The sequence below is a fragment of the Pecten maximus genome, chromosome 12, assembly GCF_902652985.1.
Source record: "Pecten maximus chromosome 12, xPecMax1.1, whole genome shotgun sequence".
Taxonomy (NCBI): Eukaryota; Metazoa; Mollusca; class Bivalvia; order Pectinida; family Pectinidae; genus Pecten; species Pecten maximus.
The window spans coordinates 4,978,611-5,050,699 of NC_047026.1; the positions used below are offsets into that span (position 1 = coordinate 4,978,611).

At 36.1% G+C, this 72,089-nt stretch overlaps 1 protein-coding gene across 2 annotated transcripts; it reads right to left on the bottom strand.

Moving 5' to 3' along the window:
- Positions 1–12,405: 12,405 nt before the first annotated feature.
- LOC117339477 (lysosome membrane protein 2-like) lies at positions 12,406–43,361 on the bottom strand. 2 transcript variants are annotated; one of them, XM_033901086.1, is made up of 14 exons: positions 42,840–43,361; positions 41,507–41,639; positions 24,709–24,869; positions 23,173–23,314; positions 22,284–22,493; positions 21,755–21,846; positions 19,926–19,975; positions 19,029–19,098; positions 18,150–18,328; positions 17,400–17,518; positions 16,011–16,084; positions 15,065–15,116; positions 13,849–14,013; positions 12,406–13,005 (listed from the first exon to the last, which is right to left on the bottom strand). In XM_033901086.1, exons 1-14 carry the CDS (start codon positions 42,845–42,847, stop codon positions 12,946–12,948), a joined length of 1,515 nt encoding a protein of 504 aa, XP_033756977.1. In that variant the 5' UTR covers positions 42,848–43,361; the 3' UTR covers positions 12,406–12,945. The 2 variants fall into 2 exon arrangements, with proteins under 2 accessions (XP_033756977.1, XP_033756978.1); XM_033901087.1 differs by lacking the exons at positions 24,709–24,869; positions 41,507–41,639; positions 42,840–43,361 and adding an exon at positions 24,623–24,630.
- Between the last annotated feature and the right edge of the window lie 28,728 nt (positions 43,362–72,089).

Here is a 72,089-nt window from a genome sequence, read left to right on the forward strand (position 1 = left end):
TTATACAATAAGAGCTTTTTAGTAAAACAGCTGAGCTATATCTTTATCTGAACTGTATCTATTTCATTTGTATATATTTGTATAACATTTAAGATTGACCAGTTGTTTTAATGACTATAGGACATTAATATAACATGTATTATCTATGTAAAGCATGATTATACTGTATTGCTTATTTTAGTTGATTAATAGAGACAGTTTTTTAATTACATACATGTAGGTGATGATTAATATTTTTGTTGTCACATTCCATGTGTGGAAGGCTTTGGGTTCTGTTCCCTGGTCGAGTCATACCAGTGTCTAATTGAAATGGCAGCTCCTACCCCTGCTAAGCACTTAGCCTTACTGCCTCGCCCGTTGTCAGTATAATGTGACCGGGTGGGGTAACCTGCTGGATGTCTTCGGCAGTATGCTTCAGTGAGGTAGCACTATAATGTCAGCATCAGTTCCACAATATGACAAGGAGACAAACACAAACATAACGCAGCCTCCAAAATAATCACACGTACATCTCGGACACATGGAAGGCGAACCTTAATGTCTTTCGCTGTTGATACGATTTTAAATGAATTTCATTTCGTTATATTTTAATCGAGCGGGAAGGTTATGTATTTGTATATGTGTTCTGCACGTGCTATTCGCGTTTTTTTTAGGTCTTAACTGTAGCGTTTTTTACCAGTGTTCAGCATCGACGAGATTGTTACCGATCTATTCGGACGTACTTTATTGTTTTGTTTTAGCTTCCTAAGTATGTCAGACAATAGTATATATACATTTTTCTCCTTGCTCTATAGTAATGCCCTGTACATGAAGTTAATTCTTTTATTTCTATTGTAGAATTGGATTATTATTGTGAACCTCCGTTTTTCAACGTCCCTGGATTTACTCGGAAATGCACCAAAGGACTTCCCAGATTCAGGACATTAAAAAAAGGCGCATTCTGGATAAGGGCATGGCTACGTGATTGTTTTATACTTGTTATGGGTTTCTGTTCTCTGGACTTTTTCAGAGTTAGGATGTGCCGTGTTATCTTATACATATAATTCTACGTCCGATACTACATATATATTTATTGCATTTTTGCCAGTGAAATATAAAAAAAATATGAAACTAATAAAACTTATATTTTCCTTGCAGCGATGGGCAGTGAAACTATCAGATTTTGCAGTGAAAATATAAGTTTTTCGTTTTTTAACCAATCGGAGCGAACCTTTGTATTCACCTCATCGAAACTTTTCGATTTTTCCAACCGAAGCGATGATATATACATGTAGATAGATATATTAGTTAGTTTGCTATATTTCTGAAATATTCAGACTAGTTTTTGACAAAATGCACAGATTCTCCGATAACAGCAGAAAACGCTTAAATTGCGTTCATCAGTCCTTTCAAAGTGGCGCCGTCAAGTTGACGTGGAGTAACGTCACAAAGCGATGACGTCATGAATTATGTTACTGATTCCCGCACTTATTGACACTATCAATTTTGCGATGTTTCAATTTTGTTTTTAAGTATATAAAATGCAATAAAAAGAAAATTGAATGGTTTTCCGTTTAATATAACGTATATTTCACGAGTGTGACAGAATATAGATATTTTCACGATATCCTCAATTAGGGGATAGTAAGTTGTTTTGAGTGGCTATACTGGCGATTAGAACATGAAATTTGGTTTGAACTCGAGACCGATTTCATGTTCTAATCGCCAGTATAGCCACGAAAAACAACGTACTATCCCCATTCTAACACGTTTACTATCGCATATATTTAGAAACATTGTTTTACAGTGCTACAAGTACGCTGTTAAGTACTCTGTGACCTCCGTTAGTGACGTGTCATACTGTGGCGGATTGACCAATCAGAGAGAAGCTATCAAAGTCGGTCAATTGGCCACGCCCATACTGGCGAGAGCTCGGTCTGTATGTTAACGAAGCGGGGTATTTGGATTGTTGTGAAAGTCCTGTTTCCGAAGATTTAACGACATATTTGGATTTACGCAGTATGCTTAACGACATGTGCATTTTAACAAAGTCAGGGTTGATGTGCTTCTACAGGCTCAACCGTTATGTGAAGTTGTGTGCAGTTGTTCCATTTCATTTCGGATTTTACTTGACCTTAGATGCTTACACACGGACGAAATGAACGTTTCAATCAATAAATGACGGTAAGAATGATGTTAACGATTTTTGTTAAATTTATTAAGTTAATTCATTCTATTCGATTTCTTCACTTTCGATTCCAATATCACGGGTCATCAATCATAAATGGTGCAGAGTGTTGAATTTCGCTACGAATCGAACTTGACGCCATATTGTTTTGATTAGAAACGGGGCGTGGCTTAACACGATATGTCATGGTTCTATCGCAGATTAGAAGTCGGTCCGCAACCAATCAAAACACGCGTTGCAAACGAATCGTGTTAGAATATACAATGTAAAATCCCGTAATGCTGATAATAGCTGCTAACAGAATTTTATCTTATGTTCTTATTTCTATTAAAATATTTAGAAATGAGATAATTGATATGCGTATGAGGTACGAAGTAGAACATGAATAATCCTAAAGCGGTTTCCTTCAATAATACGACCTCACGTGCTTCTATCCCTGCCAACAAGTGTGATTAATATCAGTTGTTATGAATTGTTTCATAATTGTTATGACATAAATATAGTTTAGCTATTTCATAATAGGATAATGCGTCCTTTGTTGCATGGTATGATCTTCAGCTCGTTGTATGTAATCATTTCATCATTGACTTCTAACATGCATTCATTTGTTGTATATCATCTATGCTACGTACCGTACTACCAAGTAGTGTTGTATAAATAAGTTCCTGAAGATGCTACCAGACTTTGGTTGGAATTGGAAACCCCATAATGGCCTTAAAACTTCGCCTACTCACGCAATATTGTTATATGGTGAGGGCATATGTTTCCGTAATTGGGAGTTTCAAGTGATGTTCGAGTCTAGCTGAACGTAGATAAAAAGGGCAGAGCACGATTCTCAATGGCTCTCCGCAACGGACAAGAGTTTGGAAATGTAGAATTATGATTATGACGCGGTTGGTGAGCCGTCTGAACTTGTTATGATCCGCTAAGAGACAAGAAATGACTGACGTATTTATATAAATATACCAGCAGTATACTGCTCTTGCTTAAAATGACAGTCATGATTGTGAAGAGCTTATAGTGTATAAAGGGGAGATGGTTATCAGGATAAAGTGGAAGGTAACCGTTATTTTTTTCAATGAAAAAAAGCTTCCTGTTTAAAGGCTTCAGTTTAAAAAACAATACATGTATTAATTAATGATAAGTATTTAAGTCTCTATGGTCAAATCATGACAACAAAAGCTATTAGAAAAAATCAAGAATGACATATCACATCTGACCTCAAACACCGACTCCGACCTTGACCTGTATAGTCCAATAAAGCGAACTCTTATTAAGTCTGTCCGAAGGTCAACACAACATGTAGTGCGGCGTCAGTATTCAAGGCTAAGTTCACAGGGGTCAAGTTGTAACATTCAAATCTAATCTTACACTTAGCCAAGAGCTATACACAATGCATCGCTGGTACATAAAGTATTCCTGAATGAAATCAATATAAAATAGCGCACAGCATATTTATTCTCATTATCAAAAGGTCCTGAGTCTGGACTTTCGGATTCAAGGTTCCCTAGACGACATGAAAAAATATTTTGAAAAGAAATGACATAAACTGGAAGGCACTGAAATCAAAAGAGTGAACACCTAGTGCGCGAAGCATGCCTTTGTAGCATTTAGTTAATGACCTTGAGTTGCCTGAAACTAGACCTCGGTTTCATATGTCTACCATGTTATTATTTGTATATATGTAGGCCATTCTTATCGACCCAGTCCAGTCGTCTCGTATTTTGCAAATATATCGTTTGTTTTATGTATATCCCCAAGCACATGCTTCACTTGTCTAATTGGCAAATAACTGCAAGGACATGCTTTTCGCTTGCTTCCCTACACATTTACTGACATACATTTTACGTATAAATCGCTATAGATAAAACTTTAACTTTAATACCACGTGTTTGCTGCATAATCCCGAAGATTTGGAATTCCCGATGGATGGCATGATTTGTGGCGTGTTGGCGCTTTTGTAATGAATAATAAACTTATATTTGATCCATACTTTCCACTGGTCTTTCTCTTTAAGTCCCGCACCTAAAAACGCATTTTGGATTCACCTTCAGCGAGTTTTATTTTTCTCCTACGCTGGACCGGAATATCTACAAATTTAACTGTGTGAGATTTTCTAATCTAACCAGAGGGTTGAGACAGACTTCACGTCTTCTTTGCACTTTTTCGGTAATAATATGACGTCACGGCAACAATACAATAACGTCATGGCGAAAATACAAGACGGGAAATCTCAAGCAAGTTTCGTGTTGGCAAATAAAGAACTCCTCTCCGGTTTGGATCACCCTGTCTCACCCCTAAACGGGGTAAAAAATACTATAAGTATCAACTTTAGGTTGATAAAAGCTACGTGTTCCTTAGAATTTCTCAAAAATTGTATGAAAGCAAAGAATATTACATACTACAGAAATATATAGCTAATAGTAAAGGTTTGGTTTGGTTTATTTAGTTTAACGTCCTATTAACATCTAAGGTCATTTAAGGACGGCCTCCCGTGCGTGCGACATGCATGTGTGTGGCGAGTGCGTATATGTGTTTTGGGAGGCTGCGGTATGTTCGTGTAAAGTCTCCTTGTGATAGGCCGGAACTTTTGCCGATTTAAAGTGCTACCTCACTACAGCATACTGCCGAAGACACCAATAGTAAAGGAGATCAGACAAAAGCAATATTGAAAAATGAATGGAGAAAATGGAAACCACTTTTAGACGTTGCAGCCAGTTCATTATTTCATATACACTATATCTAATTATTCCATTTAATTACTGCTATAATAGTTTCTGCTCACTCCATTCCTAACATTGTATTGACTTACACAGCTCTCTCTCTCTCTCTCTCTCTCTCTCTCTCTCTCTCTCTCTCTCTCTCTTATATGTGTACGTGAATGAGATTGTTTTGAATGTGATGTATGTTTTTTTTTAATGTTTTTTTGTGAGAGGATATGATAGATGTAATTAGCTAAATCAGTGTGGAGCGTGGTTAATCATGCCAATGACTGTTAATGTGGAAATAGTTGATATGACCAACACAGACACTTAGCCCTTGACATGATTGATCAGGCTACCAGGAAACTGAATATGTATGTGTGTGTTTGTATATTCTGTGTATGAGGATGTGTGTATGTTTTGTATGTCTGTCAATATATTCACGATTATGTGTATGTATGATTATGCAGGATGAAGATGATGATTGTTGAGGGATGATGATGATGATGATGATGATGATGATGATGAAAATGTTTGTTGAAAACGGTTATGATGATATGATTGTTATTGCTGCTGCTGCTGCTGATGATGATGATGATGATGATGACCTAGTTTGTGATGATGGTGGAGATGATAGTATGAAAAACATACCTACGTACCGCTGGATTAGCTTCTATTCTCAATATGTTTTGTCAGTACTGTTAAACAAATCAAGTACATGGGTTAAACCATTTATTAACCCATTAATTTAAATGGGAATGGTGTGCTCGAGTCCAACCCTTATGTAACTGATCATTAGTTTACTGACATAAAATCTGTAATGCGCTTATTAGGAGCCGCTGCCGGGGGAAATGCGAGGTTTTATTCAGGTAGAGTTTGAAAATATCACTTAGAAAAATAATTTGTCAAAAAACATTGCATTCGTTCGCGTAATCAGTAGTTACAGCCAATCGATATTTTTCCTCGAGAGAGCAAAATCCCTGATGCTGGGGAAGTGTAAACGGATACCGAAAGATTGGATCTTGAGTGCAAGATGGATTCCTCGGTTTCTACTTTTTTGCGCTCAAGTTTTGTTCCGTATAAAAATAAATGTATATACATTTGTATTTTCGTAGATTGTTTAAGTTATGAGCGTTGCCTTAATGTTTTATCTGTGAAGTAATTCGATGTAATATCAGTAATGAAATTAAAAGATTTATGTCCAGCATTAAAACGCCATCTTGGCATTTCAAGTCTGAAAAGCAATATAGTTGGAAGTTAACAGACAATCATGTGACAAATATACCCAAACGCACAATGCTTGGTTTGGTTTGGTTTGGTTTGGTTTATTTTGTTTAACGTCCTATTAACAGCTAAGGTCATTTAAGGACGGCCTCTCGTGAGTGCGACATGCATGCGTGTGGTGAGTGTGTATGTGTGATTTGGGAGGTATATGTTCGTGTTATCGTGTTAAGTCTCCTTGTGATAGGCCGGAACTTTTGCCGATTTATAGTGCTACCTCACTGAAGCATACTGCCGAAGACACCCAGCAACACATCCCACCCAGTCACATTATACTGACAACGGGCGAACCATTCGTTCCACTCCAAATATGCTGAGCGCTAAGCAGGCGTAGCAACTACCATTTTTAAAGACTCCAGTATATGTCTCGGCCAGGGAACAGAACCCAAAGCCTTCCTCACAGGGGCGAACGCTCAACCAAAGGCCAAAAGTGAGGCATTGTCAAGGGAGACATTAGGAAGAAGAAAGTTGTTAAGAAAGAAGAGAAAAGATATGATCCCAAGTTTAGTCGCCTCTTACGATCATGCAATTATAATTATAACGCCTTACCTGCAGGGCAGCGCAATGCATTTCAAATGAGAGATCGGTCATCATATTGATATTCGTTTATCATAGGTAAATCTGTGTACTGTAATCTCCTTCGTATTTAACTTGTAACATTAGAAGATGCCTAGTGCGGGCTATCTATGGATGTTTTTTTCCAAATTAAAAAAAATGCGGGTTATACGTTATTAAATTTTTCCATTTGTATTTAAACAACAGATGAAGTCATTGATGCGTTGATATTCATGCATATGTAGGCTAGATTTACGCTATTTAACACAATAAATCGTTGATAAGATTAAATATAGATCTATTCAAAAAATAAACATGATATTTCCATCATATTATTATGTCTATTTTCCATCATTCAAAATATCATCGGTAAATCGCGAAGTCGCCATCCGTCACAGTCCGATGGCTCAGAATCACTTTTAAATAAAATCCAGATTCCCTGGTTTAGTCCAGCAATCTGAGCAATTGGTAGGTCATCGTCGCTGTCGATGTATCACCCGCGGGCAATCAGCCAGTGCCGGTTATCTGGAATTTATTCTTAATTTACTTCTCGTTTGAGGAAAGTACAGAACAAAGTTTTTACCGTCACCATAAAAACTCCGGTAACAATTTACATCAATATCCAAGTGTCGTTTAAATCAAAATGTACGAGATTTGTATTTCTCGTCTTCCACATTGCTGAACCCAGGGGTATAACAGCATATCGAAAAATGGTGGAAATTAAAAGTTCGCGAACCCATACGCATGCTTGCACGAGCCCAATGTTACAAACCTACATAGTACAAAAGAAAACATAATTTTAAATCGTATTATTATAGTTCCAAATATTTTGGACCATTCATTAGATTTGGTTTGGTTTTATTCGTTTAGCGTCCTATTAACAGTTAAGGTCATTTAAAGACGGCCTCCCGTGCGTGCGATATGCGTGCGTGCGATATGCATGCGTGTGGTGAGTGAAAGTCTCATAAAGAAGTGCTATTCTACAAGATTTTGTCATGTGTATGATGCCATTTGGAGGAAGATTAATAAAAAATCTGTGTTAGTAGAAAACATCGTGAATTAATCCACAATTATGTGGTTACGTTGCACGTGTCAATGATTTATTTATTCAATACGGTGGATCGGGAAACTACTTTATTAGGAATCAGTTTGACACATAATTGCCTGTTAACTTCCAAATATGTATAGTGTTTCTCGACCGTAAAAAGTTGAGTAACGTATGCAAGGTGTGTACCTTTTAAATCATCGATGACGTTTTTTTTTTCATTTTTATTTTACTTATTCTACGAGTTACTTTACAAAAGACCTGTTGCAGGATGGCCCACGAAGGAATTCTTTGTAAAACATTTCATTTTGATAAAAGATGTCAAAATACACATGGAATGGCCTATTATTTTTTATTTTTATTTCTGGTGCGGTTACAGCGCCACCTTTTACTGATTTCGATTGAAAATTTTACCAAGAGATTTCAAATGCCGCTAGTATCTTAATGAAAAAATTATTAAAGCAAAGCTCGTAACTAACGCAGACAAGGAAACCCATCTTTAATAAAAACCGAGTTCATTCGCAGAAGCTCTTGCTTCCAGCTAATTAAACAAAGATATAAAAAAAAAAAAAAATCAATTTAAAGAAAACAAAAACAATGTTAATCGACTTGCTTGTTGGACGTTCGAAGCTTTTCATATCTTTATATAATTGTATTTGTTTTCTAACTACATGTACATAAAATGTATAATAAATTATCACTACGGTTTGCATGCTTAGAACTAAATGCCTGAAATATATATGTCAAAGTATTTGTGTTCGTGTTGTTTAACGTTATTAAAATCAAATTGAATGTAAATTGCAATTGTTTAAATTCTCTGCTTACATTTTTCACAGAAATTAAACAGTATATATTAGTGCAATCATATTGATCTGTCATGTTATCGTCACCGATTGTAATTGGTATTCATAAACGTATAAGCAAATTTGGTGTACAAATGGTGACAAAGGGGAGGTAAGTGTTGTTTTAAACATTCACTCACAGCTCAAGTACGACCACAGATACTTAAACCTGTTCAGAGAAGAAGGGATCTCTCTAATAAAACACCAAAATGGGTCAATACGACTGACATTTTATATACTCGTAATTCTGTGACGTAATATATCTTGTATGATTTTCAAAGGGATCTCTCTAATAAAACACCAAAATGGGTCAATACGACTGACATTTTATATACTCGTAATTCTGTGACGTAAAATATCTTGTATGGTTTTCAAACATCTTAACATTTCTTGGTAAATGTGTTTATATAATCATTTTAGGTCCTCTGTAAGGCGAAATTACTCCTGAAAGTGTTCATATGTCCATATTCCAATTGATCATGTAGAAAACAATATCGGATAAGTCACATAAAAATACAAAACAAATTGTTGATTAAAGAAACACATATTCGAGTAAATAATGATTAATATTGGTAAGTCTATGATATACTTCTTAATTACGGGTATGGCGGGGTTAAAGTAGTTTAAATTTGACTGAAATCAATTTAGAGTCCGATCACAAAGTGTAGGATATCTTCAGAGGATGCCTGTAAGATCATTTTGATAAGGTGAGCGATGCGGGCACTTTAGGACTCTTGTTTTGGAATGAGTCTGGATAGTGTTATGTAAAGATTCACTTGCAATCTTTAAAGGGTTATCAGGTATATGTTTGCACATGTTCTTGCTGATATATGGCTTCAGACTGCCCCGTGATTTTATTAGCTCGTGTAATAATCTTGTCCGCGTATGTAAAGTTGTAGTTTTTGTTCGTTCGTTCGTTCGTTCGTTCTGTCTTGTAATTTTGGCGCGTTTTTATGTGTTCTTGGTCGTTGTTTAACTAGTAACCTTTGTTGACCCGTAGAGGACGAACTTTTCATGACAGAAATTGTTCTCTCTTGATTTCATGTGTGGTATTTGCGATGCCTCAAACTCTTATTGATATGTCTAATTTAGTTTATATGATTAACCTTGTTTAATAATTAATAATGTATGCATTTTAATTTATCAGTATTTAAAAAGAGTGACACTGAAACTGAATATTTTTAACCTAATGTAATTTGATCAATATAACTATCTTCATATTGTAAGCTTAAATTGTTCTCATTTAAGCAATGGAATTTCGATATATTGCAGAAAACAGATTAATTTCTGTTAAAATACAGAATTTGCAGTTTGTCAGGAATGGTATATCTGATAATGATGTGAAATATAACGTTTCTGTGCCATACACAGGTATGTCATAATTATATTTTGTTAAATTATATTTTAATATTTGGCAACGGAAGTATTTCTTGACATGATAGAGTTATGAAGTTTTATACAATACAACGAAAAGTAAAATAGTTGTAAGAGTTACCTACCTTATCTCATGTTTGATAATCATGAGTATGTTCATATTTGTTTGTAATATCACAGGGTTATGATCAATAATCAAATCATAGGAAATAAATGACAGATTTTTCATCTTGGAAATTAAGCTCAAATGCCGGTCGTGTGTTTGCTGGAAATGTGAATTCTATTCTCTGCAGACAGGAGAGTTACAAACTTTGTCGAAACTACTTGAGGTGTCGGACCACAATGAAAATCCAGAATCACATTTTATAGTAAAAACATAACAAAAATGTCTGAATTTCTTTGCATTACCCGAACTATATTGCGAGATTATTTCATGAAGGGTTTAAAAGGCTCCTTCTATTAAATGCAATATGCATTTTAAGATACTCATGGGTAGAATGACAAAAAATTACATTAGCTTATAAGTGGATTAATGTCATACATGTGCATTTCTTGATACTAATATCAAATCCACATTTAATTATCTACAGGACAGGTTTGTGGTTGTGCCTGCTTTAAGGCGACTTATTACTTAATCTGTTACCACTCAATCATTTCCTGTTTTTAAAGAAGATGGAACCGTGTCATAAACAGGGAAACTTCTTCCTACAAATGTTTCCAGTTGTTTAAGAAGAACACCGATTTAATTATTCAGTATTGCAACATTTCAAACTACCGGGTGATGTGAAAGAATCTATTTATATTGATTCCTAGAACGCCATAAGAATCCTTATCAACAATGATTTATTGCAAACTCTAAAAGTTGCTCAACTGAGCCTTTATTCAATCTCCTTTCCACCAGTCCTAGTACTATAAAGTAATGTTGGATTTTGTTAACACTAGAAATTAAATTAATAGAAAAGGGATTCCAAAAATTTCAAATAGCTCTTGATCTATGTTAAATACTTCGCCCCTAAAAATGTATCGTCTATCAAAATATTAAATTCCCTACTCATTACACTATCATTTCCTATTCCAAGCTAAAAGACAGCATTCATTCTCTTTGGTTGAAATCATTCCTTTCCAAGAAATGTGAACGGAGTTATCAACACATTGTTTTGAGTTATACTTGAGCGCATGTAAACATGGTGATCATATCCTCCAAAAGACTACTGGTATACCCATGGACAAAATGTGTCCCTCTCTTGGCCCATTTCTTTCTTTTCCAAGAAATGCGAACGGTGTTACCAACATAAATTGGTGAGCTATAGTGCATGTAAAAATGATGACCATATCTTTCAAAATATTTTTGGTATACCCATGGGGAAACTTTTCACCTAGAGATGTGTTACATTTTAATATAAAAATCTTGACTTTTTCGGATATTCCCTTCAGAGCTTGAAAATCAAGGACATAAGTCTATTCAACATCAGCAGCTAAACTCGATCTTTACATACAATTTAAAGTGTACCCCAAAAGATGTTTGCAATGATTGTTTATTACCTTATATGGTTGTATCTTAGTAAGTATGTGAATAAATTATGCGAACATATCGTGTCGTTTTCGTGATTTAGCGATATCAGGTAATTCATTTTAATGTTCGGGGCTGTAATCTAAGTCAATGTCCCTATAAGTCTACGTCGGCCAACATATGAGTGTCGTGCTGTCAAAATACATGTATATAAATGATATGTATACAACTGGTGAAAATATTCACCGCACGTCTGATTAAATACAAAACATCTTCAGTCATTGTCAACAGCTAGTATCAATATTAATTTCGCACTTGTGACACTACAGCTAGGAATCTGTCTATAGCATCGAAGAGCCCACGTGCTAATTCACTATAGGCAGGAAGGTACATGTAGAAATTACCACTTTTGATACATACGTATCTTGAGACAGCGAAGGCGGTCAAAGGCTTCCCGATAACTTCTGGTGTTAAAACGAACAAGTTTATAGTTAAAATATAATTATACACTTGTATATTAGGTCACCTGATCAAGAGACGAAGTCTTTAGGTGCTTTACCAAAATTGTGAATTTCATGACCCTGGGGTTTCAGGTTTCCCCTTGGGGAGGGGGTAAAGTTTACTTTAGTTTATATAGGGAAATCACAATTTTGACTATTATTTGTTTGATTTCTATCGGAATACATTCTTAATTTGTAAACATTATCAGCATGGGATGACAGCTGGATGGTATGCACATGTTGGCCCTGACTGACCCCCTTGGCTAATGGGCGGGGCCAAAAGGTTCAATTCAATTAACTTAAATATTTCAAAAATGTAGGTGACCGTTAAGGCCGATGGTCTCTTTTAAGATAACGCCCTCGTTTTAATGTGTGTATTTTTGTAGTCTTGCTATGTCTACACTTTAAATGAAAGAAGCAAGAAACGCGTCATAATTAAAAAGCAATTTGTATTTTTTAATAATAAATACAATATAACTGCTATAAATGATTAACGAATAAAAGTCATTGATAACAATACTGTACGACTTTGTCGGATCACATGAAATAATACGATAGCAATACGTCACTGTCAGACCACACAATTGTGATGGTGATATTTCATTATGGCAAAACTAACGAAATAAGGCTTTAATGATGCGTCACTGTGGTTGAGTACTTGCAGTTAGGCTATGTTGATAGTCAATTTAGCGGGGCACACAGAATAAGGCTACGTTAATATGGCACTTTTTCAGAACACATCGAGTAATGCGATGTTGATACTGCAAAAACACATTAAGTAAAGCAATGTCAATACTGTCCGAACACATAACGTAACGCGTCACTACGGTTGAACATACGAAATCAATGACGATGCGTCACAATGGTTGAACACGCGAATTAAGTCAAGGATGATGCGTCACAGTGGCATACACACTGGCGATTGTGAGGAAAATTCAATGCGTCTTATATCCTTCACGTAGCATAAAGTCACTCATTTACTAATAGCGATGTGTTTTCAGACGGGTCAACTGTTTGGTCCTCGTGAATCTATAACGAAAAAAAAAACAGGATTTGTTAAATACTAAAAAAAAAGGTATTGGATGCATTCAGTAAATTTTGAAAAGCTAAATACAAAACTCATAACGTTTATTTGATAACAATGTTATGCTGAAGGTGTGTAGTCGCCTTATTTAACACGGAATTATTTCAATTATACTCGATGCTTAATACTGCCTAATATACCAATAATTAGGATGATGGAGGTTAGCACTGATGGATCTCCATAACGCTAGCATATACAATGCAAAAACCCTTTTTGAATAATGGCAAACAATTGCCTTATTTCAGTCTTAATTAAACCATATATCTCCTTTCGCTGCTGAACGGGAAATGTGATTGATTCTGTTCTTGTTGATCTATCATAACAAAGACGTTCTTATTTTAATTTGAACCAGGAAAGTTAACGATGACGATCCTGTTCACAAAACCCGACAAAATTTCAATGTATTTGCACATCAACTCATGTCTTCAAGCAATATCGTCCTTTCAAAACTGATTTATTTACAATAAGTCTTCAATTATACATACTTTACTGAATGCAGATTTAACAGCCAGCCCTAAGGAAGTAAATCGCTATCAGTATTTGTGATATTTCTCGATAACAATACCGCAATGTGTTTATATAATCATAAACCCCACAATTTACTGATAAAATTCATTATTGTATAAAATGCTTCCTTAACTTTACACATTTTACTAATTTTCGCTCAATTATATTTCGATAACTTTTTTCGTATTTTTAACAACGACAATAACCTTGGGGTGCCGATTCATTACTTTGTTTAAAATCATTATTTGCGCCAGAATACTATGTTTACAGTATATCATTACCTTGACCGTTGACTTCCGTCGTTGTCTATGAATGGCGACAGAGCTGATAAAAGTGACTAGTGTCCCGACTCCTATAGATATGTATGGTATGTCGGAGGCGATGCCAACAGGTAGAAGATATGACGATTTGATGAATTTCGCCCAGTCGTCCGTTACAACAGTACTCTGTAAGCAAATGTCAATAAAAACACTGAAATGACCAATACGATATCTGGACACAAAAATTTAGCCTGTTGCTAACTAGATGTTCACCTATATGTTGAAATAAAATACCTTAATAAAATACGGAACTAATTTGTCACTTCTAAAATTACAAAAAAAGTATTCTTCGTTTCGCTTTGTCAGTTGACAAACAATGTATTTTACAGAAATACATCAGGCCTTATTTAATTTTTGAAAGCAATATACATGTATCATAATGAAAACCTTACACGACATCGTGCGTATTAACAGATCGCAATGCTTTTTAAAGGGACTTCAAAAACTTAAGTTAAATTAAGTGTTAATGAAGCAAACCTGTTCTTACATAAGTTGAACAGATTAATTGTTTTCTAATTGATTACATATCAATTTGTTGGGAAACACGGGTCCGGAAATATGTTTCAAAGAATACATCGTAACATGACCCGTGCAGGATCGGGGAAAGAATACGCCTACTGTACTATGTAACTACAATTTACTGTGTTCCCTACCCATGAAGGTGTGGGTTCTCTGTTGTTCTCTGGCCAAGGGACATATGGGAATGCAAGAATAATGCCCGCTTTGTAATCATAGATTTCCTATTTTGTCTTCTATTTAGGGGACATTGAAGAGAGCAAGATAGATCTACTGTCCCCGTTATAACACTAAGGATCTGAAATTTTCTATTCTTTCCTCCTCACTGCTCTTTATTACTTATCATTGATAGGCTCTTTGACACCCGTCCTCATATGACCCTGGCAGTTGCGATGATGTTAAACCCCGCAAAAGCAAAAACAAGCAATAATTCTCAAATTTTATAAACTGATAATTTGCATTGCCTTCATTCAATACGGCACCATTCCGTAAGTATTTTACTAATAAAACACAATAATGACAATGACCGTAAGTCTATAGAAGAAATATGTGCATTTGCATCGGCTCGTTAGCCTTTTCACGAATCATTTCATTAATGTTCCCTATGTAATGTAAATATCTGTTAGTCATTAGCAACGTTATTGCGGTTTTAATACATTACCTCATTAAACCAAAATATCGGAAAGTAAACGTCCTTTATATCCTTGACAATTCTGTAATGAAAGTTATAGCATATGATTAAAATTTGATGAATTTTCAAATAGGTCAACTATCATTTATTATCAAACAGAATACCAGTTCCTTATCGTAAATAAAAATGAACTATTTGTCAAATATATTTACGTAGATAAAATATCATATACACATTAAACTAGTTTGTTATCTGCAAAAATGATAAAAAAAATAAACAGGCAACGATGATGGACATGGATGTGTAAACATTTCCCCGTCAACCATGTAAAATTACCAGTACAAAATTTTAATAAAGTTTCAAGCTCACAGAATTTGTATATATGATCATAGTCGCGGAAAGGGCGGAAAATGGCCCTTCGTTTGTTTTGAAATTTCTTTTGATGGTGTGTTTTAGTAATAAATGATCAGACATGCTATTTCTGAATTATAATAGGAAAGAAAATATAATCAATTATTAAATAACGGAAAATATGTAAACCAAAATTTAAAAATTTAAATATGTGAATAGTGTATGAAAAATGATAGAGCAACAATGATATAGTAATAGAGCCCATACAGAAATTGGAAGAAGGTAGGATATGACAGATCGTTACATTAAACTGAAACATAAATATCCATCCCCATCACAGCTCTAAAATTTGACGGAACAAATATCGTAATATAAATTGTATTTAAATATTCCTTCAAAGTCTTGCCTCTATGGGATAAATATCAACTTAATAAAAATCATATGAACTAACTGAAGAATGCCCCTAATGATATAAGTTTGATTTAATTGAATGAATATCTTAATTTAAGAAAACAATATTACATTGTATACCCAAGATAGATGCAGTGTATAGTCTTGATATATTTACAACAGGTGTGATATATTACTTGTATAGAAATAAAATGATCAATATACATGTACTTACGTAAAATCTGGATTGTTTCTGACCAGCATATTTATTTGATATTTTCTCTCTGTTTTCAACACGCATCCAATATCCTGCAAGTAAAACAGTCATGTAGATATATTTTGTATTTTACTTATTGAAAAATATCATTAACAAAGAGTGTTGTGATGGTATCGCTACGGAGACAAGTCTGCGTCGTATATCTGTCTTGCCCTTTGTATTCTAACTACTACCAAATATACTACTTTTACTGTATCTTATTGTATTTCCAAGTACTGTTTATATATCATGTGATTGTATTTGTATTCTGTGTGTCTTGATAAAGGGGCGGGTTGCCTCGAAAATGTGACATTTTCTTCATTTTTCACACAGTTAGAATTACTTTTTTGCCCATATTAACATTTCAAGAAATTCGTATCCTGCAGATAAACCTTTGCAAGGATCTAGTGTTATCCGGATTATTACCGTTAATATTATTTGGCTATCCCTCTGTTGATCACCATTCTTCAAGTATTTTACTAACAAAATAACTGAATAATGACAATGATTGTTATAAGTATAAATAAGAAATTCGTGCATTTGCATTGACTCGTTAGCCTCTTCATGAATCATTAACTTTCCCTAGGTTATGTATATAGCATTATTCAAAAACGTTAATAATTAATTTTTCTTTGTTTTCATGGTAAATACTCAAATGTGATTGGTCGAAAATTCTTTTCATTCTTCTATAATTATTATTTTTTGTTTTTATGGTAAATACTCAAATGTGATTGGTCGAAAAATTCTTTTCATTCTTCTATGAACGAAATTCTGAGAATGGCGCGAAAAATGTGACGTCACAATACGACAATTGACGTTGCGTATTTATTTGAGAAAAAGAATCCGATATAAAACCAGTAAAATTGTACATAAAACATGTTTTAAAATTAGAAAACTATTTTCAAAAATTAATTATAAGCGTTGATGTCAATTAGTTTTTAGTTTCATAGGGTTATCAACAAAATTTTGTTTGTAAACTTCTGTAAGAATCCGCTACGTATGTTATATTGGTCACCCTAGTAATGGACATTTTCCCTCTATTTTAAAATATCTACACTTACTGAAACAAACCACTGTATGTTTATGGAAATGTGTAGGCATTTATGAAATGGAACCTGTGGAAGGCTCATGATGGATCCTTTTTAATGAATCTGCTAATGTGTATGATGTTTATTATAAGGTTAATTTTCGTTTCAGAATTACACGTTTTTTCTTCCGATTAGCTCACTTTTACAATCTCTAATGATTAGATTAGATTAGAAGTATATCTGGACTCTTTTAAAGACGAGTATTGATACAAATTATTGGTCAACCATACATTTCTTTCGTATTTGACATATGCTAGAACAATAGGCAGGTCATACATACGTGCATTACATCTATGTATGATTCATGGAGGGCTGCATCAGGTCTGATTCCTTGCACGCCGTTTATCACACTTTCATCTGCATACAGGAAATGTGGCATGGAAACAGAGAATGGCGACCCTGAAAGTCAACAACACGCTTTAATGAGATTTAACAACATGTTATTCATGTATATTACACGCATATCCTTCGTCGTCAACTATGAACCACGTAGTAATTAAGAAATTCAACCATTAAAAGTTCACGAGAAGAATAAAACAAAACAATGGATACTAAGTAAACGTTATTTGCGTTATTGATGGTTTCCTGCCATTTAAATTACACTAACTCATGGAAGTTACTTTCCCTAAATTACAGCTAAAGCGGTATCACCAGAACTCAAAAATAAAACCATAAAATGGTAATTTAAAGAATAAACCAATGTTCCAGATTCAGCTGTATCATGTGGTAAAAAATAATAGTTTATGTCAATATCCCACTCTAATATAAATGGTGTAGTAATCACTGAATTTCAGAAGTAATGTACTTTTTGTTATCTCACAATCGTTACTGTTACATATTCCTTGTGGTATGACTACAACAAAGAATACCCAACAAGGGCAAAATATAAACAAAATATATAGATATGCATGGAAGTCATGAAAGAGTACAAAAGACCAGGCGCTTCGGAGGAGACTCAGATGATAATTTGCTAACACATTATCAAATGGCAGAGTTAAATGATAAGTAAGATATTGCGCTGACGTTTAACCTTTCCTACAGACGCTGATATTGTACAGCCCACTGGGTGGGCAGTTGTTCATTGGAGTACAGAATCCTTCATTGGCAGGGTTCTGATCAGGGTTGTCGAATATATCACGAGGGTGTGTGAATCGGTATGTATCTATCCCATGCACCATTGTGTCTCTCTCGTAATCCATCGTCATTGACCTGAAATATCAGAATAATTTTTTTTATAAAGGACATTGTAAATTTAAATTCAAAATCTGCACGCTTTATTCATCTTTACCCCCGAGCTTTAATCGTACCGAATAATCGCTGAATATGGATTTTTGCGTGATGTTTCTTCGTGTACTGCTATGATTATATAGGAAGTGGTATTTGGTTTTGTTTTGTTTATTTTGTTTAACGTCCTATTAACAGCTAAGTTCATTTAAGGACGGCCTCCCGTGCTTGCGACATGCATGCGTGTGGCGAGTGCGTATGTGTGTTTTGGGAGGCTACGGTATGTTCGTGTTAAGTCTCCTTGTGATAGGCCGGAACTTTTACCTCACTGAAGCATACTGCCGAAGACACCCAGCAGCACACCCCACCAGGGATGAATACCTTTCACAATATAACTTTAGTTTATGTATCAAAAGTTACAACACAGGTAATACTATGTATTAGGCTTGTTGACCCGGATATTATTTTGTCCTCGTTTTCGTGATTTTAAGCTAAAAATATTTTTGTATCATCATGGTAGATTCTTGGTTTTTTCTGAACTAATGACGCCATTTACACAATTACATATGTGGCATGCAAGGGAGCGGTATTAAAGTATACTATTAATCTTACGATACACGACATTATTTACCTGGTTGACGAACAGATTTCGCTTTGCACAATATGCCTCATAATTTTTTCTTACCTGCAAAGCTGCGAAAAAAAGAATGGTGGATGATCTGTTTTTTTAACGAACGGATGGAAAAGGTTACCGTCTGAAATGAAATGAAAAAACATAGTGGAGAGGGAACGTCTTCTTAAGGTTTATTCTGATATAATTAAAATGGTAATTGAGTTCATACCTACAACTTTCACGGCAAAATGCAAAGACAAACGAATTAGACAGTAAAACAAGCATGCAACTACATATACGGCCAATTTCCCTTTACCATAAAACATTATTGCTGATCAACCATTTCTTTACAAGAAATTCTTGATAAGATTTTTATTTGATTGAGCTTTTGGTCAAGTTTGGTGTACCTTCATCTGAGCGTCTTTCCTAGTGATGATTCTTCAACTATCGATTGGCCATAAACAATACAAAAATAAATGACATCTTCTTACCAACAATTAATTGTATGGGATCAGTACTTTAAAAACGTTACCTTATTATGAATCAAATAAGTACGGTACCTGATGGTGACCTAAAGACAACGTATTGCTTTTCATTGTTTTAATACGTTTCAGTCTTAATGTCATGATAACAACCATTGCTTTGTTGTTAATCCTGAGAATATTTTCAATCAAGACACCATCAATTTACGATTTTTATCACATGCCATATCACTTGTGAAACAAGCGCAGTTATGGGATAAAATATATGCTACATAATCTGGAGTTCACGTTTTGTATACCGGGGCAACTCCCCAGGAAATTTGTAATAAATAACCATTCTGGATTTTGTAATAAGCCAAACAGTTATCAATTTTGTGAACTGATTTACAACAATGTATACAACATCATCATCTACTTCTTCGTCACGACCTTCATCCTCATCTTGGTTATCTAATATAAACATCTAGACGCCCTGTGTGATACGTACCAGTTCCGTTGATCATGTTACTCTCCTCTGTACTCCAGTAGTCTAACATACTGAAACACAGAGAACTACATATAACTCCTGGCTGACAATAGAATGGGTATGGGCAGTTTTTAGTATTTGTATTACTTTTTTTCAGAATTCCTCGTTCCTCAGAGTAAACTGAGATTTTATGTAACCGGTGACATTTTTTCATTGCAATATGCTAAAATTTCAAACATAAGCTCCGTCAAGAACCCATGCTTATCTTCGAAGCAGGCCTATTTTCAAATTAGTCTTATTTTTGAAGTATTTTCTAGGCGAGGTCTGAAGACTCTTTTCGTGTCTGTTAGTACATATATATACAAAACGAACTATCTATAAGTTAATGGTTTTTATCACAAGATTTGAATAACCATAGCCACTTTTTTTATTATAAACTTATCGTGAGTCTACCGATATATATCTACATTTTTACATGTTTCGTTGTTTTGTGTCATTTTGGCCCTTATGACTTTTCTCGTGTTGATGGGCCATTAAGCATTTTAACTAACTAACTAGGCGAGGGAGGCTAATTCATACTTTGGAAACCTTAAAAAATAACTGTAAATTAAATCATCAGCTCTCTTCTTCTTACTAACTAAAACTCGTTAATGACATTTACCCCGTTCGTCATCCAGAATTGGACTTGATCTTTAAGTCGAACAACAATTCCATTTATTTTGCTTATTGACAAATAAACAAGACCTACATCTTGTGTAATATTCGATATTTAAAACGCACAACCAATCCTGAACAAAACACATCACGTGATCACCATGATCATGATTTTCATAATTTATTCATAGACACAGTCGTGCATGTCGAAATATTAGTGTAATTATACGAAAAAAGACCTGACATCGTGACCTCTAATTACCATATCAATCATATCAGGTGATGTAGGGTGGCGGGTTTTTATGCATAACGTAGAGAAAACAGGTAAATATATCATAGAGTAAGCAAGAAAATGGAATATCACCGGCAGTTGTTACGTCACATCTGAATAATTATCAGATAAGCATATCTGGAGGGAAATGGGGATTAATATCCAATGTTGACAATTACCGAAATTTTATGAATAGTCTATGATGTATATCAAAGCAAATTGTCATAATTTATTTTTATAATTTTCCTGTCGGTAGCTGCACATGTATACATGTAATGTAAACAGTTACCAGATATATACCTGCAGATAAAACACCTACACAATGATGCTAGGGAGACTACCAAGTCGGCAACAAAGCCCCACATTGGTTAAACATTTAAAAGCTCGGGGTATTTCCGTCATGCCTGAAGGGTAAGTTATTAGCGTATACCTGGATGATATAAATGACATACATACATTGTTCCCAGATTACATGGAGTGAAGGAAAGGGGAGGGGGATATTCATGAGCTTTCGTCAGGTGAATAGAGAAGGCGGAGGGGGTATCTATGTGATACGGACACTGATCTACGATCAAACAGACTTACAAAATTGATATCAACATTTCTTATGGCTAGTTACCTATCAGGCTACATATCTATTTTGTAACTTCATAACATACTGGCCAATCAGTGGCTACCAGACATTTTTTCTCTGGCTCAACTAAACAGGGGATGTTCAAAAGTTTATTTTTTCAATTAATTGATTGTTCCCACACATTCGTTCGTGTATTGTTAATAATTAAGTCGGCTTATTTTCTTAATATATATCACTGCAAGGAACCCAAGGCTTACTTTCGAGTACGGCCTATTTTCGATGAAGGCTTATTATCGAGTTTTAAGGATATGTTCCATTAATTTAACACAGTTCTTGAAAAAACAAACTTACTCTTTGCCGTTCCAAAAACGAATGTCAAAATTATTTGCTACATTTCTTTTCCCGGATTCTATGGTCCAAATGCCATCGTCCGAGTTATTTAACTGCAGTAAAAAAAAACAAAATGAAAGTTAACTACAAAAACTGAAATCGTGTTGACATGTAAGTGTAGTAGTAATATAATTGTGAACCTGGATCACATTGAGAAAAAATAGATATAAAACAATTTCTGTGCTTTGCGAAAATCTCTTTTAACATTCATCGAATAAATTATATTCAGAACAGTCTCTTCGTGTAATTTATAATTTCTGTAGCAATGCATATATTTAAAAAAGAGTTTCTATGTTTTTTTATTCAAAACTATCTAGACATTTCACACACGTATAAATAGGCAAGCTCTCGACAATATCATGGGATTTATATATACTGTGGTCAGAAACATTTCTTTTTTCAGTAATGACAGAAATGTGTTAAAGTCATCTCATCAAACATACTATTTGGCAATAACACTTAACACTTATCCTTTCAACTTACAATATACCTTGTAAAAAAATCCGAAGTGGTCATCAAACGGAATGTCTAGCACTTGTAACTCTTCCTTGACTTTATGGAGGATAGTGTCTTGGTAACCCCAAAGGATATCATGGACAGAAAGACGAATGAAAAGTTGGTTGTCATCTACGGAGTCCGCCAACAACTCCGTCATGAGTTTGACGAATTCATACTCATATCGGAGTGTATTGAACATTGTCTGTAACAGATGTTTTACTCAAAATAGACAATATTTTGGCGTATATATCTCTTACTAATTTAGTAATTTAAATGTAACACAATAAAAACTAAGCGATCCACTGTATCGCTGTCTTACCCGACCTTTTGAGCCCCCCTCCCCCTTCCCGGGCGATTGCCACTTGTAGAATGTTTTTTTTTTTTCAATTAACAAACAGCAACCTTATCAAACACTAACAACTTTCCATCCTACAGTATTTCAGTTATCTACTACGATGGAATGAATCTGAACAAATTTTGGAGGTTTCAAAAAAAAGTTATTTTGTACAATTATAATATTTTACATAAAAAATGGTTACATAGGATTATTGGAGCAGCATATTAATGTATAACAAATATTTGCCGTCTGTAAAGTAATACTTTTGTTAATCCTTTTCTCATTTTTTTAGGTTGTTGTAGTATTGACGATTAAAGTTTAGAGAAAAACAGGCTACTAAGGTAAAGTAGTTAACGTTTTTGTCCAATATTTCAATCTAAGTCAATACTTTTCAAAAATCAGATATCCAAATCGGCCTCCATGAAACCGTTGAACGATAAATTTTACCCTCAAGGTTACAGGTCTTCATACATACCTTGTTTTCACTAAAATTAAGAACAATTACAGTTAAATAATAATTATCAACGACAAGGTTTATACTGACCAGTAAAATTACGTTGAGCGTTAAAAATGTGTCTGACTCTGGTCCCACTGACCTCGATCTGTCAAACACGTATGTATCAGGCTCACGATAGGACACTGTACCATTTGCGTTGAATGTGACATTAGTTTTTGTTGATATCAGTCTAAAAGAAAAAGAAAAATATAACATTAAATCAGCTATTATTTTCGAACGGAATGCTTTGCGGGTTATTGAATAATGAGATTTGAGATAATCTATAACTAGGGTCATTTGACCGTAAACACAAGATATATATATATTTATTTATTTATTAGTATTGTTTCAAACTTATAAGTAATTTTAGCAATTAAAAGACATTAAGCATATATTACTAGGTAACTATACATCAATAAATAAGTATAAGGTGATTCATGTTCCAAGCTAAAAATAGTAACAGTGACCTTGACCTGTAACTCCCAATTGTCCCGAGATGTTATGGTCCTAATCATTGTGTGAAGTTGATCAAAATCCCTAAAGGAATGAAGCTTTGGTGTTACGGACGTACGTACATACGTACAAGACAAACGGAGAGGAAACTAAAAGCCACCCGGTTTCACCGGAAGGGGACTAATAATCTCGTTTAGACCTTTTTAATTTCACTACATTGAATCTCCAATAGTATAAGAACAATACCCTTGAAAACAATCTGCGTTGTCAAGGTAAATTTATTTTATTGACGATTCTAACTAATTAGGCAGACGCTATGGTTAAATTGACGACGCAGTTCAAGTAAGATAGGTCTTTATGAGGTCAATCAGTCTACATTATAATCAGACAAGCGATAGGATGTTGATGAAAACTTTATTGGATCAATTGATATAAGTACTTACAACGTGCATGTATCTTGAATAGGTTGTACATCTTCGCATTGTGCCAAATACATTATAACCTATGCGCAAAAAATCGGCCTTATCCTTAGAAGATGCCATTATTCTTAACACGGACTATTTTTCTGATTATTTCTTCTGACACTCAAACTTTATTTACAGACAGTTTGACTAAAAGTAAACAATTCCTTCAGGAGATGAAAACTCAAGATCAAAACCGATATCGAGTATTTTTGTATGGTAGATATTTACGTATGTGTATAGCCATTTTCCTACGATTGCTATCTCCACACCTGTACAATGTTTTTGTATGGTCATTGGTGTACGATTGCTATTTCATCACCTGTATGTGTAAGGTCATTGGTGTACGATTGCTATTTCATCACCTGTATGTGTATGGTCATTGGTGTACGATTGCTATTTCATCACCTGTATGTGTATGGTCATTGGTGTACGATTGCTATTTCATCACCTGTATGTGTAAGGTCATTGGTGTACGATTGCTATTTCATTACCTGTATGTGTAAGGTCATTGATTGGTGTACGATTGCTATTTCATCACCTGTATGTGTATGGTCATTGGTGTACGATTCCTATTTCATCACCTGTATGTGTATGGTCATTGGTGTACGATTGCTATTTCATCACCTGTATGTGTAAGGTCATTGTTGTACGATTACTATTTTCTCACCTGTATGTATATGGACCCCGTTGTCTGACTGCCATTTTCTTGTTCATTTTAGTTACTTCCTCCGGATTAAGTACGTCGAAGAAAAAAAATTCGAAATATATCGGAAAAGGCGGTTCCGTCCATGCTTTGTAGACAAAGGTTCCATCCTCCAATGTAACTTCCTGTTTCAAACGAGAAGGAAAGTTTGCTTTAGTACTTTTATTGATCTGATCTGTTCTTGGTGATATGTGTATTGTTATATGGCTCTTTTTGTCGCTTTGTGATTTGTCGAGACGTACCCTAAAACAGAAACAATGGAAAACCACCTGTTTTTTGACAATTCGTTTATCACAAAGTAAAGAAATCGAACTTAAATACATATTACATACTGAAATTTACATGTATTTCTTAATTAAACATACAATAAATCCATCGCGACTTTTGATATGGTTCACACCAGGGTTTATCAGCCATAGAATCTTATAATCTCCTTGGCTGCCAGCCTCGATGATAATCAAATTCAATGTTAGATAAACCCTGGTGTTGACCTCACCTAAAGTAAAAAAAAACTTGTAAGGTAAAGTGGGATAGCAATTACAAACACATCAACCGTAAATGTTTTAAACACAGATTAAGGTTTTTTTCGCATACAACTTAAAATGCATCATTACTATTGACAGTATACTGTAAACAACTGTGCTGTATTTTATAACAGTGTTCATGATGTTTATAAGGAATAATACCGTAATATAAAAAAAACTTTATTTTCCTCAACCTAAAATAACAAAATTAATAAACACACTGAAAATGGTGATTGATGGTGACGTTGAACGGTAATAATTAAAAATTCAAGTTATTGGATGGGATGGCAATGCCTTGTAAAGCCCATATATTAAAATTTGTTACTGGCAGGTTCAACCTTTTTATTTTCAAAGGAAATAGTTAATATATACCTGAACAGGAGGATCTTAAGAAGATACATTTTAAGTATTACTTATTAATGGTTGCGTTATTAAGAAAAAAAAAGGAAATAAATTAATAAAAGTAAATGGACCTCTTCTTGTTGTTATACATGTCATTCTTTAGACATAATATGTCGATTTGAAAATAACTAACCAAATTATTACATTTAAATGTAGTCATGTTAACACTGGTTTTGTTTTGTTTAGCATCACAGCCAAGGTCATTTAAGGTCAGTATCCAAAGTATGCGAGATGCATGTGTGTGATTATGTGTGCATGTTTTGAGATGTTGTGGTATTTGTCTCCTACTGCCAAATTTCTGCTTCCTAATGTCTCCCTTGATAATGCCTCACTTTTGGCCTTTATTTGAGCGTTCACCCCTGTGAGGAAGGTTTTAGGTTCTGTCCCCTGGCATATCAGGGCCTTTAAAATGGTAGTTAATATGGTTGGGCGTTGTCCGTCCATCCGGCGTAAACTTTCATTTGTCCGGCAATCTCCTACATTTTTCGACTGATTTCTTTGACATATGGTATACACTATAATCTTCATATGAAGTTGTAAACAGAAATTGATTTGTTTGGTTGGATTTAGTATGTTTAACGTCCTATCGACAGCTAAGGTCATTAGTAGCTATTTTTTTGCAAAATGTATTGCCTTTCGTTTATTTAAGTGTTTTTACCGGAGATCTTCACTTTGATGGAAATCTTTAAAATGTTGTAGGCCTTATAATCATAATATGAAGTTGTATTCAATGCGTTGTAAACATTTGATGACTTGCCTCCCGTAGTGTTAAAAATTGAATATTGAATTTGTAGTGAAAGGTGAGATTTATAGCACGCCAGCTAGCCGGGGGGTATTGAACACTATACATCTTTCGACTTTAAACAAACAATTCAACGCTTAATCTTTCGCTCTCGTTTGAACGAGAAGTTTTAGCAAACGCCGTGGCTTTACTTATTCCCGTTAAATTACCATAGTTTGTCGTTTGTATTTATCTTATTATATATATTTATCTCTTAATTACTCACTTCTGATTGTCGGAATGTGCAGTATATTATCAGTCAGCCTATCGTCTGAAAACATGTCGGAATTGTCATCAAGCTGACACGACATAAATGTATCTGGATAAAGATTAACCATACCCATATTAGTGCAGTCCATCAACAATATCATGCAAGCATTCGGGTTCCGTGTAGGAGACGCATCTCCAACAACAACAAAAACAGGACGCTGACATATCTGTCTATACGACCCGATTACTCTGTTTTCAAATTCAGCGGGCATGGTCCATAACCATAATCGCAATTGTTATAAAATAAAACATCTTACTTTCTTTTCTAAAAAGTTATATAACAAGTTACATTAAAACAGTTCACACAATTTGACCTTCTAATTATTTTTTTTTTAGTTAACGTCCTATTAACAGCTTAGGTCATTTAAGGACGTTTGGTTTGGGTTTATTTTGTTTAACGTTCTATTAACAGCTAAGGTCACTTAAGGACGGCCTCCCGTGTTTGCAATATGAATATGTGTAGTGAGTGCGATTGTGTGTTTTGGGAGGCTGCGGTATGTTCGTGTTAAAGTCTCCTTGTAATAGGCCGGAACTTTTACCGATTATAGTGCTACCTCACTGAAGCATACTGCCGAAGACACCCAGCAACGTTTGGTGCCGCCAGCTGTAACGGTGTCCAAAGGGTATGTCGTATGAACTGACAGGGCGTTAAGTGTACTACTGTATTTAAATCGAAAAAGTTCCATTTATATCATTAAGTAAACGCAACAATGAAATAAATACTGTAAATACAGGCGAGGAGAATTAAACTCAAATATGAACCTAAGGGTTTCATTATCATCCTTTGTAAATTGTCTATATCTAATTTATCGGGAGATAAGCTAAATCAATTATATACTCTGGAGTTTCAATATTGTGAAAATATACAGCCTTGTGCATCAAAACAGTAAACAGAACACATCGGTTTGTAGACTAAAACGTGCACATTTTATTCTTAGTTATGTATACCTGAACGTTTTACTTCACCTGAGCAGAGACATATATACAGAGAGATTGGCAGCTCTCTATTTGCCCTTGTCTTTACATAGTGGCCCCTGACCTTCCCACAATCCTTTGCGGTCGCTCGGTTCAGTCTTCACTAGACGCCATATCGGAGAAAACTTGAAAACCAGACACATAATTATCGATAATTTCTATTTGAAATCATCAGCAAGATCCAATTATGTGCTTTATTTTTATTAATATCAAAGTGCAGAAGTGTCATCAATATGAAATATATCACAATTTGCTGTCCAAGTGTTTGAATTTTGAGTATGAAAGTCAAGCACAACGCAGGAAAGATCGGCGGGAATCTCCAATTTTCGAAAAGTCCCTATGGGGTTTTCGAGAATACGGATAAATGACAACAATGTGCATGATAATCAAGACCACATTCCATAAGTATGATAGTTTTTGGTTAATGTGGTAACTTTTGTAGTGGCCTAGATAAAACAATGTGCTTTTTGTGTGCGTTTAAAATTGACGATGTTTTGGTCGGACGTAATGGCGGCTTAATTACAAAACTTGGACATGTCGAATAGGACCCAATGGATTTTAGAAAATACGGATAAATGGCAACAATGTGCATGATCAATAAGACTATATCCCATAAGTATGATAGTTTTTGGTTAATGTGGTAACTTTTGTAGTGGCCTAAATAAAACGATGTGCTTTTTGTGTGCGTTTAAAATTGACGATGTTTTGGTCTGACGTAATAGCGGCTTAATTACAAACTTGGACATGTCGAATAGGACCCAATGGATTTTCGAAAATACGGATAAATGACAACAATATGCATGATCAATAAGACTATATCCCATAAGTTTGATAGTTTTTGGTTAATGTGGTAACTTTTGTAGTGTCCAAAATAAAACGATGTGCTTTCTGTGTGTATTTAAAATGACGATGTTTTGGTCTGACGTAATGGCGGATTAACCAGAACATGTCGAATAAGTTCCAATACTACGATACACAACATGCGCATAGCCCGATTTACCTGCGCTCGCGTGTGTTTGATAGGAGACAGGACTCTCGATAAGGGATATGCTTGAGTGGTCACGAATAAAGGGAGCCACTATGTGTACGGGGAAATAGCGATGTTATTAATCTCTCTGTATATATGTCTCTGACCTGAGCACCTGTATAAACAATTGGATGATGCGTAACCGACAGCCGGAAACTAATAATAGGCTCTGTTTACACCGTTACGGGTGATCGGTCACACTCGGTCAATCAGACAAGGCCAGCAAATTTTACCTGAGACAGCATGACGCCTCGATGTTCGACACAAAAAATGGAAATTTTGGTATAGTTTAGAAGGGAGGGACCACAAAATATATTCGACACAACCGCAGTATTCGATTCAACAGTGTTCGAGTCATCCGTGCTTAATTTACTATGCGGTAGGGAGATGCGTGTTTGGTCAACACATGAGTAGAAGACTACTGGTATTTACCAGATGGACATTATAGTCAGAAACTCTGTTGTTGATCAGGCACTTGTCTCTCTCCTGCATAGTAAACGAGTTCTCATAAATATTTAACAATAATTTCAAAATTATTATTATAAGAAAATACATAAGATTATCGTAATATATTATTCACAAATACTCTTTCTATATATATATACTGTAATTTCCATTCTTGACTAACAACCAAATACTAATGATTTGAAATAAATGTAATAATTTATGGAGAGAACTTTAATATAGGCTTAGCCTGATGTTCAATCCATTTGATTATCAATAAAATATGTTGAAATTTACTAAGATAAAGAAGGGAAAAAATCGGGACCGAACGAAACGTTCGACTCATCCGATGTATTCGATTCAACCGTGTTCGACACAAGTGAGTTTTACTGTATATACCGAAATGAAAATGTTTTTCTGCTCAACTGTGCATAAGAATATTTCACTATTTTGTTTTAAATTATATTAACGTTCACGTTGAATTTAATCTGAATGACATTTAACTTGTGAATATTGATAGTTAGTGTATATGTTGATAATAAATGTAAATATTGACAAGAAATTCACCAACTTCTATTTCGTCCGTACTGAGAAGCCTTGTGTTACACTGTTCTTTATCTATTTATTGAAACCATCATAGCCTAACTTATCCATGGTTATAGATAAATACACTTTGATTATTGTCGGAACTAAAATAGGGAATAACAGTAGGAATTTCCTTATCGGCCAAACGCTACGTCCAACTGATCGTCATCCACCGATTGTGAACAAAAGAAAAAAAAAATATATGAATAAAAATGGCAAAACAAAACAAGAGGCCAAATAGACCTGTATCCCTCACCAAGCGTTAATCCGAAAAGTGAGTTTAAGATGAAGCATTTTATCAGGTAGACGTTATTGATAGTTGATAATTTTATTTCCAGATATACAGTATACCGTGTATTGTGTATGTATGAGATAATATACATTGATGACATACCTGGTCAAGACTAATACCGAACATGACAGTGGACAGAGTATGCACCCTACAATACCGGTGCACTTTCCATCGTCCGTCTGCAGCACTGTTAACAATAGGTCTAGAGTAAAAGACCTGGCGGACAAGTTTGTAGGGTATAGAACCCATACTAAAAGGAGGATAAGCCGTTTTTATGTGTACGACATAAACAGTCGAGTAGCATCCGAATCGTCTATGCGGAGCTACTTAGAGCGATGCAATGTTCGCGTGACGCATTTACGGTACTTTCAAAAACGATGGAAAAGCACTGCATCCGCTCAAATGAACATTCTATCTGATGACGAGCACATAGTGATGGGGGAACATTTCTGGCCTGATAGTATACAGATGAGGCCGTGGATGCCCCGTGAAGTGTTTCTAGACGAACACAGGCGCGGTTAGCAACATGAACTTTATGTGCTGGAACATTGGGGGTATGAAGTCAGGAACTCCGTATTTTTTACAATGTTTAAAAGAGTATAATATACATGTATGTGGTCTATCTGAGCATTGGTTAAGGGAGCATGAAATGTCACATTTTGACAGCCTAGAGGCTATAGGGTATCAGGTAGTAGCTAAGTCTGTAGTAGAAGTTGATCCTTTTAGACGAAAATGTAATATTAGAGGTGGGGTAGCTCTACTTTATAAAACTTCAGAGTTTAAAGTCCACGAGATTGAAATCGAAAATCCAAGGGTAGTTGGTGCAGAAATATGCATATCACCGAGTCATACCATTTATTGTTTTGCTGTGTATATGCCGGCAGCTTCCAGATCAAATGATGTTTTTTATGAATATGTTGAAGTTTTGGAAAGCTTGTATTTTACGTACTCGGACAAAGGTAGAGTATTTTTTCTTGGTGACATGAATGTAAAAGTGAGAGGTCCGAAATATAATTTCAAGGAAGACGAGCGTACAATGTATTTTCAAAACTTTTTGGAGAGAGCGCGCTTGTTATCGATTAATGTACAAAACATATGTAATGGTCCGACGTGTACGTTTTGGCCACAAACTGGCTTCAGTACTGTGATTGATCACATATTGGTAGAGTCACGTGACTACGACCTCGTTGATAAATGTGAAGTTCTAGACGATAGTGAATTAAATGTTTCGGAACATCTACCTATTATTTGTACGGTTGGTATCCCTGCCATTGACTCCGTGTATGCAGAAGGCGGTAAACCTATGAAATTTAACTGGAAGAAATCGGTATCAAATGGGAATGTTGAAAATTATAAAATGACTTTAAAAGATCTGTTAACACAATTGATTCTGCCTGAAATTATAAATAATGCTCAAATTGATACTTTTCAGGAGAACATTACAATGTGTATATTTAAAGCCTCCGAGCTCACACTTCCAAAAGTTAAGTATAAAAAGTATCTCAAACCCTATTGGAGTAATGAGTTAAGAGACGTTCATGCAAATATGCTCGTAAAGAGAAAGCAGTGGTTGAAAGAAAATAAACCTAGAGAACCTACTGTATTAAGTTACAAGGAGTATAAAGATGCTAAAGCTGATTTTAGAAGGCGGTTGCGGAAGGCATTTAACCAGTATATGTCTGAACAATTTGAGGAAATAGATAGATCAGGAGAAATAGATAATAGGCTTTTATGGCAATTATTTAAAAGCAAAAAATCCAGATCACGATACACACAAACAGAAATAAAACATCATGGTAAAACTTTTCGTGAGCCAAGCGATATATTGGAAGTATGGGCTTCTCATTTTGAAAATCTTTTTAAAGATAGTCGATGCGGTAAATTTAATGAATATTTCTACAATCACATTAAGGATAGTATCAAAGATATTGAGACTAATATACATGAGGAGCGCGATGTTCTCTTACATAATCCAATAACAAAAGACGAGGTGAAAAAAGTATGTAAATCTCTAAAGACTGGGAAAGCAGGTGGTTGTGACGGCATTGTATACGAACATCTCTTAAACGGTAGTGAAACGCTTTTCAGATACCTAGCAAAGTTATACAATCTAGTTATAGAGTATGAATATATACCGACGGACTGGAAACGGGGGACCATTATAACGTTATACAAAGGAAATAATAAACCAAAGGACGATCCCAACAGTTACAGAGGGATAACATTGTTACCGGTTATTTTTAAAGTATTTGAGATGTTGTTATCAGAACGAATAAGTTCAGTTCTAGATTCCGATTCCCTTATTAGTAAACATCAATCGGCCTACCAGAAAGGCTTATGTAGTCTGTGTACATCTTTTAACTTGCAAGAATGTGTGAGGTACAACACGGAGAACGGTGAAAATGTATATGTTATTTTTTTAGATAGCAATAAGGCTTTCGACACAGTATGGCATGCTGGCCTGCTTTTTAAGTTACATGAAGTTGGTTTAAAATCCAAAGTATGGAAAATATTGAAAGGTATATATACCGGTGTCAGAAGTAGAATTTTGTTTAATGGTTTACAGTCCAGATATGTACCGATGGAAAGAGGTATCTTACAAGGTAGTGCGTTATCAACGAAAATGTATCTAGTATTTATCAATCAATTGTTGAAAGATATTGAGCAGAGCGGTAAAGGGTCAATGGTAATTGATATAAGAGTAAACGTCCCTACTCAAGCGGATGATATATGTCTTATTAGTAATAAACGTAATAATTTGAAATGTATGCTTAAGATGTGTGAAGATTATAATAAGAAATGGAGATTTTTGTTTTCCTCAGTCAAAAGTAAAATTATGTGTTTTAGTAAACACAAGAATATCAAGTCAAATTTTTATCTATACGATGAAAGTATACAAGAAGTTGAAAATATTGTCCATGTAGGTATAATGTTAAATTGTACATTACATTCATACGAACGCACCAAACGCGCATGTAATGAATTAAAAAGTGGTACAATGTGTCTAATTAGGAGTGGTGCACACCCTAGTGCACTGAACCCCGTGACTGCTGGTAAATTAATCAAACAAACTGTGTATACGTCAGCACTATATGGTTGCGAACTATGGATTTTATCTAGGAATGAAGTTTTGATGTTAGAGAGGGCACATAGGTTTATTCTCAAAGCAATTCAGGGATTTAATAACAGGACCCGTACCGATATGTGTTTGGGGTTGATTGGATGGACAACCATAGAAGGTTATATAGACATTAAAAAACTATTGTTTTTTGGAAGATTATGCCATTTAGAGAAGAGTACTTTGACACATTGTATATTTTTAAGAAGGCTTTACAAATCTATGTTAAGTGGAAACGAAAACAAAGGTGGAATTGTGGATGATATTATGAGAGTAATTAATAAATATAAATTGAATGATGTAATCAAATTATTTATTCAAACAAGTACATTTCCCTCAAAACCGCAATGGAAGAAACTCGTGAAAGCGTCAGTGTTGTCAAAAGAAGAAAAAGAGTGGAAAGAGAGAATGATGAGCGATAATGAATTCAGTAGATTTAGGCTTATTCATAATAAATTAGAACCGCATGTGTTATGGAAACTTGCAATGAAATATCCTTGCTGCAGAAACTCCATACATTATGTTATGAAAATTGTTGTTTCCAATTTTACAAATGAATTGACAGAGCTATGTCACAAATGCGGCAATATGTATAGAGATGTTTTAACCCATATCATATTAGACTGTAGTTACATCGATAATCTGAGAGATCAATTATGGTGTTCCATCGCATGTATTAGTGACACGGGTTTATTGTTGAGTGTCTATCTACATTCCCTCTCGGATAAAGAACTTGTACATATCCTAATTGGTGGACCAATTAATTTCGAATTGAGTAAAGTAGATATTGATGAATTCAGAAGAATAACAGTAGTTGCTGTGGAAAAAATGTCAAAAACCTATTACCGGTAGTGTGACTGACGTCACTACATTTAAAGTAATTTTTTTTTTTTTTTTTTTTTTAAATGAATATACATCATTAATTACGGTTTGCACGTATGATTTAAAGTGTAATCTATTAATCATAGTAATTTAATATATGAGTATGTGAAATATATATGTCTAGAAAGTGATATTCGAATGCACCTTAAATGTAATGTCTGTTTATAGAGACATATTATCGTAGACTATGTACATAGTACCACTAATCGACTATAATGCACAAGTCTATTGTTAATTCCACTTGTAAAAAATTATGCACATTTAATTATTCCTACATGCATGTCATTCAAATGTATTTGTATATACACTTATGTATGTATTCTGTTTATAAAATCTTCATTTTGGAGGAAATAAAGAGAATAATAATATCCGGTATTACAAACATACCGCATGGATACAATTGGTAGCAAACATTCTAATGAGCACACCTACCAAGGAGCGCATGCGCTGAAATTAACTTCATAGACCTTCAACAGGAGGCCAAGAAGCGAATATACGCTTATAAAAGGCAGTTAACTGCTATTGCTAGGTCTTTTGATTATTAGAGGAAATTGGGTTTTACCACCTTTGACATTATTTCCCACGGTATTGAGAACCGCGGAATAGGGAGTTCATCGTTTATTATCATATATTGTATCATTTTGTCGTGTGTTATTGCGTAAATTATGTAAGCACTGGTCAGTATGACTTAAGTTCTATGTGACAGCCGACTCGTCACGCCTCGATTGCGAGTGATAATAAAGAAAGTCACGGACCGCTAGTTAATCACAAGCCGCTGCTATCTAGTTGTCAAAATGACATTTATTTTAATTTTCTAAAATACTAAAATAGACTCTAAGATGGATAAGCTGACATATACAGTATAAGTCAATGAAAGATATTACATAAACTACATATATATATAATTTTTAGATCAAAACCGCTCCGAACGTTAAAACATTAATTATAATTAATTCAAAGGTAATTGATATCAACAACGATGCTATTGCAGACACTTCATTTCGATCGCCAATCGTGTACACATTTATTCTATGGGGTGTTGTTAGATGTTCATTTAATGTAGTGAGAATGACCATCTAGATTTTAATTAGATTGACTTCGTGCAGATATCGTGCGCACATCGTGTTAAGTTTTGTGATCCACAACTGTATATCACATTCAACCCCTTTTAACGAAGTGAGAATGGTAATCTAGATTTTAATTAGATTGTAAACAGCTTGACCAATTTTAACATAAATATGTCAATAAATACTAAATTTATAGCCATGATTTCAATTTGTTGATCAAAATTTCAATTTTTTAAAATTTATTTTAGCTATTATTCCCGTTAAATACTGAACCACAGGTTAAAAGAAAATTACTTTAAAAATTCGTCTCCTATAGGCAACAAAGAAAAGTTGCAATGAATATGTTAATACACCCTACAGCTACCTTTGAGGGAGTTCTGACAGAGAGACGGATGGACGGGCAGAGTGTTTACTATAGGATACCCGTATCGGGGTTTCCGATTACCTCGGTAGGTACACATATCCAGAAAATGTGTGTGGTCGTCGATATAAGTACATATGCCTTATTATTCAAGGATAAGTGCTTATGTACCTGTATTTACATTGTAGTTCGACCCACCTTTAGACCGAGTTATAGGTATAGTTGACAGAGTTATAGATAGTGTTGACCTACGCTTTCACTCCGATCGACTGACCAATGACGTGCAAGTGTCTCGGGGCCATGATCATGGCTCGGTTAGTTATCACCACTCACCGCCTTCGGAAGTAAACTTCAACACAACTGAGCAGTTTGTATAGGGTAATACTATCCACATATTCAACACTGTGATAATGGCATTTAATTCACAGCCGTCTTGGGGTCGACAACTGGATTTTAAATTAGCCTGTCTCTGGAGCGATAAACGTGGTGACGTGGAATGCATACATGTAAGATGTGGATTCAACAAAAGCGATTTATTGAGAAAATGTATTCCACATACGATAATAGCTGTTAGTTTTTTTTTCATTTAAGCATTTTCATGATTGTACTATATCATAGATATACAACGAGGATCGGTTATAAGTTTTCTTAGAGAGAGAGAGAGAATTTGTACGATTTATTATAAAAGAAATGTTTTTAGACTGAGTGAGTGATCTTTCTGACTCAGCTGTTAAAAAGTTATAATATTCTCCTGCTCTGTTTTCACCGGAAGTCATTGGTTCAATAAATATGTTTTATTGGACAGCACCGATTTAAAACTAATTAGAGAGAGTTTTTACAACAGCATAGCAAGTCTAAAGAATCTTTTCGGGTCTGTTAGCATACATTAAAGTTAGAACTACCTTAAAGCTGTTTTGGTTTATATCACAATATTTAAGAAGCCATCGCCACTTTTTTATTTCAAACTTATCGATGAATGTTCCAATATATATATATATTTTTAAAATCATGTTTCGTTTGACGTCGTTTCATTTTTGCCCATTTTATTATATTTTATTTTTTGACCTTATGACCTTTATAGTGATGTTGGGCCGTTTAGAACTAATAACTAATTACCTTTGTATACATACATATAGTATACATTTCATTGTGATCGACTACTTTAAACCTCTATTGTTAAAAATGAAATAAATTTGGTTTTATCATGTTTCGTCCGAAAACGGTTTCGTTCACACATGCACCACGATGTTTTAATCAGTTGTTCGATTAAGTTAATATACAAATCTATCCATAGTGCAAATACACTCGAATATCATAATCTGGACAAGGCAGGGTAATATCCCACCCGGGCACATTCTATATTTAATATGATACGATATTTTGACAGAGCTTTGTGGGACGAAATGAACTCATTCAAGTGCGGAGATCAACAAAAATTGTTGCTACATAGCGCGCGCTGTCATCACATCGCTTCAACGTGCGCTGTTACTTTTCAAACATTTTATTAGTCAGTTTAGTTATGCAATCTATGCATAACCTGAAATATTTTCTGATTACTTACAATAGGCCTTCGGTAAATGAATTATTAACTGAAGGGATCATCGAAAAAAAAAACCATAACGCCGTTGTTTCTTGTTTATCAACAAAACCTTTCTATTTCATGTCTGTGTATGGTTGTTTGTGTGTCTGTGTGTGGTTGTTTGTGTGTCTGTATGTGGTTGTTTGTGTGTCTGTATGTGGTTGTTTGTGTGTCTGTATGTGGTTGTGTGTGTGTGTGTGTGTGGTTGTTTGTGTGTCTGTGTGCGGTTGTTTGTGTGTCTGTATGTGGTTGTTTGTGTGTCTGTACGTGGTTGTTTGTGTGTCTGTGTGTGGTTGTTTGTGTGTCTGTGTGTGGTTGTTTGTGTGTCTGTGTGTGGTTGTTTGTGTGTCTGTACGTGGTTGTTTGTGTGTCTGTGTGTGGTTGTTTGTGTGTCTGTATGTGGTTGTTTGTGTGTCTGTATGTGGTTGTTTGTGTGTCTGTGTGTGGTTGTTTGTGTGTCTATATGTGGTTGTTTGTGTGTCTGTGTGTGGTTGTTTGTGTGTCTGTATGTGGTTGTTTGTGTGTCTGTATGTGGTTGTTTGTGTGTCTGTAAGTGGTTGTTTGTGTGTCTATATGTGGTTGTTTGTGTCTGTAAGTGGTTACTTGTGTGTCTGTACGTGGTTGTTTGTGTGTCTGTAAGTGGTTGTTTGTGTGTCTGTATGTGGGTGTTTTTGTGTCTGTATGTGGTTGTTTGTGTGTCTGTGTGTGGTTGTTTGTGTGTCTGTATGTGGTTGTTTGTGTGTCTGTAAGTGGTTGTTTGTGTGTCTGTATGTGGTTGTTTGTGTGTCTGTAAGTGGTTGTTTGTGTGTCTGTAAGTGGTTGTTTGTGTGTCTATATGTGGTTGTTTGTGTGTCTGTAAGTGGTTACTTGTGTGTCTGTACGTCGTTGTTTGTGTGTCTAAGTGGTTGTTTGTGTGTCTGTGTGGGTGTTATTGTTTGTGTGACTGTATATGTTGTTTGTGTGACTGTATATGTTGTTTGTGTGTCTTTGGGTTGTTGTGTGTCTGGTGTGGTTGTGTTGTGTTGGTTGTTTGTGGTGTGTGTGGTTGTTTGTGTGTCTGGTGTGTGTGTTTGTGTGCTGTTGTGGTTTTGTGTGTCTGTAGTGGTTGTTTGTGGTATGTATGTGGGTAGGATGTGTGTGTGTGTGTTTTGTGTGTGTTTGTTGTGGGTTGTGTGTGTGTTTTGGTATGGGTGTGGTTGTGTGTCTGTATGGTTGTTGTGTTGTGTTGTGTGTTTGTGTTGTTTGTTTGTTGTTTTGTGGTTGTTTGTGTGTTGGTGTGTTGTTTGTTGTCTTATGGTTGTGTTGTTGTGTTGTTTGTGTGTGTGGTTGTGTGTGTGTCCGTGTGTGGTTGTTTGTGTGTGTGTGTGGTGTTTGTGTGGTAGTGGTTGTTTGTGTGTGTATGTGTTTTGTGTGTTGTGTGTGTTGTGTGTGTGTTGTTTGTGTTGGTGTGGTTGTGTGTGATGTGTGTGTGTTGTGTTGGTGTCTGTGTGGTGTTTGTGTGTTGCTGGTGTTGGCTGTGTGTGGGGTTGTTTGTGTGTCTGTGTGGTTGTTGTGTGTGTGTGTGGTTGTTGTTGGGTTGTATGTGTGGTGTTTGTGTGTTGGTGTGCTGTGTGGTTGTTGTTGTCTGGTTGGTTTGTTTGTGTGTGTTGTGTGTGGTTGTTTGTGTGTTTGGTGTGGTGGTGTGTATGTGTGTGTGGTGGTGTTTTGTTCTGTGTGGGTTTGTGTTTGGTGTTGTGTGTTGGTTGTACGGTGTTTGTGTGGTAGTGTTGTTGTGGTGTGTGTTGTGTGGGTTGTTTGTGTGTTAGTGGGTTTTGTGTGTGTGTGGGTTTGGTGTGTATGGGTATGTGTGTGTCGTGTGTTGTTGGGTGTGTGTTGGGTGTTGTGTGTGTTTGTGTTGTGTGATGTTGTTGTGTGTCTGTGTGTTGGTTGTTGTGTGTGTGTGTGTGGTTGTTTGTGTGTCTGTATGTGGTTGTTTGTGTGTCTGTATGTGGTTGTTTGTGTGTCTGTATGTGGTTGTTTGTGTGTCTGTGTGTGATTGTTTGTGTGTCTTTATGTGGTTGTGTGTGTGTCTGTGTGTGGTTGTGTCTGTGTGTGGTTGTTTGTGTGTCTGTATGTGGTTGTTTGTGTGTCTGTGTGTGGTTGTTTGTGTGTCTGTAGTGGGTTGTTTGTGTGTCTGTATGTGGTGTTTGTGTGTCTGTGTGTGGTTGTTTGTGTGTCTGTGTGTGGTTGTTTGTGTGTCTGTGTGTGGTTGTTTGTGTGTATGTACGTGGTTGTTTGTGTGTCTGTGTGGTTGTTTGTGTGTCTGTATGGTTGTTTGTGTGTCTGTACATGGTTGTTTGTGTGTGTGTGTGGTTGTTTGTGTGTCTGTATGGTTGTTTGTGTGTCTGTATGGTTGTTTGTGTGTCTGTATGTGGTTGTTTGTGTGTCTGTGTGTGGTTGTTTGTGTGTATGTACGTGGTTGTTTGTGTGTCTGTGTGGTTGTTTGTGTGTCTGTGTGGTTGTTTCTGTGTCTGTATGGTTGTTTGTGTGTCTGTATGTGGTTGTTTGTGTGTCTGTGTGTCATTGTTTGTGTGTCTGTATGTGGTTGTTTGTGTGTCTGTGTGTCATTGTTTGTGTGTCTGTATGTGGTTGTTTGTCTGTATGTGGTTGTTTGTCTGTATGTGGTTGTTTGTGTCTGTAAGTGGTTGTTTGTGTCTGTACGTGGTTGTTTGTGTGTCTGTATGTGGGTGAGGGTGTGTGTGTGTGTGTGTGTGTGTGTGTGTGTGTCTGTGTGTGGTTGTTTGTGTGTCTGTGTGTGGTTATTTGTGTGTCTGTGTGTGGTTGTTTGTGTGTCTGTGTGTGGTTGTTTGTGTGTCTGTGTGTGGTTGTTTGTGTGTCTGTACGTGGTTGTTTGTGTGTCTGTATGGTTGTTTGTGTGTCTGTGTGGTTGTTTGTGTGTCTGTACGTGGTTGTGTGTGTGTCTGTACGTGGTTGTGTGTGTGTCTGTGTGTGGTTGTTTGTGTGCCTGTGTGTGGTTGTTTGTGTGTCTGTATGTGGTTGTTTGTGTGTCTGTACGTGGTTGTTTGTGTGTCTGTGTGAGGTTGTTTGTGTGTCTGTACGTGGTTGTTTGTGTGTCTGTGTGTGGTTGTTTGTGTGTCTGTGTGTGGTTGTTTGTGTGTATGTACGTGGTTGTTTGTGTGTCTGTGTGGTTGTTTGTGTGTCTGTATGGTTGTTTGTGTGTCTGTACATGGTTGTTTGTGTGTGTGTGTGGTTGTTTGTGTGTCTGTATGGTTGTTTGTGTGTCTGTATGGTTGTTTGTGTGTCTGTATGTGGTTGTTTGTGTGTCTGTGTGTGGTTGTTTGTGTGTATGTACGTGGTTGTTTGTGTGTCTGTGTGGTTGTTTGTGTGTCTGTGTGGTTGTTTCTGTGTCTGTATGGTTGTTTGTGTGTCTGTATGTGGTTGTTTGTGTGTCTGTGTGTCATTGTTTGTGTGTCTGTATGTGGTTGTTTGTGTGTCTGTGTGTCATTGTTTGTGTGTCTGTATGTGGTTGTTTGTCTGTATGTGGTTGTTTGTCTGTATGTGGTTGTTTGTGTCTGTAAGTGGTTGTTTGTGTCTGTACGTGGTTGTTTGTGTGTCTGTATGTGGGTGAGGGTGTGTGTGTGTGTGTGTGTGTGTGTGTGTGTCTGTGTGTGGTTGTTTGTGTGTCTGTGTGTGGTTATTTGTGTGTCTGTGTGTGGTTGTTTGTGTGTCTGTGTGTGGTTGTTTGTGTGTCTGTATGGTTGTTTGTGTGTCTGTATGGTTGTTTGTGTGTCTGTATGGTTGTTTGTGTGTCTGTATGTGGGTGAGGGTGTGTGTGTGTGTGTGTGGGTGTGTGTGTGTCTGTGTGTGGTTGTTTGTGTGTCTGTGTGTGGTTGTGTGTGTGTCTGTGTGTGGTTGTTTGTGTGTGGTTGTTTGTGTGTCTGTGTTGTGTGTTTGTGTGTCTGTGTGGTTGTTTGTGTGTCTGTATGGTTGTTTGTGTGTCTGTGTGGTTGTTTGTGTGTCTGTACGTGGTTGTGTGTGTGTCTGTACGTGGTTGTGTGTGTGTCTGTGTGTGGTTGTTTGTGTGCCTGTGTGTGGTTGTTTGTGTGTCTGTATGTGGTTGTTTGTGTGTCTGTACGTGGTTGTTTGTGTGTCTGTGTGTGGTTGTTTGTGTGTCTGTACGTGGTTGTTTGTGTGTCTGTGTGTGGTTATTTGTGTCTGTATGTGGTTGTTTGTGTGTCTGTAAGTGGTTGTTTGTGTCTGTGTGTGTCTGTGTGTGTCTGTGTCTCGGTATGGGCGGATTTCCTTGACTGTACTACCGTTATTAATTCAGGACAATAATATAAATGTATATTAAAATCTTTAAATTTGCAACAAGATAATAATGCATGTACGGAAAATAAAATTGATTCCTTCCTCCTTCCTGTGTTATTTCAACGAAGAATATAAACTGCTTACCTTTGCTATCATGCTGTTAATGTATATTCGCAATAGCGGGATCATGGCGATTCCAGAAATTATGGTGAAGATTCCCAAACATAGAGAGACTATGCTGCATCTCCAGATCTTCTTACCCATGTTATATACCACGCTGTAAATAGGAGAGCAAAATGATGACGTAGTCTAGTATAAATATTACTTGTGTTGACTGCCCATTATCACACTGTCCATATAGCTTATATACAAAGTGATTACTCAACTTTTAAAAGTGCATTCACACGATAACTTCTAATCAGTCGAATAACGGTATGGATAGAGAATGAATCCACCAATCAGGATGGCTGTTTCATATTTTTGATTTTTTGTTTTTCATTCAACATCCATAGTCCGTCTAGGTTTGAACTAATATTGAACCATGAAAATAGAATAGAATTATTTGATGGTACATGCTACTCGTTATATTATTGTTATCATCTTATCTAGCGTTGATATATATAAAGTTTATTTTATCAATATAGGTATTATCAATCTTTGTATGTTGATTTTTTTTGTATTTACTAATTTACCTAACTCAGAGGACCCTGAGGGAGATTAGTCTTCCGCTAAATCAGGTTTATCCTCAGTAAATAAAGTTTGATATTATAATTATAGTCGGCGTTAGTTCCGCGCTGTCACAATTACAGAAATACAGCATTCTCCCAAAATACACTCATCTACACCTCACACTTGCAAATGACCTTAGCTGTTGATAGGACGTCAAACAATAAAAAACCAAACCATAAGTATTGTTTTATTTTCAATCAAATATGACTCATTTAGGGTCAAACAACATGAGACTAGAAGGATATGTTTACGTAACATGTCAAACTCCAGTTAAAAAGTAAAACTCTACCAAACAAACTGAATGTAAAACACATTACATTGTATAGTAATCTTGTAATGTACGTAAATGATAAAAATTCAAAAATGCAGATATTGTATAGAATAAATATTTCATAGATCTAACGTTCAAAAGGGATTATTTAGCGTCTGTTTATCTGAGCAGTCAATCATGAACATCCTTGACAGTATATCTGGTTGATCACACAGCATGGGAAAACGAATCATCTTCCTTTCATAACATATTACTACAAGTGATATATGCATGGCCAATGCGAAAACCTTCCCTCGAGCTGGAGTAAAACCTGTTACTTTTCAACATGTATTTTTCGATATCATAATTACTGCTTAAATTGGAAAGGTACTTGTACGACCGTGTTGGTAACAAATGCCATTTCATTTTGGACAATAGGGGTTGTTTATGAACATTCTTTAAATGATGTATGTAAGTAGGGGTTTATAGGAAGCTTACCTGTTCATTTCCTGTCAACATAATCCGATTTACACACATTAGGACAAATGGAACACACAGGTCTTCGACGATTGAACCTATACCAATAAATCCTCGACATTAAAGGTGACCTTATCTCACTCATCGTTGATGTGGTATATTAATTAATAACCTCCGTGTATATTAGTATAAATCCCCTTCGATTCCTTGTTTTATGTAATATGTCCATTACACGGTCTGGTAAAGCAGAGAAAGGTGCGACAGGGAGAAGTAGGTCAGTTGTGATTTACGCGAGTACGTACACATTTAAAATGTGTATAACATATTTCTTCAGGTCGTTCGTCCACCTATAGCCAATTAAGTAATGTTTATGCAATGCCCGGAAGTATGAATCTGGTAATGATGGATGTCTGTTCAAACTGTCTGTGAAGCCTGATGGGTGGCTATGCTCTATTCCGTGAGAACGGGTTGCTGTCTGTACACTTGTCTGAGATGGCGGCGGGTGGATATTTCTTACTGGTCTGTTAGGACAGGTCAGTCACTATACACTCGAGTGGGAGGACGGAGAATGGGTATATTTTGATTGTCTGTGAGAACGGATTGGTGTCTATACACTAGTCCGAGAGGTTTGGTTTGATTTGTTTAACGTCCTATCAACAGCTAAGGTCATTTAAGGACGGCCTCCCATGCATGCAATATGCATGTGTGTGGTGGTTGCGTATGTTTGCGTGAAGTCTCCTTGTGATATGCCGGAACTTTTGCCGATTTATAGTGCTACCTCACTTAGGCTTAGTCTGAGAGGAGTGAGGGTGGATACATGTTGACTTCTCTACGTTTAGATTTTGTCAACTGTTTGTGATTTTAATTTTTACAATTTATTCCATGTCATTATTGGGATGGGAGGGGCGACAAATGTAGGCTAAGTTCAGTTTTGGGTATTATTGTTATTGCATCAAGGATTGATATCAACAATATAATTTCTACATATCATACAAAATCGATGTACATGTATTTAATGCACTTTGAAAGCCGCAAAGATTATATTTAAACGAGAGATTATCATTTTAACATATAATTCTACAGACGATCGTTTTGTATTTTCTATATCTTTATTGGTTTCACCCACTTATAATCATGTCAAAGACAATGCCCAGACTACTAATTAATTTATATTGTTGCCAAAACAGCAAGGAACACGGAAAGAAAGAACAAACAATCATCTAATGAAGATTGCACAAGTCGTCGAGTCCAGATGCTATATTTGTAGACAGCTGAAAATCTAATTATGATAACAGCATTGGCTAGATGCAGATCATTAAACAGACCAAAGAAGTACAACAGTAGTATTACGATGACGGCTGATAAAGAGTTATCTATAGTTTTTATAGACACATGATATATATTATTTTTTCTAGAATGGCACATGAATTAAAAACGGCAACAGATAACGAAGTCGACATTAATACGAAATCATAACTCAAAAGCGAAAACAAGATACCAGACAAAATACATATGCATGTTTACATATATAAAAGGTTACCCAAAACAGCTTATACAGTTATTGCAAGTGACGTTCCGATGACAGCTCTTTTGTCTTCCTCAGACATGAATGACCAGTACAATCTAATTAAATATAGATGCTCATTCTCATTACGTTACACGAACATCTATAATGACATGGCATAAGGGGTCATGTCAGGATGACCTTTTGGATTAACCAATAAGATTACTAACTACAGAATCTTGGAAGTGAATTTGGTATGTGCGAAATAGCATGACTAGATTGCATAGTTTGCATAATCAAGTCATTTCATCAAGCGAATGATATAGCTATATAGATGCTGTACCGAAATGGTTAGCTTCAGAGGGATGATGTGCCGAAAAGGGTGAGATCGATGACATTGAATAATCGACCAGTCGCCCTGAAAGTGAAATATTGAGGTAAAAAAGGTCAGCGAAACGTGACCAGTATAGTTTGGTTTGGTTTATTTTGTTTAACGTCCTATTTACAAGGTCATTTTAGGACGGTCTCTCGTGCGTGCGACATGCATGCGTGTGGTGAGTGCGTATGTGTGCTTTTGGAGGCTGCGGTATGTTCGTATTAAGTCTCCTTGTGATAGGCCGAAACTTTTGCCGATTTATAGTGCTACCTCACTGAAGCATACTACCGAAGACACCCAGCAGGACACCCCACCCGGTCACATCAAGGTGGTACAAGATGGTATTAATCGTCGACATATTAGCGCTATTGTAGTGTTGGTGCACAAAGTGGCTTCACTTTATTTGTAATATTTGATAACCTTTTGTATAGCTATTCTGACCAACCCGAAGAATATATAGCCTCATGGTTTGGTTTGGTCAATGCCACGTGGGATGGAATACGGGTTTTTCATCTTCGTCATCAGTCCCATTCATAAAACACTAAAAAAGATTTCACAAGTTTAATACCGAACTCAGTTGCTTTAGGGCAAACAAGAGGCCCATGGGCCTTAACGGTCACCTGAGTTTTGATATATTTTAGCACATTTGGCCCTTATGACCTTGTCAGGTCATCCATTTGATCGAACTACCAATGGTAGACCTTCATCGCAGCATGCTACAGACCTAATATTGGATTTCTGGGCCTTTTGATTCCAAAAGCGTCGTTGTCGTGAAAGGGTCAAATAGAGGTAATATAATAAAGGCACCATTGGTTTATTTTGTTTAACGTCCTATTAGCAAAGTCTTGAACTTTAAATTGATTTCCTCCTCTTTTTTGGTTCGCCCGTTGTCGGTATAATGTGACCGGGTGGAGTGTGCTGCTGGGCGTCTTCGGCAGTATGCTTCAGTGAGGTAGCACTATAAATCGGCAAACGTTCCGGAATATCACAAGGAGACCTAACACGAACATACCGCAGCCTCCCAAAGCACATGTTGCGCGCACGGGAGGCCGTCCTTAAATGACCTTAGCCGTTAACAGGACGTTAAACAAAGTAAACCAAACCAAACCTTTATTTTTCCAGTTTACTGAAGAAAACTACTTACATTTTTAAAAGATTTATTTGAAAGTAGATAGGCTTTATAATCCTGGTATATACTGGTTGTTTCTGTGAATGGTATTTTGATTTGACCATTTTCTTCAAAAGTTATTGACATTGTTTATTTCGATATCTGGTTTCAGATATGTTCTTTGAAACTTGTCAGGCTTTACAATCATGATATATAGTTGTGTTTTTGTTTTGTCTATAAGTAGCTTATGATTACTGTTGTTACTTAAATCTTAAGATAATGAAACATATCAAATCTATGATATAAACATAAGGCAGGGTCAAACGGGGCGTCCAAAACTGTTCACATTTTGTAATCAAAGATGCAGTATGTACATAAGTTAACAGTTCACCGTCGTCTGATAACATAGATGCATATGTCGGTGGAGTTCAACAGAATGTCATCCTGATTTAAGGTCATGTACTCTTACACAGTATCTCATTTCCGTGTCAGTATCTATATATGTAGCTGATACGGTGCTGTACCCTAGAAGGACAAAACAGCGATATGATAAAGATTTATGTTAATAGGACGTTAAACAAATAAAACCAAACCATTCCTACTAAAAAGAACACCTCTTTGATGAGTGTATATAGAACTTGTTAATCAAGAACAATTACCTTTATAACATCTGAACATATTACAATATGGCGGTACATATATGTTTATCCCTTAGCGCGAGGAGTCGCCGAGGGTATATAGTACGTTATATATTTGTCCGGAGCATAACTTTCGAACCATGCATCAACATTTTTATCAATTTTCATACACATCAAGACCTTTTCGAGGCGAAGTGTATGAATCGTAACTCTTGCTTCCGTTTTAACAGAGTAATTTCCCCTAAAAAAAGATTTACCTTGTCCGGAGCATTACTCTCAAACCATGCATGATAATTTCTTCAAACTCCATACACATCAAGACCACATCACAATCGCGATGCCTTGTTAACTATTAAAAGTTGATAATATTAACATATATTCAATCGACGTTCTAAACATTGACGACCAAAGATATATAGTGCACTGGTCAGAACGGATGGTTCTAAATTCAGAAATATTATTTGCATTTCAAGGATGCTCCATTGTCTTTTTAGGTCACCTAAGTCTCAGCCTTTTTTCCGGCGTCGTCCGTTGTCTCACGTGCGTTGTAAACAATCTACATTTTCAACTTCTTGGCACAGAGACCCATGATTATGTCTGAAGCATGCTGGGATGAAGGGCTACCAAGTTTGTTCGAATGGATGACCTTGACTTGACCTTCATTCAAGGTCACAGGCGACAATTGGTTTGGTTTGGTTTTATTTGTTTAACGTCCTATTAACAGCTAAGGTCATTTAAGGACGGCCCCCCGTGCGTGCAACATGCATGCGTGTGGTGAGTGCGTATGTGTGTTTTTGGAGGCTGCGGTATGTTCGTGTTAAGTCTCCTTGTGATAGGCCGGAACTTTTGCCGATTTATAGTGCTACCTCACTGAAGCATACTGCCGAAGACACCCAGCAGCACACCCCATTCGGTCACATTATACTGTCAACTGGCGAACCAGTCGTCCCACTCCAAATATGCTGAGCGGTAAGCAGGCGTAGCAACTACCATTTTTAAAGAATTGCTAGCGGAGCCGTTACGGTACATGCTGTGCATTAATATTACTCAGTTATCTTATAAAAGTTATCAATCTTATTCATAGCATATATCAATTTGGTATGTATTTGAAACCTTGTAGGTCTCAAAAAACTTAAGTTTCTGTTACGGTAATATCTTCAATAAGTTCATCAACATAATATTACGAATCGTTTGATCAAATGTGCTAGTCAATAGATTTTTGAAAGATATCCAATTTCGCACCCTTTTGTCCTCAATCATTTAACCTTCAAAACAATGAATAAGTCAGTGATAGCGGCCCAGATGTTGATGATAGCAGGCGAAAAAGATCAACAGAAATGCCGAAACATCGACTGGGAATGTGCAAAAGAACAATTAATTTGATAATCTTTAATAAATTTCATAATTTGCAGCACTTCCTTTCGACAGAACACTTAAGTACACCAGATCTTAATCCTGTTGATAATGAAATATGGCTTATTAAATTTCAAGTCCAAATACTAACCGTCAGTCAGTAATGTAAATTGACTATTTATACCGTCAGATTTAATTATAGGTCCTTTCCTGGATTTCGTAGGTATGCCATTATTGTTGATGGTGATATTAAATGTTCATCCTGGGGTTTATTAATTCAAGGCACAATGTCTTTTAACAAATATTTCGAATATAGAACTTGAGAGCTGAACAATGTGGACTTACTTTGTGGTAAAATTTAGCAGGGAATAATTCCCAGTGACAAATATTATCACCAGATAAAATAGCCATGCTGCTATGCTTACAATTGTCCATAGCGTACGCAATCTAATAAAAATCTAGATGGTAATTCTCACTACGTTAAATGTAACGTAGTGACCGGATTTAATTGTATGTACATGTACGTATAAACACTTATTTTGGTTTGACTGGGAAATGCAAATGACATTTAATAATACAAAAATATGACAAAGGGAGACATTTTGTTTTGGGTCATTGTTTGCTTTCGTTTTTGGCAGAGATTCATGAACACAGTTTTGGCTTTAGAGAATTTGAAGTTGTCGTTCTATCATGTTACAGATCAAGAAGTTATCTACGTATAACGACCGTTCTGTTGACTGACCAAGACATTTGACCAAACAGCGTTGCTGATAGGATGCCACCCTGTGGGACGTTTGGACATTACATACGAAGTTTAGCTGATATACTTTTTGTTATCAAGAAGTCATTTTGCTTTTGCTTATTTGACCCCTGTGACCTTGAATGGAGGTCAAGGTCATCCATTTGAACAAACTTGGTAGCCCTTTATTCAAACATGCTACAGACTTGATATTTGGTCTGAGGGCATTTTGGTTATCAAGAAGAAGTCATTCAAAGATAATAGTATATCTGTCGCCTGTACCTGCTGCCCCCATTGCATGATCGTAAGAAGCGACTAAATTTGCAATCTAATTAAAATCTAGATGGTCATTCCCACGACGTTACATGTAACGTAGTGAAAATGACCATCTAGACTTTAATAAGATTGCTAAATTTGGGATCTTATCTTTTCTGTTCTTTCTTAACAACTTTCTTCTTCCTAATGTCTCCCTTGACAATGCCTCACTTTTGGCCTTTAGTTGAGCTTTCGCCCCTGTGATGAAGGCTTTGGATTCTGTCCCCTGGCCGAGACATACCAGAGTCTTTAAAAATGGTAGTTGTTGCTCCTGCTAAGTGCTCAGCATAACCTTAGCTGTTAATAGGACGTTAAACAAAATAAACCAAACCGCTAGCTATTATTAATTGATAACGATAATGTTAATTTTGGAAAATGTGTATAATAAGCTTGAAATTGATTGTAATGTAATAATGAAAGCAGTTGTAGTGTAATTATTATTACAGAGGAATTTCATATAAAATAAAATGGAATTTCCTAAACAAAACCGATACTCATACTTGTCTTGAGATATTAATTTCCTGAAGAGTCTGAAATTTGATTAAAACACCTCAAAATGCCTTTAGAGCGCTAAAATGATGTCCTTGATCAATTGCAAACAACCTGGCAAATCGGAATTTTCCGTCATTGTATGGTCATTTGTAAGTTTGTGTAGTTTGCTCAAAATTCCTCATGAAACGAAGTTGCTTGATTGCTGTCAACGGGTGTTCTAAAAATAGTAATGGTAACTCTGCTTTCAGCCAGTAACAGTGAAACTGGAACTTGTTCGAAATATATTCCTTTGTAATTGTGTGAAGTTTGATTAAAATCCTTAAAAGATTGACGACGTTAGAGGGCTCTAGAAAGATTTTTTTTTTTAAATAGTTACGGGGTCCTTGACCTTGACCCAAGAAGTTTTGAACTTTTAAGAACATCAAATCTTTATTTAGTTGTATTTTAAAAATCTATGCCTTGTTCGTATTTCGCATTCATTATTTCGTGTTCAATCTTCGTAAGACAGAAGATATATACACTCCGCCATGAGTTTTGCTATCAAAACTCGTGCAGGTAAAGTACTTTTGTTGAACAACTCGTGTATGGGTTATCGGATTGATTTTTAACCCGGTGATAGTACAATTGTTAAAAAAATGATGTTATGTGGGCACTATATCAGGTCACATTATGGTAGCTTGCAATATAAAAATCGTAAATCATATTGAAGTCAGTCTGAATCGATGGAAAGCATAATATATGTTTTAAAGGACTTTGTTCATTGGATACCTTATCCTTGTTTGCACCCGGCGCATATCTCTAAAAAGATAACTTTACATTATATTTTGATAGCATGATAAAAGCCCGATAAAATATGTACACTTCAACACTCAGGAACAGTTAAAGCACAATATATGTCCTCGTTATTCAATTTCTAAACGACATTTTCGGCAATATAAACAAGTTGATACAATCTAATTAAAATCTAGATGGTCATTCTCATTCTTCACGTTACATGAACATCTAACAACCATCCCATGAGGGGTCACGTCGGGGTGACCTTTTGGATTAGCCAATCAAATGACCACTTCCAGAATCTTGGAAGTGAATTTTATATGTCCGAATTAGCATGACTAGAGTACATAGCTTGCATAATATATCAATTTGTGTCAAGTCGTTTCGTCCCAGCAAGCATATAGCTATATGTATATACAGGCTGTACCGAAATGGTTGGCCTCAGATGCAAGCTGTTACGAAATGGTTTGCTTCGATAACATCGACAAATTGACAATTCGCCCTGAAAGTGAAATACGCATATCTCAAAGGTCATCAGAACGTGACCCCTTATGGGATGCTGTTAGATGTTCATGTAACGTAGTGAGAATGACCATCTAGATTTTAATTAGATTGTTTCATTTTATGTCCATTTGTGGCCCTAACGACCTTTGCAGCGCTGTTGAGCAACTATGAATGTAATCGTCAGTCAACTTTCTTTAAATCCTCCATTAAAATTGATATGAATTTAGTACTACACATTGTTCTCTTCAAACTACGACCAGACTGTAGCATACAGCTGCATTGTCTTTCACCACTCGCCAGTAATTTAGGGACCCAACAGCTGTTTCATCCTTAAAGGACTCGTCAGCGGGTTACAGACCACATAAAGCACATCATGACCTACACGCCACAATACTATTGACAGCTCAACAGATACATCAATGTGTGTAATCAGGTTTGTCTGTACACAGGAAGGTGACAAAATGTAGGCCATGATAATGCCTTTATATGGGCCAACTACTACAAATAGTCAGATGCGTCTGCATCGTTCACCTATATATTTCCTTGATCATAAGAATAAGAAAACACAAACATATAACAATCCCCCCCCCCCCCCCCCCCCCCCCCCCTCTCTCATTTTGGGATCCGTAATCAGTACCAAGCATAGCAGGTAATGTAACGTTATGTATGTAACAAAAACACTGAACAGCAAAATACGGGCGTGTAATACGGCACAGGAAAATTTAAATCGTCAAAATCCAAGATGGCTGCCTCGAGGTAATTTACTCTCTCGACCAGATGCAAAAATTAAACGGGACCGATGGATTCTTACACATCTGAACAAGGAACGCGACCTAATGTCTGATTGCATTAAGTATGTTGCTTTTAATCACCAGCGGTAACATAGCTTGCAATATAAACAAGAGATCCCAGAGGGATCTTGGCGCCCACCATTGAATGATCTTGATAGGTTCCATGTGAGATTGATCTCTTCTCTACTTTTCCCTTTCTCTAAGTCTTACTAATCTGTGTAAATTCAGAAACAGCCCTCTAGTAGTTTTCAAAAAAGGGGAACCTATATATAAAATTTAAGATTTAGCGTAATGGCTATCTGTCGGCCATGTTGTTTTCGGATTGGTCCCAAAATGCAATACCAGGGACCAAGGGGAACCTACATATGAAATTTGAGAAAGATCCCTTCAGTACCTTCTGTGAAATAGCGATAACAAACTTCAATTGTCAAAATACAAGATGGCTGCCTGTCGGCCATGTTGTTTTCCTTTTGGTCCCAAGATGCAATATGCAGAACTACAGACCAAGGAGAACTTACAAAAAAGTTTGAGAAAGATCCCTTCAGTACTTTTTGAAAAATAGTGATAACAAACTTCAATTGTCAAATCCAAGATGGCCGCCTGTCGGTCATGTTGTTTTCCGATGCATAACTAGGCACCAAGGGGAACATACATATGAAATTTCAGAAAGATCCTTTCATTACTTTCTGAGAAATAGCGATAACAAACTTCAATTGTCAAAATGCAAGATGGCTGCCTGTCGGCTATATTGTTTTCCGATTAGTCTCAGAATGCAATATGCATAACTAGGCACCGAGGGGAACCTACATATGAAATTTCAGAAAGATCCCTTCATTAGTTTCTGAGAAATAGCGATAACAAACTTCAATTGTCAAAATCCAAGATGGCTGCCTGTCGGCCATGTTGTTTTCCGATTGGTCTTTAAATGCAATATGCATAACTAGGCACCGAGGGGAACCTACATATGAAATTTCAGAAAGATCCCTTCATTAGTTTCTGAGAAATAGCGATAACAAACTTCAATTGTCAAAATCCAAGATGGCTGCCTGTCGGCCATGTTGTTTTCCGATTGGTCTTTAAATGCAATATGCATAACTAGGCACCAAGGGGCACCTATATATGCAATTTGAGAAAGATCCCTTCAGTACTTTCTGAGAAATAGCGATAACAAACTTCAATTGTCAAAATCCAAGATAGCTGCCTGTCGGCCATGTTGTTTTCCGATTGGTCTCAAAATGCAATATGCATAACTAGGCACCAAGGGTAACATACATATGAAATTTGAGAAAGATCCCTTCATTAGTTTCTGGGAAATGGCGATAACAAACTTCAATTGTCAAAATCCAAGATGGCTGCCTGTCGGCCATGTTGTTTTCCGATTGGTCTTTAAATGCAATATGCATAACTAGGCACCAAGGGGCACCTATATATGAAATTTGAGAAAGATCCCTTCAGTACTTTCTGAGAAATAGCGATAACAAACTTCAATAGTCAAAATCCAAGATGGCTGCCTGTCGGCCATGTTGTTTTCCGATTGGTCTCAAAATGCAATATGCATAACTAGGCACCAAGGGGAACATACATATGAAATTTGAGAAAGATCCCTTCATTAGTTTCTGGGAAATAGCGATAACAAACTTCAATTGTCAAAATCCAAGATGGCTGCCTGTCGGCCATGGTGGTTTCCGATTGGTCTGAAAATGCAGTATGCATAACTAGGCACCAAGAGGAACCTACATATGAAATTTGAGAAAGATCCCTTCAGTACTTTCAGAGGATTAGCGATAACAAGAATTGTTTACGGACGGAGGGACGGACGGACCACGGACGCAGGGCGATTTGAATAGCCCACCATCTGTTGATGGCGGGCTAAAAAACAAAACATCTACATACTTATATAGAAGCTTCTAATGGAATGACCTCTATTTTTGTCACGTGTTCAGTGTGTATAGTTTAAGTCTTGTAAAAGCTAAGGTCACTTACGAACTGTCTCCCTTGTACGAGATACATACGTGTGCCAAATATGTCCTTTGCCAAATAACCATGACTGTATTTTGGTTATTCTTTTGTATTGTATGAAGCTTGATCAAAATTTCTCAAGGAATGACGATTGGTTTGGTTTGGTTTATTTAGTTTAACGTCCTATTAACAGCTGTAATTTAAGGACGGCCTCCTGTGCGTGCGACATGCATGCGTGTGGCGAGTGCGTATGTGTGTTTTGGGAGGCTGCGGTATGTTCGTGTTAAGTCTCTTTGTGATAGGCTGGAACTTTTGCCGATTTTTAGTGCTACTTCACTGAAGTATACTGCCGAAGACACCCAGCAGTATACCCCACCCGGTCACATTATACTGACAACGGGCGAACCTGTCGTCCCACTCCAAATATGCTGACGTTAGAGCGTCGAGAAGAATTTTGTAAAAATAGTTATGGTGTCCTTCACCTTAACCTAAGAACTAAAACTTTTCAGAACATCCTATAGTAATTTATTTGTATTTTAAGAAGCCATGCCCCATTCACTTTCCCTGCCCAACCTAGTTAGGTCGGGATGTAACACTGTGCCATGAGTTGTGCTATAAGATCTGTAGTGCAGGTAAATGTATTTATACCTGGGCGATATCTCAGGACACATTATGGTTGATTACAATAGAAAATCAATAAATCATATCGGCAATATCTAGAAGTCAGTGAGAATCGATGGAGGCCATACTATAATTTTGGTTTGAACACTTTTTAGCTCGCCTGCCCGATATTTATTTGGTCATTATACTCACTTACACATACTTTTTTATACCGATTCTAGTTTTTCCAGAACCAATCTAATTAAAATCTAGATTGTCATTCTCACTACGTTACATGAACGCGTAGTGAGAGTGACCATCTAGATTTTAATTAGATTGTTCCGGAACATATCTAAACAACCAAATCTGCAAACAAGGATGCCGTGTTAATGGTACATTGAACAAAATACGTATACATTTGGAATATCGATAATAACAATAATGTGATAGACTCAAAAAATGAAGTTCTTCCATTTTCACGCATGCTTTACACTGCTTCCAAGCGTGTAAAACACCAGATGATTAATACCATGTTAAGTAATTTAGTAAAAGCGAATACCAAAGGTAGCCGAGATCACGGGGTTAGAAGGCCATGATAGGGCCGTGGAGTATCGAGTCAAGGCTATCAGATACGGATTTTGTGCCAGATACAGTACATTTTAAGATATATTTGCATCATACAGCTGTTTTTAAAGTACACGTCAGTGATGTTAGGTTTCAAAAGTCCAATCAACTGAATGCATTTAGCTACGTGCAAAAATGACGATTAGCAATAAGTAATGTACACATGATCTGATAGTCATGTGATCGGATCAGACAAATTTCATAGATACATTGAGATATGCTATCGGCATGATTTCGTTCATCATATGTTAATTTCATTCAGCAAGATGAAATTTTGTCGGTTTTGTTTGATTTAGGTAAATCTAGTTTAACGTCATATCAACTGCTCATTTCAGAACGGCCTTACCTATGTGCGAAATTCATGCATGTAGTGGATATGCGTTTTGCGAGGCAGCGGTATGTTCCGGTTTGTCTTCCTATGATAGTGCGGAACTCATACCGATATGCTATCACCTGTTGAAACATATAACACCCGACACTATAAGTATGCCTCTCGCGTACAGGAGAGGCCGTCCCAATCTAATTAAAATCTAGATGGTCATTCTCACTACGTTTCATGAGTTAGATTGAGACCTTCCTTAAGTGATTTTAGAAAGGACGTTAACCTATACCATACTTACCATACTTATGAAAAAAAACATGGGACATTGAGATGGCTTGGTTTGGTTTTAGTTGTTTAACGTCCTATCAGCAGCTAAGGTCATTTAAGGCCGGCCTCCCGTGTGAGCGATTCGCATACGTGTGATGAGTGCGTACGTGCTTTGGGAGGCTGCGGTATGTTCTTGTTAAACATCCTTGTTTGGTTTGGTTATATTTGTTTAACGTCCTATTAACAGCGAAGGTCATTAAATGACGGCCTCCCGGGTTTTGGGAGGCTGCCGTATGCACGTGTTAAGTCTCCTTGTTAGAGGCCAGAACTTTTGCCGATTTATAGTGCTACCTCACTGAAGTATACTGCCGAAGACATCCAGCTGGTCATATGCAGACAACGGGCGAACCAGTCGTCCCACTCCCTAATATGCTATGCTGAGCGCAAAAGCAAGAGTAGCAACTACCATTTTCTAAAGACTCTGGTATGTCTCGGCCAGGGGACAAAACTAAAAGCTTTCCTCACATTAACAAGGGCGAATGCTCAACGAAAGGCTAAAAGTGACGCATTGTCAATGGAGACATTAGGAAGAAGACAAGTTGTTAAGAAGAGAGAAATTAAAATCACAAATTTAGTCGCCTCTTACGATCATGCAATGGGGACAGCAGGTATAATTCCAATCTAATTAAAATCTAGATGGTCTTTTTCACTACGTTACGTGAACACGTAGTGAGAATGACCATCTAGATTTTAATTATATTGGTACAATTCTTACGGTCATGTAGAACCAACATCTGAAACTGGAGAAATATATATGCTATGACCGTCTCCACGTGATAATTTAAACAAATACGAATACAAGGAACAGTACATGATGAACAAGGCAAACTATATGCATAAATGAAACAAATAGGCTATCTATTTAACTGATAGTGGTACGACAGGATCGGGTTAGATTTACATATATTCAGATATGATATCAGTGCAAGTGTCATTAGAATTATTTTTAATCGGCAAGGTCAAAATGTTGGACGTGATACATGTATTAATCAGCATTATATATCTACATAATGTAATACAATTGCACAATTTCAACTATGCCTCGAGTAAGACAGGATTTAAAAGGCCGAAAACAAATTATCATAATACGTTACATACACGATCGGTTATGCGAAACCCGAAGTCAAACCTTGATTCATAAACCCAGAACCTTGTTATTCAATTAGAGTAGCCGTCGACAGAATATTCCCGCAAACAACACTGCTGCTCCATTGTGATCAATTATCGCCATCAATTTTTTTTTTCGAAAAGTGCAGGCATGATCTATCGTTAGCAACAATGACAGGCGATTACTGTAAATACACGTCCGTAAACAATTTGCATTTTTTTTTTAAATTTCTTCCCTGAGAAGCAATTTTAATAAATTTGACAGAAACCTTTCAGAGCCAAAGGACAACAAGATTTGTATATTATATGGTCCCTAGCTCCCTAGAAAAATGAGGCGAGGGAACAAAAGGGGTTACATCAACTAAAATTTCAATTTAATTTTAATTTTAAAAATCAAATACTCTTCACAGATGAAACGGTCTGAAGGTGCTTTACCAAAATTGTTAATTTCATCACCCTGGAATCTCGTTTGCCCATGGTGAGGGGTTAATTTACTATAGTTTTATAGGAAAACCAAGCATCTGTTGACGAGCATTTGATGATATGCACATGCTAGTCCTAACTGACCCCGAGAGGCTTATGGACGAGCATTTAATGATATGCACATGTAAGTCCTAACTGACCCCGAGAGGCTTATGGGCAGTTTCAAATTAACAGAAATATTCAAAACCTCAGGTGACCGTTAAGGCCGATGTGGCTTTTGTTTGTGATCATATTCTTTGGAGGTGCATGATGACGGAACCTTTACCACGCACAAATTAATTTTTGGAGCCACTACATTCAAAATCCCAATCATGTTTTCAATGCGAGATGGTACGTTTGTAAGATATTAATTTTGATAAGTATTGTTTAACGTCCTATAAAGCAAGAATGACCTTGACTATTTTTATTAATGGTGACCGTGAACTATGGCAAATTCAAGCCGATGTCAGTAGGATTTTGCGCCTCTCATTGTTTTACTCAATAACATCAGTTTGATTTTTTCCAAGCATGTGGTCGTAGTTTAGAATCATATCAACAACGGCGATTTCGACCTTTGATTGACTGTACCACAATCCACTTTGGAATGCCACTCTGCTAGTGGAGACGTTTCAGCAACAGCATCTAAACTTATTTTCAAAAATAATTTTGTACAAAATTTTGAGCATTCATATAGCGGTCGGTCTTTGCCACAAGATATGAGAAACAATGGCCACGTTTATTATTTTAAACTGCTTGAATGTACAAATATATTTTGTACTTATTTCATCTGTTTGATTATGTTTCATTTTATGCCCATGTGTGGCCCTAACGACCTTTGCAACGCTGTTGAGCAACTTTCTTCAAATCCTCCATTAAAATCGATATGAATTTAGTACTACACATTGTTCTCTTCAAAATACGACCAGACTGCCACATACAACTGCCTAGCCTTTAACCACTCGCCAGTAATTTAGGGACCCTACAGCTGTTTCATCCTTTAAGGACTCGTCAGCGAGTTACAGACCACATAAAGCACATCATGACCTAAACGCCACAATGATATTGACAGGTCAACAGATACATTAATGTCTGTACACAGGAAGGTGACAAAATGTAGGCCATGATAATGCCTTTATATGGGCCAACTACTACAAATAGTCAGATGCGTCTGCATCGTTTACCTATATAGGTAGCACACCACAGTAAGACAGCCTGGCCATGGGCAATTTTTTTGTTAAGCAAATAACTCCTGTATTATGATATGCATAAAAAATGAAAAAATAAATTTACACTATAATTGGTATATTCAGTATGAAGTAGTACATACAGGCTCCACATTTATTAAAACAAAAATCAATAGATTGGTTCCGGATTTTAAATATCCGGATTTTCCGAACGTGTGTTTACACAGGAAATTTAGTTTTGCCTACAGCGCAAAATGGAAGCCCACAGAAAAGGTAAGATAGCGGAAAAACTTAATTTACAACATATGTCCAAACAAGATTAATTCTGTCTTTGGGATAGAGATATTTAATTTTAAATAGGTTTCAGAAAAAAATTGTGTAGAGAATTGTGCCATTTTGGGTCAAATATCATAATATTTTGCAATTTTTGAGAATTTTTTAAGCTGTTACCATGGTATTCACAGCTCTAAAAGTCACAGAAAATATCAGTTTACTTATCCTTCAGAGCTCTATTAAAATTGCAAATGTTGTACAGATTTCAAATATATATACTTTATTAGAGGTTATATGTAAGGTTAACTGGCAATGTTTACATATCTAAAACATGTGCCATATTTTTCAGAATTTGGCATTTTTACTGTACACTGCTACCATATTTCCTTGATCATAAGAATAAGAAAACACATACATATAACAATCCCCCACCCCCACCCAACCTCCCAAAGGAGTAGATACATTTAGGGTCATTTTTGGCCCCATCTTTGATTTAATTGAATTACATACCAGACTAACAATGACATATGAAATTTATAAAATATGGAGTTTCAAACAATTCTGACAAAAGGTTGCCTAGCAACAGGCCTGGTAACGCACCCATTACATTTGCTCATTTTAATGGTGAAATTCTAGTTTTTCTTTAATTTTATATCTTAAAGTTTGTCAATCAATGATTAAACTTGAAAATATGGTTATATTTTATTCTATTGTAAACTTTAATGTAATAATGTCTAGGTTACCTACATGTAGATCTAGTTTTTACCCTTGTAATACATAGCAACCAATTTTTCTCCATAGCAACAGCAAGACAATTTCAATGAAATGGGGAGATAAATGATTGAATGTTATAAGAATCTTAATTTGACTAAGATCTCTTTGTTAATACCCTTGTTATCCTTATCCATAATTACATCTTAATTAAAAGTATCGCCCCTACCAGAGAAACCTGGGAGACTAGGTTTTCTGTCTGCCCATCTTGTACAGACATGCATATATGTATTCAACTGTGTATGTTATAATGCCAAAGTCAGTCAGCACTCAAGTGACTTCACTCCTTTAGGGATTTTGATCAAACTCCACACAGTGATATGGGACCATAATATATAATCCAGTTTTCAATTTCAGAGCTTTTGTATCAAGGTCACTGTTACTGTTTTTAGAAGAGCCTGTAGGGGACATGTGTTGCTTAAGCAATACGCAGTGTGCTTATTTTAGGATAACTGTGGATTTATCATTCTTTTAGAACTGACTGGCAGATATGTAACCGCCAAATACAGAAATCAGGTTCAATTTATGACCCATGTTTGGAATATCAATTGTTGTAATTAACTCTCTTTTCTTTAATTATGCTACTAGTTTATTTGTGACTGCAGAAATACATGTACTGTTTCAATACATAACCAGATCAGTTCCATGTTAATTAAAATGCAAAGTTTGTTCAACCTGCTGAACACCAACAATGTTGGATGAATAATATCTTTATGTATACATCTAATTTTACTGAATTTTCCATTATCTGTTGCATGCACAACTGAGCTTGAATGAACTTTGCATTATGAAAGAGAAAAGAAATATTACAAACAAGTTACACAACATTACACAAACATTTTAATTTGAGACCATAACTGTCTATTTAATTCTATTCCATACCACAGAAACATCACTATAACAAATTGGGATCACATTCACTCATACTATAATAACAGAGTCCTTCACATTCACTCATACTATAATAATAGAGTCCTTCACATTCACTCATACTATAACAATAGAGTCCTTCACATTCACCCATACTATAGCAAAAGAGTCCTTCACATTCAGCCATACTATAACAATAGAGTCCTTCACATTCACCCATACGATAACAATAGAGTCCTTCACATTCACCCATACTATAACAAAAGAGTCCTTCACATTCACCCATACTATAACAATAGAGTCCTTCACATTCACCCATACTATAACAATAGAGTCCTTAACATTCACCCATACTATAACAATAGAGTCCTTCACATTCACCCATACTATAACAAAAGAGTCCTTCACATTCAGCCATACTATAACAATAGAGTCCTTCACATTCAGCCATACTATAACAATAGAGTCCTTCACATTCACCCATACTATAACAATAGAGTCCTTCACATTCACCCATACTATAACAATAGAGTCCTTCATATTCACCCATACTATAACAAAAGAGTCCTTCACATTCACCCATACTATAACGATAGAATCCTTCACAAATACCTGGATAGGTAGTGACAGTATCAAGATTTAGTGATATAATAAAAAGATATCAGAATTCCTGTCATCTTTACTGTACTCATTCTCAATTGTTAGACTCTCAAATTACTACTTACACATCTGGCTTGTATACGAAGTTAAAACCAGTTTTACATAGTGTTTGTAGTCTTAATTAAACAAATACACTGTATCGAATTGATTTACTCTTGTGCACCAAGCACTTACATATATGAACACACACACACTGCTCCATAATCTGGTATTTAAACCATATTTAAACTATCTGGTACATGCATTTTAAGCTAACATTAGCAATATCATGACAAGGAAACCTGTGGAAATTACATTATTTAATACATAATGTCTAATTTAACTATTTCTCATATCACTTGCACATAGTGTACATCAGTATCTGTATACAGCTGTACTTCCTATTTGAGGAAACAGGTTGCCGATCCCCAAGCTTGGTCCTTTTATTGCACAAAATGCAAGGGTAACTCTTGGGACAAGCCCCAGGCATTTCTGAAATAAACAAGTTTGTAATTTAGTTTACTCAACTTCATCAACAATTGTACAATTATATGTAAATGATATAGATACTGTTATACATACCGGGGTATATACATAAGTCTGCCTTTTCTTTTCAGTCCAACACCACATGATAAGATATCTGTATCTTAATTAAAAATCTGTTTATTTGAAATAACATATTAATATGATTTGAAAAGGTATCAGTATTTAGAAGAAAACAGAGAAATCTTTATCTTCATTAGAATATAGATTACAGTAGTTTGAGCATTTGAATACAAAATGAATAACAGATATCTGTGTTTGCAAACAAAGATATTTATAGTTGTTGGGGAAATAAAGATATCTATATATGAAATGCAGAAACATCTACTTAAATAGATAATTTTGATACATTTATTTGGATAGAGATATCTCTGGTATTTTCCATTCACATATTTAATGCATATTTGATTATCAAATTTAATATCTGAATACAAATCTACGCATCAATAAAGTAAAAATTACAACAAAATTCTTGTCATTAACATACTTGATGAGTATTTTGACATACAGGTGATTACCTGTTTTTTGTTTTTTTTTTTTACATCATGTCTGCTTGTCAAAATGTCTAATGTCTGGTGTTGAGGGTCAAAGAAAACATAGACCATGTTATGACAATTGCTCACATGATTAATACAGTAATGAAAAAGTAATCAAACTATAAGAGACTAAAATTGAACGTGTTATCTTGTTTCATGGATATTCTAATAAGGTCAAATGACAAATTGTAGGAAATGATCCCTCTAAATACATGTATACCAGGTTGTATGAAACATTTACCTAAATAATGCATATAGAAACCTGTGCACAATAATTTGATGTTTGTTCAACAAAGGTGTTTTTCTTGTGTATGTAAACTAGATTCTCTACGTTTTTTTTCAATTTTGCATGAGAGAATAATTGAAAATTTTAATAAAAAAATTGAAAAGATAAAAAAAAATAATAATAAAAGAATACATCCAACCGGCATCGAACTTCAGACCTTTGCTATAGCGAGCCGACTGTGCTACACACTAACTAACTTTCGGTTTGTACGAAACGTTTTATTTTGGACAGTTTCCTTTTTCACAAATGGTAGATTCTACCTAGTAAATAATTAGAAAATATGCAGTGTGTTTTCTTCATAGTAAAGGGTATGGGATTACATATATTTCTGTGACTTGGAGATGTTTTACAAAGTCGGGATCGAGGGAGAAGTTTTCCGTTTGGTAGATTCTAGTGATTGAAATTATCTGACGGCGGGCAGACGGCATTTTCGTTAACTTATCAAACATGTCGGCATGAGAAAATAACGCAATTTACAGTCAAATGTACTTATAAGTATTATTTCTTTACTGCATATTGTTCGTTTGTATATGTGATAATAGGATATATAAGCTACTACGATCATAAACAATCTGAACAGGCCGGCTTCTGGCGGCGAGCTTTCCCTGTCCAGTCGTACAGTACGTGACTACTACATACGTCCTTCGTACAAAAACTGGTTAATTACATACAAACACAACATAAAAACATACCTGAACCCTGCTTCACATCTGCTAAATCAGCTCATTTTTCATTGTTGGTATATATACATAAAACGCGGAGAAGATCGTAGACAGACAAGCGAAAGCAATCATCAAAACTTCTTCGTCAATATGTAAACAAACGACAGGTTCTGTCTAATAATTTGAAGCTGGAATGATTTCAGAATATCCGGACTGGCCACGGAATTTATACAAGTCATTTAATTAACTACATGCGTTATATAGTTTATTTGTGCGTGCAAATTGGTATGTATGATTTTGAAAACAATATTTTAAATAATTTTTATGTCTGACATGTAGCCAAATAATTATATATCATTTTCTGTTTTACAGTCCGGATTTCTAGTAAACCGATCATGGTATTATAATTACCCCGAGTACCGATCGCATCGTATTTTTGACACAAAAAGTGAAAAAAAGATGTGGCCGCAGGCGTGCCCTTCTACCAAACTGATACCATAAATTAATTACAGCATGATAATTTTTTTCTCAAAGTTTTATAAAAGGGCACACCTGCGGCCAACAATAAAACAGCAGTTAAAGGTCTGCAAAACAGCTGATTTTCAGAAAACCGCTGGTTCCTATGGAAACTAAGGACGCGAAAATTCCTCTTTCGGCGAATATTAATCACAAAAGAATTAATTACGAAAAATATTACATACTTTAGAAGGTAAAATCAACAACACATGGTTAAGATACTAGATTTTATTTTTTATCAAATCTGGGGCCGATTTCACCCCCAAACGGACTTTATCCTTTGGGGATCTGTAATCAGTACCAAGCATGGCAGGTAATGTAACGTTATGTATGTAACAAAAAACACTTAACAACAAAATACGGGCGTGTAATACAGCACAGGAAAATTTAAATCCAAGATGGCTGCCTCTAGGTAATTTGCTCTCTCGACCAGATGCAAAAATCAAACGGTCACAGCAAGGGACCGATGGATTCTTACACATCTGAACAGAAACGCGACCTAATGTCTGATTGCATTACGTAAGTTGCTTTTAATCACCAGCGGTAACATTGGGATAAAATAATATATGTATGTTTTTTTCTCTCCTGAAAAAGGAATGAAAACCTCTGGTTTGGTTTTATTTGTTTAACGTCCTATTGGCCGCTAAGGTCACGTGCGTATGATATGCATGGCTGTGGTAAGTGCGCATGTGCATTTTGGGAGGCTGTGGTATGGTCGTGTTAAGTAATCCGAAAATTTGACGATTTGTATTGCTACCTCATTGAAGCATACTGCCGAGGACACCCAGCAGGACAACTCATCAGGTTAAATTATACATGTACTGGCAACGGGCGAAGCAATTGTCCCATTCTTAATATTCTGAGCGCTGAGCAGGGGTAGCAGCTACCATTTTTAAAGACTCTGGTATGTCTGCTTGGGGACAGAACCAAAAAAACATTCCTCATAGGGGCGAATGCTCAACTGACTACCGAATGTGAGGCAGTGTCAAGGGAGACATTAGGAAGAGGAAAGTTGTTAGGAGAAAAGAGAAAACATAATAGGATCGCAACTAAAGCCACTTCTTACGATCATGCAATGAGGGCGGCAGGAACAATGTTTACGCCCTACCTGCAGGGCAGACATGAAAACCTTAACCATAGAAAGGTTTGTCCTCCTCAACGTCATTCCTCACTATAATCATTACAATTAAATTATAATCTAGATGGTCATTCTCACTACGTTACATGTAACGTAGTGAGAATGACAATCTAGATTTTAATTAGATTGTAATAATGAGGGAAATAATCGACTATCCCTCAACAAAATACTTAATTCTATTAACAACCTTCTTTCTTCGAAGGTTGTTGAGCATACAGGAGGCCCAGAGGGCCTGCATCGCTCACCTGGATATTGCAGGAATATTTGCAAAATACTTTAATTCAAGTTACATTTCAAATATTTCCCCGCCTTTAAACTGCCTCTTCCAACAATGGTTCAAGCTTCAAGTGGACCAAATCCTCTCATTCTTGGGGGGAAAGGATTTAAAAGTTGTTTTGTCATCATTCCCTATTTGGGACCACTTTTCCCGCCCCAAGAGCGCAACATCCTTCGTTTATTCAACATTATATCTTATTTGCCCAATTTCATTGAAATACATTAAGGAGTTCAAGATAAGTAGGGATTTAAAAGATTTCCTCAATTGAGTCCCATCCTCCGGCCCCTTTGGAGACACATCCTCCGTTTATTCAATATTATATCTCCATTGCCATTGTAATTTAATTTTTAAGAGTTTTCATCTTCGGAAATTGAAGTTTTATTAAGGCAATATTTTTAACTTTTATGAAGTCAAGTGAGCAAAGCTCAACAACCTTATCATATCCGGCTTCGTCATCTTTCGTAAGATAACATTTTCATATTATCAACTTCTCAAAAACTTTTTTTTAAATGAAATTTTGCTTAAACCTTCATCGGCCAAACGCCAACCAAAATTGTAAATTTTATGGTCCCAAACCGCAGGGACCGGAGAGGCGGGCCAAAAGGATTCAAACTGACTGATATTTAAAAAAATCTTCTCAAGACCCTAGATATTGTAGAATCAATACTCTTCATGAATGGAATAGTCCTTTATCAAAATTGTCAATTATATGGCTCCGGATTTCACATTTTCCCCTACTTTATTAGATTATATTGGAAAATCACACTTTTTGAGCTTAATTTTTTCCCCATTTCCATTGGCAATAATTCACCTTTGTGAGATTAAGAGGGGCTTAACTTTTCTCGTATCTCTCTATAGGAACTGTTAGAATTACATTGTGAATACATAAAAGATAGTTACATGTTTAATACTCGGATTACCGTTAAGGCCCCTAGGCCTCTTCTTAGCTCAGAAAATTGTACAATTTCTGTTTACCTTTATATTTCATCGACTTGAGGTCTGTTAACATGGTAGTTTTCACTCCTACTTAACGTTCAGCATTCGGAGAGAGCGATAAGGAAACAATTTGGTTTGCTTTGATTTGTTTAACGTCCTTTCAACAGATAAGGTCATTTAAGGACGGCCGCCCGTGCGTGCTATAAGCATGCGTGTGGTGAATGCGTATGTGTGTTTTGAGAGGCTATGGTATGTTTGTGTAAGGAGACAAAAACGAACCTACCTCTCAAAACACATGGACTACATGCATGCATCTCGCGTAAAGGAGATTTCGTCGCTAGCTGACCGTAGCTGTTTATAGGACATGAAACAATACCAACGTATACATAACCTATATACCTACTCATAAAAAAACATTGTACTTTGGATGGACAATTTTGTTTACATTAGCCATATGGGTGCTGTCAAATCTGTCGGGCAAGTCCAGGACACATGCATTCAGGTCGTGATGAAATGTACGCCAGATGTATGGGTTATCTGGTTGTATTTGTAACCCATGGTGATAGTAGGATTGATAAAATAAATAAAACAAAGCATACAATGATGTAAAATGGACGTTATCTCGGGACACTTCATAGTTGTTGTCTTTTCAAAATAAAGCATCATATTTGTTGTATTTGGCTGCACTCTTATAGGATTGTTATTCAGATTAATCTTTTATGGTCATGTGTTTACAAATAAAACAAGCTTATTAAAACTTGTGTTTTAAAGAGGACATTGTCTTATTCTTTTCCAAGAACATCCTCCTTTTTGGTTTGTATACAAGATATACAAGACTCTAAAAAACGATGTTAAAAATAATAACATCAAAGTTCAGGCGAACAATCAAATGGTGAATTAAGTTTGGTGTTTAAAGTCCTATCAACACCTTAGGTCATTTGAGGACAGCCTCACCTGTGTTCGAGATAAACGCATGAGGTATATGCGGGTGCATTTCGGGAGACAGTTATTAATGTTCATCTCTTTGTGAAAGCACGAAACATGTCGACTTTATAGTGCTAGCACACTGAAGCACGATGCCGAAAACATTAAGCTCTACACCTCATCCGTTCACATTAACAGGCAAACCATTTTCAAGGACAAGGGTATGTCTCGACTAGGGGACAGAATCAAAAACTTGAGGCCAAAAGTGTCAAGGAATAAAAATAAACACGAAGAGAAAAGATAAGATCCCAAATTAAGTCGCCTCTTGCGATTCCATGCTTGGTTTGCTTTGGTTTATTTTATTTAACGTCCTATTAACAGCTAAAGTTATTTAAGGACGGTCTCCCATGCGTGCGACATGCATGCGTGTGGTGAGTGCGTATGAGTGTTTTGGGAGGCTGCGATATGTTCGTGTTAAGTCTCCTTGTGATAGGCCGGAACTTTTGCCGATTTATAGTGCTACCTCACTGAAGCATACTGCCGAAGACACCCAGCAGGATATCCAACCGGTCACATAATACTGACAACGGCCGAACCAGTCGTCTCGCTCCAACTATGCTGAGCGCTAAGCAGGAGTAACAACTAGCCGCAGCCATCCCGTGACTATCATAATAAAAACGATTGCAATCAACTGTACTTTATAACCCGGACAAACAGACCCCTAAGCTTTCATTTGATTTAAGACTGCTTTTCCACAAGAAATTCAGTTATGTAAGCATTTCGTTTCAGCAATGACAAATCAATCTGTGGACGATGTGTTGCCCTCGCGAACCGAACATTTTCTAACTGCGATAGTGCAGTGGCCAATAGACCGTGTGATTAAGGGAGATTGGGACATGAAGTGCGGGTTCTGGTCAGTATCGCGCAGCGGATGTGCCGAGTCCAGGTCAATGTCAACATAAATGTTTGAACAAACCACTGTCAAGGGCACATGACCATAGCTACACTGATTTAGATAAATAGGTACAGTATGTATAAATGAATAATACACAAGATTCCGTGCGGAGTATAAATCTATTATATACTTCAAATGCGTAGAATCAATAAAATCTGTTTTGATGTAATAATGCATCTCAGCTGAGGTAAGTTTTATTAATCTCATTACTATATTTTTACCGGTCCAGCAACTCTCAAAAGGTCACTATGGCCAGAAATGACGAGAAAAAATAGGTTGAACAGAGAAAATAATTCATAACAAAGATGAAATCTTTTAAAATAGGGGGATGGGGTTTGGGTTATTATAGATTAGTTAATTAAGTACCAGAATAAAAGTCTTAATGGAGTAACGCTATCGGTTAGGCGAGATGCATTTTATTCCTTTTTTTCACAATAATACTTTGAATCACCTTAATGTAAATATTGAAGTAATACTGATTTGCAACATATAGGTCAAATCTTGCAGTTATCGTGTGATGTGTAAGGGAAACTGCATATATACTATAGGTATTATATGCGATCAGATAGAAGACAAAAACAAAGATAACGTTTCTTCACTACTAATGTCTTTTAATTGGTCCTAAACTTACAATTAAATGGCGAATGATGGCCAAAAAATTCAACCACGTGACAACTAAAGAGTTGGAGGAAAATGGATAAAGGATATTCCCCCAGACTCAATAGCTGATACTATAATGTTATGTAATATGATACAGACTTTTCCAAAAGAGCAGAGCAATCTGTTGTATACCAGAAAAATGCCGCCAAATGGCAACACTCTACAAAAAAGTTGAGGTGTACCTGTCTTGGTAGCTTATCCAAATATGCCTACCCAACGTACCGTGCGAAGGGAGATAACTCCGAGATTAGGTTAGGTAACTTGGTACACTGAACAAAGCAATGATTATATCAATACTGCATGTAGTCGTATAACTCCTGTGCATACTAGAAAAAGGAATTTCATTAATAGGTATCAAACTAGCCCCAAAATTCATATGCTGGTCTTCATATCATTGAATCATATTTAAGAAATAATTTTCAATATGTGCGTACTGCCAAAAACGTTTTATTCGTTAATTATTGTGAGCATTACGGATATTATCCTTCATAAAACATTGTCCATTGGTATAAATTTACATTAAAACTAAATCTACAATTACTATAAATTAACGTAAAAGTATCATTTTAATTAATCATTGGATGATTGCGGATCGGAGAGTGAATGTAATTTTATATACATACAAAGCTCGATATATGCCGCATACATGAAAGCCCCAACTCTAACGATTACAAGTATATGGAATCAGCATGGAAGGGGAGGGGGTGTCGGTGTATATATTATGTAATACATTGATATGCGTAAGAATATACAAAGAATGTATTTGTAAGTAGTATGCCGATGTTTATTCAAATGATCCCGGGGGGTCTGAAATGAATAAATAATAGTTACAATCATTGCGTGTACAAGTTTATATATCGAATTCATTTACTTTAAACAATGCTTAGCGTGCTCATGTATCTACATGTATATATAGATCTATACAATCTAATTTAAATATAGATGGTCATTCTCACTACGTTCATGTAACGTATTGAGAATGACCATCTATATTTTAATTAGATTGAGATCTTTAGCTACTACATGGAACTTGATTTTTGTTTGTAATTTTCCTACAGTTACGCTTATCATACGCAGTTACCGTTTCATTTTAGTAGTTACCCGCATCACTTTTCAAATTTCCTTTCTGATACCCGCATCATAGACTCGTAATTATCGTCATCATGCCAAAACTAACGATGTTAATATCATCTTAATTACACCAAGAATCACTAACTCATCGCTTCAGATTACATTTATTTTGAACCAACTATCGATACGCTTACTCAGAATGCCATATAAAGTTGAAAAACATTGATAATTCACATCAGTTAATACTCATAGTTTCCGCCCTCTGCCATATTGGATGCGGATAACTGCGGGTAACTACAGTTACTCGCATCAGGTTATCCCCCGTGCTAATTGCTGGACTCCACGGCATAGTCGGGATGGATTCTTTGTTTTCTGATCAGTGGACAATGAAAAGCCCAAGGATAGGCTCCTGGTGGATGGGGACCTTATAATTCACAAATTTGGTTGGCCTTCAGCCATAGAAGCTTTCTGCCTTTCATTGGATTTGGTTAGGCGGTTTTGGAGAAGAAGTTGAAGATGTAAATTGTTTACGGACGCACGACGGACGACGCACAAATATCAAAATACCATATACAGATTTCAAACCTGTAATTAGTTCTGCCATTCAGAACTGTGTGTTTTGGGAGGCTGCGGTATGCTTATGTTAAGTCTCCTTGTGGTAGGCCGGATCTTTTGCCGATTTAGAGTGCTACCTCACTGAAGCATACTGCCGAAGACACCCAGCAGCACACCCCACCTTCATTTTGAAACGAGAGTATCCACCGGTGTGTTATGCATGTGATGCTCAATTCACAGTGGAGCATTTTTTAATAAAATGTTCCGATTTCAAGCACATTCGTGATAAATACGTTCGAGTCCCGGATATGAAAACCCTTTTCAGTTCCGTGGATTCGAAAACAATATTTAGCTACTTGAAACAAATCGATCTATTTTATAGACTTTGATGTCTTTTATGTTACTCTCTTTGACGTTCTATTTATATCACAAAGTTCACATAGTCTATTCGTACATACATATATTTTGCAATTTTTAACCAACTTTTTTTTATCATAATGATCTGAATACAATACGAATGCTTTTAAAAATGACAAATTTTATCTGATTTTAACGTTGAAAAATAAAATAATAACGATAGTATATTGATTGGCCCTAAATGACCCTAGTTGTCGATGGGCCGTAAAACATAAACAAACAAACAAACAAACGGACGACGCACGACGACGGATAAAAGGCGATTAGAATAGGTGACCTAAAACACACATACGCACTCACCACACGCATGCATATTGGACGCACGGGAGGCCGTCCTTAAATGAACTTAGCTGTTGATAAGACGTTAAACAAATTAAACCAACCCAAACCAAATCCTTTATGAGCCAGTAGACCAAATTCATCCTTTATATTCAAGCGCCGTAGAATGGAAACTAAACCTATATTGGTATAATATAAAGGCAGATCGCATCAGATGAATCTCCCACATAAATAAAAACACGGAACAAAAAGTATAGCTGTAATAACGTTTGTTTAATTACTCAAACTGTAAGACATAGAAGCCATATAGGTCTGCATTGGAGCACGCATCCTTATAACCAGGATGTTATTTACCGACGGTACACAGTATTCCTTATCCGGATTGTCTACAAACGAAAACAAATGATCAGATAAAGATATAACGAATTCTTAGGTCATTCATGTAGACCAAAATTCCTTGGATTCAGTCCAGTATTAATAAATATATATAAAATGTCTTGGTCAATATTATTATATAGGGTGAACTACTTGGTGTCGTCAATTTACCAAAAAACCTAACAGCTAGAGATGATACAGTTCTCACTGTAAACCACTTACTATACATCCATTGGGGACATGCACGAATTATACGGATTTCTTCACAATTGCTTATTTTTGTTAACTGTTTGTGGTAATTTAGGTAGTTAAAGTCCAAGTCAACGTCATGTTTCAATGCAACATCTCCCCAACATATAGCTCTGTGTTCCATAGTCCCATCCCTCATACCGAAGAGTAGTGTGTTTTTGTACCAGAGTATTAATGGGTTAACGTTTCTAAGTTGTCCTAACTAATAGAGCTTTTGAAAGTTAGAGAGTCATGTTTATTGTGCCTTACCATGCCCCTTTAAATCGTGTTGTCTTGCTATCTTAGCCAGCAAGGATACTTGGTCCAAATTATTATTGTTCTCACCGACATGAAGACATTGATATTCCCGAAATTAACCACATGTTCACCAGTTTCCCCAACTGACCAGTCTTAACTCGAACCAATAGCTTATTTTTATCGTATTCTCTTTAAATAGGCACAGTAGAAATTGTAGCTTAAACGTAGATATTATTTGCTCCTCAATGTTGCATAAAAGTAGGAAGTCCTCTAACTTAAGGATTGGAGAAATAGTATTGTCCTTGTATAGATAAGGGGATATGGTCTGCAGCATCATTGGACAACATGCACTGAAAGTGGTTAAACTTAAAAGTCCATTACCCCAGAGACAGAAGGATGGGAACCATTAGTGCGCCATTGCATGGTCGCACGGGGGCGTCCTTAAATGACCTAAACTGTTGAGAGGGCGTTAAAGAAATCAAACCTAACAAAAACCAAAGAATGTTCGTCAGAGGTGACTAAATTTGGGACATTATCATTTCCCTTCTTTCTTAACAATTCAATTGTTCCTAATGTCTCCCTTGCCGATGCTTCAATTTTGGCCTTTAGTTTGACATTGGCCCCTGTGAGAAAAGCTTTTGTTTTATGTTCCCTGGCCAAGACATACTCTTTACAAGAGACCAAAGGACCATAACGGTCATCTGACTTCCAAGTATATATGGTGGCACTGTTGGCCATGGCGGCCATTATGGATTTTGGACCGACAAAAAAATAATAAACACTTGGTAAGGACCAGTTCAGGATCATTTCAGGCAAGTTAGAGCTGAATCCAACCGGAAAAACTTGCAAAGTTTGAAATAGGTGTTCAGAAAAAACCATGATTGCAAAATCGCTGCAATGTCGAAGTTTTTAAGATGCCGAAA

Bases quoted from the DNA above. Each gene is read 5' to 3' on its own strand.
- LOC117339477 (XM_033901086.1), bottom strand. The intron at 24,870-41,506 runs GTAAGCAGTTTA...CGTTTGAAACAG, and splicing joins TTAACAGCATGATAGCAAAG to GAAGTTACATTGGAGGATGG. The intron at 14,014-15,064 runs GTAATGTATTAA...ATTTGCTTACAG, and splicing joins CGATATTTTGGTTTAATGAG to AGTACTGTTGTAACGGACGA.